This window comes from Eptatretus burgeri, chromosome 1 (genome assembly GCF_056783735.1).
Source record: "Eptatretus burgeri isolate ZD-2024b chromosome 1, Ebu_testis_v1, whole genome shotgun sequence".
NCBI lineage: Eukaryota > Metazoa > Chordata > Myxini > Myxiniformes > Myxinidae > Eptatretus > Eptatretus burgeri.
Window position 1 is genome coordinate 152,967,385 of NC_140961.1, and position 62,576 is coordinate 153,029,960.

General features: G+C 42.9%; 1 protein-coding gene across 1 annotated transcript; it reads left to right on the forward strand.

Annotated features, from left to right (window-relative positions):
* The first annotated feature begins 21,621 nt into the window (after positions 1-21,621).
* On the forward strand, positions 21,622-43,737 carry LOC147035771 (extracellular calcium-sensing receptor-like). Its single transcript, XM_085899491.1, has 5 exons — positions 21,622-21,862; positions 24,131-24,416; positions 33,965-34,238; positions 42,152-42,527; positions 43,004-43,737. Exons 1-5 carry the CDS (start codon positions 21,669-21,671, stop codon positions 43,311-43,313), a joined length of 1,440 nt encoding a protein of 479 aa, XP_085755617.1. The 5' UTR covers positions 21,622-21,668; the 3' UTR covers positions 43,314-43,737.
* The last annotated feature ends 18,839 nt before the right edge of the window (positions 43,738-62,576 follow it).

Genomic DNA, 62,576 nt, shown 5'->3' on the forward strand with positions numbered 1-62,576 from the left:
ACATCCGATTAGTAGGAAAAATTTTTGAGGGTCATCTTGAGATATATTGGTGAAGAGAAAAAAAATTGATGATGCCATCGGTTATGTGGTTCGGTAGCCATATTCAAAATTGATGGTTCACTTCCTGGACTTGCAACTTTAGATATTAGTCCATTTGCCGTTATTATGTGTTCCATTGTCAACCTTGTTGATGTGGAAAGTGTATGGTTTTTTTTTTATTGTTTTGGACTAAATGCATCCATTAATAAAATTCATGTTGGTTGCCGGGGTGGCTACCTTGGGGAACTCCTGTAATTTGCATAAATTCAAGATGGCCACTACAGGTCAGACGATGGGGCTGTTTTTAATTGGTCAACATATAATCCTGTGTAATACCTCTTTTCCAGATGATTTTGACATGAGGAATTCAATTTTGGGGTTATTTTTTACGTTCAGGAATAAATAGAGGTTCACATGAAATGTCCATGACTATTTTCTGCTGAAAATTATACAACACCAATGCAAAAGTGAAGTCATGAATCGTTTACAACAGTATGTTGATAATCAGAAAGCATACACATTGTCATGTCATCATATTGGACATCTTAGGAACAGAAGACATAGAGCCTAGTAGACAACTTATGTATTGTTCATTCCCATTCATTGTATTCGTCCCCTTCCGTATCCTCATCTCTTTCCAGTTCTGCTTCGACACTCCCTTCTTCCACTTCACTTTCACTGTCCTCCACAGTCTTGTGTGGGTTGAAGCACTTGTCACTGCAACCACAAGTGCAGTATAGCGTGCAGGAGATCTTTGCATGGTGACAACTGCAACTTGCAGTACTGCAGGCCTTCCCCTCTGCTTTGCATCCACACCACACAACATCCATGAGGTCCAAAGGGGCTGGTGGAGTAGCAGAAGTTGCTGGCACTGGTATTCCATCTCTGATGTCCCATCCATATTTTGTAATGTCAAGTTCAGGTGGGGCCTGCTGATCAGTTGATTTTGCAAGTACTGTCTGTAGATGTGCACGCAAAATATGTAGGAAGAGATTGATCTCAGTTTGAGGTAATGCCATGAGCTTGAGGGGCTTGCCAGACTTCCTTGTGTACATATAGTACCTCATCTCACTCATCGTGATACCTTCTGGCTGATCATACAGGGCACAGAAGAATGTCTGCCCTGCTTCCATGAGCTGTTCATGGCTTGCGTTCAGCTCGCCAAGTGCGGAGTACAAACCAGGGAAGTTGCCAGCTCTCAATGTATTCAGGGCTGACACTTTGCCCTTGCCATATGGGTATGACATGGTATCTGAGCCAGTGATGTAGTGCATTCCCAAAAGCTACAGACACTTGTGGCCAAGCTGGTCACAGGTGGTGTTGATATCCCAAATTGCTCCATCCCACCTTTCCATCTGCACTGTGGGCTGGATGTTGCGCTGGTAAATCCAGTAAACCATCAATACAAAAACATCAGTGTCATCAGAGAGGATACGTATCACTCTTGCATTACATTCAGCAGCCATGAGCAGGTGTGAGATCATTGTAATGTCTGCTTCATCATGTTTGAACGCACCATGGCTACGGCTCTCCACAGTAACTCCTTCACCAAAGTTATAGGTACTCAAAACCTTGGACAGCTGCAACCTGTTCTGCTTGTTTTTCAGGTTGGTGTCTCGACTAGGCAGGGGTGTGTTTATTGTGAGATCATAGTTGATGGAACCAATGCCAGCATGCCTCACTCGTTCATGATCCTTTGCAGAAACATTATAATATTTGTCAAAGACCAAGATCTTCTGACCAGCAATGGTAGACAGCCTTGTCTTGATGGACTCAACTAAGACTCACACAGTTCCCCTGAAAGGCCAGACAATATGAGAGAGAAGTTGGCTTGCATCAACAATGGTAACATCTGGTTGCAGAGGCTGTTGTTCCTGAACACAGAGTTTGTGTGCCAGTGGTGCTTTGTTGCCTTTCCTTAAGCACCCATATTCATCAATCAGTGAGGGGGGTACTGCACAGAGTTCAAACTGGAAGATAGGTCCTAGCTCCATTTGTCTATGCTGTCCAATAGTCAGCAGCCTGAGGAAGATGTTTTCTGGATCAAAGATCGTCTTGTCCCCAATTTTCACTCCTTTCTGTAAGTGCTCCATTGTCTTGATGGGGCATGAGATGGTTGCATGGAATCCACCTGGAAGGGATGCATGGAACTCTGCAACTATTTTCTGACCTATAACCACGGAATCCTCAACATTCACTTCAGCTTCTCAGGGAGCAATTCGACCATTGGCAATGTTGTACAGATGTGGTGAGTGATTCTCAAGAGGATGAGACACATTCGACAATTCAAGTAAAATCCGGCGCCTATCATCTGCATCAAGTTCTCTCCTCTTCTTCCCCTCCTCCTTGTGACGTGGTCTGATTCTTGTGTCCTTTTCTCTCACTTGGTCTTCATTGTCCTTGTTTGAGGAGTCAGGGTAGATTGTGCTCCATTGTATCTGAGATGTAGGCAGTGACAGGAAAGGAATCGATCCACTCTAATACCATCTCTGGAGAAAGAGTCATACCCTTGAAGCCACCCTTGCCAATTCTAATAGCAGTTTGTTCACCGAACTGATCAGAGCTCACAACATTCCAAATGCCTTCCTGGTGACGACACACAAAAACACCAGATATGAGCTCTGACTTGGCATCTGGTGGCAGCAGATAGTGCATCTCCAGAAGGTGATGGGTGAGGTAACGGGCATAGTGATGGTGACCAGCAACAAAGAAGTAGGGAAGCATGCGTTCAAGTGTTAGCTGTTGCAGCAGGAAGTCTGCCTCCCTCTCACTACGCAGAAGTTGATGAACAAGCAGAGTAGGCTTGATGAAGTTATCAACCCAGTGCTTCCCAGTTGGGTGCTGTCTGCATGTCTCAAGGTAGCTGAACAACTCCTGGAATGTCTTGGGGCCGGTGGTGAGGAAGGAAATGAGAAGGGCAGTCGAAACCATCTGGAAGGCTCTCATTGATCGAACCCAGGACTTGCCACTCATGATCCCTGCCAGGCTCCCGAATGCTGAACTAATGAGAGTCTCAACACCAGACCCACACAGGAGTTTGCCAATGCAAGCACAGAAGGACTGCACAGTGTGCATTATCCCAGGCCTCAGAATCACATTTTTAAAGCGATCAAATCATGCCACTTGATTTGGCAAGCCACCATGTGGAGCTGGAGATCCACAGAGATGTGGACATAAGTCATTCCTATATCAGTCAATGACTTCTGAAGATACTCCAGTGAAGTCACCACAGTGTCTGGATGAGAAGCTTTGGCATCAATAAGGGGTCCGAACATGTAGGTACTTGCTGGCATTTTTTCTGCATGACTGGTGAATGCTTCTTGGTTGTTGAACCCACCCCATTCCATGGCGTTCACCTGTGTGCTGACTGTGTTTAGCCACTTCATGTCCTTTTCCTGTGCAGCAGCTAAACTAGCTTGCCGGGCACACACTTCTTGGTAGGAGAATCCAGAGGTTGCATCCACAGCCGGGGGGTTCACTTTGGATGGCCCAGTGTAGTGCTGCAGAGGAAGGCTCCCTGATGAGCTGCTGCTTGTCCTAAACTGGGCAGCTTTCTTAGACAGTCATGGGATAATAAGGTCGCTCTTTCCTGGGTGAGCATGCCCATACTCAAGAATGCCTGCAGGATGGGGTTGCTGAAATTCATGTGAGAGGACATGAGTAGTGCGCCGACCATTAGGCATGAACACTTGCAGATCAAGATTATCAAACCAGGCAAAAATCACGCCAACAGTTCTACTCAAACTCATGAATTGGTGGAGAAGCTGAGCATTGTCACCGAGAAAATGAGCAGCGGATTTCCTGAATCTCAGGACCTGATCATATGACGTTGTGAGCCCATGTTCATGAAGGAGCTTTTGAAGATCAGAACTGCCATGGCGGTGCAGTAGTTTGAAAGCCAGTTCTAATGTTGTCTGATTTCTGGTACCTGTAACATGACTTTGAATTGACTGACTGAGGCTAAGAGATTTATTGGTCATTTCACCACCAGACACTAAGTCTGAAATCAACCTCAGTAAAGTTGGGCTTGTTGCCTTGATTGTGTTGGCTTGGGTAAATTCTGAGAAGTCATAATTGGCACTGTTGTACTTGACTGAGCGTGCCTCTTTCTTGATCTGCCTTACCACAGAATCAATACTACTCTCATCTGCATCATCCACTTTAACCATTTTCAGATGGTTAGCAATCGACTCACGGAAACCAACAATGGTAGCACATCCATCTACCCGAACTAACATAACGTCCTTACTCATGAAGTCTGTTAGTTTGCTAAACATATCACGTCGAGTGAGTTTGCCACCAAGATCACAGTACAATACAGATCACAAGATCACAGTATTTCTAATCACGTTCAACGCTATTCCACATCTTTGACCTGTCACAATTCATGCGCTCTATGACGTTCTTAAGAGCACTTTCTTCTGCAACTCCAGTTGGCAAATTATCATATTTAGGGACTGTCATGAAACTGTTATAACAGCGTACATGGTATTTGCACTCAGCCGCAGGGAGATCAACCAAATATCCAATATGTAACTTGAGCGTTCTGGCTACTTCATCATTACGTTGCTCAGCAGCATTAATGATGGCATCTTTCATAGTTGGGATGACATTACCTTCCTTGTCAAAACGTTCTTTCGTCATGCACTGATGAACACGATCCCATCTTTCTGGATGTTTGTCATCAACAGGTAAACATTCTTTGCCACAAAAAATGCAGTCAAGTTTGTAAACAAACGGACCACTGCCTGCTGCCTGTATGCGAGATCTTGTCACTGTAACACAACATCTTCAGCTTTTCTTTTCTGTGAATTACGAAGTCTCTCAATTTTTTGTTTTGATGTGTAAGTACAATAGCATCCTTTGTGACATTCTATGCGAACAGCATCACCAGCACCATCAACAATGTTCTGTAGTTTTGCACGTAGATCTTCATCTCCATGGTCTTTGGCACAGGAGATCAATGTCTTGATCCCTTAATCAGCGAATTTCTTCAATTCCCCTCCACCATGACACACGGGAAGAATGCACCTTGAATCAACCATATCTGTAAAAACAAGACAATGAATTAGTAACTCGCATTAATGTCGTATGTGAGCGTCCAGTTGTCAGAATAGTGACCTTGTTGTCATTCAAGATGTATCTCGCACGACAAACAATTGACAGGAACTCGAACATTGACCTCAAATTTAATTCTAATGACAAAAATAAGGTTAAATATCGATTCCTCGTGCCAAAGTTATATGGAAAAGATGTCTCATGTGTAATTTTAAGTTCATTACCTAAAAAGTTATATTTTCAGCCCGGTCGATGACGGCCATCTTGTATTTGCGCAAAAATAACAGATTTCCCCATGGTTGCCATCCGGGCAACCAAGTTTAATTTTGTCTATGCATGCCTGTGAACAAGAAACCACCATAAAACCATACACTTTTGAGGACAACAAGGTTACTTCTCTGGCAAATGGACTATATATCTCTGTTCCTCAAACCACTGATAGCAAAGCTTCCACCTGACCTTGTGGATCGTTGGAGGATACAGGCCTTCAAGTATAAAGAAACCCACAATGTCACCTTTTCGCCATTTTTGATGCTCATATCCTTCAAAACTCAAAGCTTAAATGCAACGACTCAAACTGACCTCAGTCTCATGGTTTCCTCAGGATAGGATGACGGATCACGCTCTTCAGCTACTAAGGTGAAAGCTCCATTCACGACGAAGAACAGAATGTATGCCGTTACTCATGACACTCATCCAAGGTTCAGATTAAGCAAGACCAAAGTCACAGGTGAATTGCTGCCACAGATTTTCGAGCAACCAACCACAGCAGTCATGTCATCTTCTGAAAATCAGCAAAATAATCGTCGATTGGAAGATCCATCACAATTCTGCCCCATTCACAACAACAAGCATCCTCTTGCACATTGCAGAATATTCAAAGCAAAAAACATTGCAATCCTGACATCCTTCTTTACCAATGGAAAATGTATTCCAGATGTGCTGTCAACTAATCATTCAGCCAAGGAGTGTCAAGTAAAATTACGTTGTTCTCAGTGGGACAGCACCCATCATTGCCTAGAACTTCATGATGCCAGTTATGCTACCCTCAACAGACCAGCAGGGATGCAATTTATCAAGGACTCTTCAAACCCTGAGAGGGGGGCTTCAAAAGCATGGTGAGGAGCGATCCTCAATGATTAACACATGTACGGACATTTGTGGTAGTAGTGGATTCAGAGGAAGGTCTTGTTCCAAAATCTGTCTTGTGAAAGTATTCTTTCCTGATAATCCTGAAAACGTACTGAAAACTTTTGCTGTCTTGGATGATCAGTCAAATTGGTCTCTGGGCCATGGCAAACTCTGACTACTTCAATGTGCCAAATAAAATAGTCCCCTATGAACTCCAAACATGCTCTGGAACTATGGCAGCCATTGTTAGGGATGTCAGGAATCTAGTCATGAAATATTTTGATGGAATTGTCCACTTGCAACTCCCTCAGCTAACCATGTGCAATGCTATTCCTTGTAATTCCTCCAACATTCCAACACCGGAGGTCGAAATACTCCACTCAAAGATAAGTCCAATCGCTAAAATATTTGCTGAAGTTGACCCAGAAGCAACCATCTTGCTAGCTGTTAATTAATATTGCTCCTCAGCTGCTTAAAGTCAGAGAATCTCGGAATGGACCACCAAATGCTATGAGGGTACGGTGTATGGACCTTGGATGAGGGATAATTGGTGATGTATGTCTGGACGGCGTTCATATCCCTGAGTGAGTGGAGGCCTATCATACTCACATTCGAGAAAATGGAACACCATCAGTCTGCTTGCCATGCCATCATCCTGCCACATCATAACATTTCTTCAGGTTAGCTCTTCAGGAGATCCTGTGACCAGAGAGCCTATGATTATGAGGTCGGCAGTGACGTCTTTCAGTGAACAAGGAATGATGACAAGCCAGGTCACTCCGGAGAAGACAACCATTTTCTCTTGATCATGGATGATGGATTCAAAAGGAATGACAATGCCAATTGAGTGTCTCGACTACCCTTCGAAGATGACGTAAAACTTTCAGACAATTAACCCCTTGAAATCAACTGACTTAAATCCCTTTGCAAGCTTCTGGATAAGAAAACAGCCCTTAAACAGCAGTACGTAGACTTCATGGCAAAACTCTTTTCCAAAGGACATGCTGAGCCTCTTGGACCAGGAACAGAGACAAAACAACCGCGATAGTATCTTCCTCATTATGCTGTAATTCATTCATGCAAACGTGACAATATCTGTATGGCATCTGGTGGCAGTGTTACCTACTGTGATGTCTCATGAAATAAGGTACGACTTCCTGGTCAGGACCTCGTCATTAATCTCCTCCAGGTAATAATGCGCTTCAGACAGGAACCCATCGTCATCATGGCTGATGTGAAACAAAGGATCCATAAGAGTACATCACCTTCTCAATGGAAGAACGTGACAACCGACATTAACCCAGCAGACATGGCCACTCGGTCCTTAAAAGCCTACTAGCATAACCCGCGCTCTGCGCGACATTTTGTGGTGGGTGTGTTTGAGAAAGGAACTGATGCAGAGTATCAGTAGTAATTTTACTTTAATGCAGAAAGTGGAATACGATTTCACTGTTTCAGAACCATTTTATTTACTTTTTTTTGTACTATGCACCTCATATGGTCTTTGCGATAATGTAAGCCGAATATCACGTTACTCGAGTGCAGAACAAAGTCGAAGATAGTGCGACACGAAACCACAAACTCGGAAATAATATATAAGATGATCAAATAGAGTCATTATTGCTGTCTGGGTCAAGATTTCTCTGGGATTCCGAACTACACATTAAACCCACTTTGCCTGCTGTGAAGTTGGATAATTACGATCTGGAGTTTCATTCCATAGCTGTATTCGCGACCAAGCATGATCTTTCATTGGGAACACAATGTTTCACATTTTTCTCGAAGTGGAAGTACAAACCCTTCCACGCGTTGTATGTGAGTGGAGGGCGGAAACGAATGATCGGTGTCTCGTATAATCCTAGATGCCATTCTCTTCAAGACAAAAGTTTATCTAATCCTCGTACTCCTTAATACCTTCACTATTGGTGGAGGTATGCACTATTGTCAATGCTTGCCCACTTGTACCTGTGTCTACAGATTCAGACATGCCCGAAATCTTGACACCAGTGCCACTGTTTACCTTGAAAACAATGGCTATTCGTGAACCACCAGGTAATTTTGGTCATCATACAGACATCTCTGGTTATCAGAGGTGATGTGTACTGCATTTGAGGATTACCTTCTGGTTACGATGGCACAAATAATATCTTCTGACCCTGCAGCCCCATACAGAGTGGCAAGTCAAGAAATGCAACCTTTCTGTCAGTGATGTCGTTTTGCTGAAGGTGGATGCGCACAGGAACGATGTGCCTTATTGACACGTGGTCGAGACATTGCCCAGCACAAATGGTCAGGTTTGAAAAGTGCAAATCGACCCCATGAAGGACGGCAAACCCCATGTCTACCTTCGATCCTTTACTGAGGTCATACTGCTTATTCCAGCGGGGGAAGAGTGAATTCCTCCATTGGGTTCTGCTGATTGTGAATTTCATATTCCCATGTTATTTTCCACTGTGTCCCTATCCGTTATTCATAGTCTGGTCCATTAATTTAGTGACTGTATATGATGTACTATAATATCAGTTTATTTCATTTTCGACCAATGTGCAAGATTTTTGAAAAGGTTCAATAACAATTTGAATGTTTCGAGCCAAGGTGGCTACCCTGGTTCTTCTGTTCATGTCATTCTCTTTACTCAATCATTTGCTGTTGTGGTTTACATAAAAAAAAAACAGGAAAGGAGTGTGATGTAACTAAGTTTGAGTGTAAAATGTATATTATGTTCCACAGATGTCTGGCCTCATGCATATTCATGTGTTGCCTCAAGGGTATTTATGCTCTGCCCATGTCTTGCCTCATGCATATTTATGCTCTACCAATGTGTTGCATCATCAACAATACAAGTGGATGAATGTGACTCTTTCCCAGTCTGGCAGGATGTGTGGTTTGGTTGAAAAGGCACGGTTTTTGCCGATGCATTTGTAGTGTTTTACATTAAAGAAAAGGTGATTTGAAACTCTGCAAGTGTTGTTTAAACGACTTGGAGCATTATTATTCAAGAATCGGGACATGTCGGCCATTCCAGGGACACAGGTCATTGAAAGAATAAGACCATGCATGACATTATAATATTGTCACCTCCCCGACATCCCGGGGGAATCATGATGGAGTGGTCTCGGGTTCCTCTCCAGACTCATTGGGAATCAGAGGCCATCGCACATGAATAACTTTGTGTTGCAGCGGGTCGCTAAACGACCCTGCAATCATCAATAGCTTGACCACATGAGTTTGGGTCCTCCATATAACAAACCGTTTGCCTAAGGACACGCGACCTACTTGCTGGGGAACATACACTTGGTACATACTTGCATTAAGTAGATTACGTATTGGATCAGGTGCAGCCAAGCGGAACTGCCAAGTACGTACTGGCTATGAATCATATTCTTGGAGAATAACATCCCAGCTAAGATAGGGTGTGGGCCATGCTGGAACAATGGGGAAAAGATAAAAATGAGCTGGGGTCATTTCAAAACAACACATTTATTTTAAACCAGAAAGCGAGGAAAGTTATGTGGCCCAGTAAATGGGATTTATTGCAAATGGACAGCAGGAAAAGCAAGGAATTTGTGGGGTGCAGCAAAAGACAAACAATTCAACAAAAGGAGACCAGAGCAGAGTTATCCTGTTATTTCTTACACAATCTTAACTTGTGCTATGACTGACGCCATCACACACACACAAACACCACACACACACACACACACACACACACACACACACACACACACACACACACACACACACACACACACACACACACACACACACACACATTAAAGAAAGGTCAGAGAGAAAGAAACAGATGAGGATTAACGGCCTTTCAATATCTGGCATGGCCAACAGGCCAGCGAAACCCAGAACGCTGAGGGAAAAGGAGGTGGGAGAAATACCGGGGGTGTCTATGGTGTGGGAGTGTGAGGTGCGGGTGTAATGCAATGTGGGGTGTGGCATAGTGTGAGAGGAAAAATGTCAGGTACAAGTCAGTTTAGTTTACTCTTTTAGTTCCTGCTCTGAAAAGAACAGTTGGGCTTTTCCCACATTGATTGCTCTTTTTTGCATCCACAGTAGATGAGAGAGAGAGACAGAGAGAGACAGAGAGACAGAGAGACAGAGAGACAGAGAGACAGAGAGACAGAGAGACAGAGAGACAGAGAGACAGAGAGACAGAGAGACAGAGAGAGAGAGAGAGAGAGAGAGAGAGAGAGAGAGAGAGAGAGAGAGAGAGAGAGAGAGAGAGAGAGAGAGTAAGTAGATGAAGATGCATGAGAAGAAAGTCCCTATCCTATTCGTTTAATAATCTGTGCATGTGAGTGTCTGTAAGCTAATGAGCGTCACTTGAAATTGAGCAGCCTCGCCTCATGTCAGTAATGTGTGACCCCACGCTTGCTCATGTGGACTATCGGCACCTCCAGCTCTGCGCTGATGGTCGTTCTCCTCAGTGAAGCTTGACGTCTGGTGCATGCTGCTCCGGCTTGCCCTCCCAACGATCAGACAACACTCCGACCTGCTCCACTCTGCATTTATCCGCCTCTGTCAACTCGTCGATCTCTAATGCTGGCAACACAATTCTGGCTCTGTCAATTCTTGCTCTGGCTGGGTCACTGGCTGGCTCAGTCACTGGTGCTCTCTCACTCTGGCTCACCCTCTCGCTTCTCTCCCCACAAATCTGGCCCTGATATGCTCTGCTCTGCCCTTTTTATGAGCCCAGATGAGGGTAGGGGAAAATCATAGCATGAAATGGGGCTGTTAGTGAAATAATGCTTTCCCATTTGACCATAGCAATCGTAGCCAAGCTCTCCAAGGCCCCAGACTTGAAAAATGGCTCATTGCTCACTGACCTCGTTATATGTTGGAGTTCTGGGCTTCAACATGGGGCCACGATCTCTGGACATGCTCTCCAGCCCAAAAAACAACGGGCCTCGATTCAAACATGGGATTGGAGCAAAATCCCTATGCCATCCAGATGTCCATGACATCCATAGGTTAGTTATAGCGCACATTCGCTCTTCGAGCCATGCCCTGAAATTACCCAACCTGCATCTTCTCCCTGACCTTTGAGGCTATGGTGAGAGTTTGATGACCATGTGGCAGTTATGGCGGTTGTAAAGAAGTGCAAATATGTTGTGGCATTTGTCGTGAGAGAAGTTGTCCACGGGGCATTGTGAGGACGAGAATGAAGTTGCTTGTGATGATTAATACAGGTCGCGTTTGTAGAATTGGCACATTGTTTGAATGGGAAATTGGCACAGAAATGCTTGGGAGACATGGACGCTCGCAGCTTGAACACAATGACATGCTCGCAGCGTGACCATACTGGAGATGCTTTCCGTGTGTCTGCTTAATTTCTATTGAGTGGCCTGTGTGCTTGCTTGCATCTTTTGTGTGAAACAAAGAGGTGTGGCAAAGAAAAAGTAAAGATTAAAGAGATATAAGAGTTCTAACTCAGAGTCGCACACAACACATCTTTCGCCTTTAACCACTAAATATATGGAAGGGAGTAATTAATACACAGACTAATGAAATAACTGCCTTGGGATTGCTGTATGTTGTATGCCATTGCATTGGAGGCATGCGGTTTTACAGAACTGCATCAATATGTTCGATCATTGCCTTGAAAGGATCAGACATTGCATTAGGCCAAATAAAAAAACTACCAGTTGATCGTCTGGATTTCTATTTTTTTTGAAAGGAAGGAAAAGGCCATGTGTATTTGTTATTTGGTATTTTTTTTTCAAAATGGCTGCCAGCTTTTAGTACCCGACATGCCAGTTTTTTTTTTTTTTACCTCCCTATCCACGCCCCTCCCTCCCCAAAGAAAAAAAATGGCATGAGTCATCTCCCCAGACATGTCAGTTTTCTACTCCCAAACAAAGATGACGTGGTATCATTCACCTGTCAGGTCACATTTACACTCACGAAGCCTATTGAAAATACAATCCACAGTTATAAACAAATGTATAATAAATGTATAGTGAAATACAAAAAAAAAGACTACACGCTTGGTGCATATTAAAATTATTGGCTATGCAATCGTTCCATATAGATCGACAGTAAACATTTAATACCCAGATTTAAGTTTGTGCGATGTGGACTCACCAGCACACCCTGATTCGTGAACTCCCCACGTAGTGGGGCAGACAAGTGAAACATTCTTTCAAATAGTGATCCAAGCACCAAAATTCTAATGAATACTCTTGGTGAAAAAGGCCGTCAGCCATCTAAAATTTCAAAATGGCCACCATTTTATAATGGAAATACAATAGTCTGGGGGCCAGTGATACCACCTACTTTGCACCACCCCTGCAACAATTTTTCACTGATACCACAGTGATCATATATATCCCACGTATCACAAAAAAATATGTTCCAAGAAATATAACTCATTTGCACTCTGCTTTATTAAGCTGTTTCCATGGCAACCAATCAAAAACAGATGAATCTCACAAAGATCGGCAAAATGTCAATATCTCTGTCAAATATAAACATAAAATCACAAAATTGGTGTTAAAATAAAGCTTATACATTTACGTATTAAAACATATTTTGTTTATGCGAAACAGCTCATTTGCATATCAATTAAAATTGCATTTCAGTTGAAGAAAAAAATAATTTCAAGAAGAAATAAAAGATAGCTCCTGCGAACTATACCACTGAGGTGGTTTGCATTGATCAAATTCTCCTAAAGAGTACTTGACTGAATCGGGAATTTATTTTTTAATAATATTTTTCGTTGCCCAATTTGAAGGATACTTGAAACTGCACACCGCAGGAGAATGGTGAGTAAGGTGGGCCAAAAGTTTTTGTGCTGTCGTGTATCGTTTTAGCTTTATTTCGGGAAAACACATACATACATATGTGGAGATCAGGTTCTATAGCTAATTGAAATCAAGCAATGTCTGTGCTGATCATGGTAGAGAAGAGCTTTTAATGCACACCAAAAAGTGTATACACGAGAGTAAGTGAACACAGAATACCTACAGCATTCCAGCTCAGTCAAAACTCTGGCTCGCAAGCAGTTAGGTTAAATATATATATATATATATATATATATATATATATATATATATATATATATATATATATATATCTTCTTCTTCTTCTTCTTCTTTCGGCTGCTCCCGTTAGGGGTCGCCACAGCGGATCATCCGTATGATCCGCATAGTGAATTGGCACATGTTTTACGCCGGATGCCCTTCCTGGCACAACCCTGGTCACCTCTTACGACACAGGGATATGGTACAGCTATTTTAACCGGGCTATACACCGGCCCAGTACACTGGTACTCACTTCGCTGACCTCGGAAGGATGACAGGCTGAGTCAACCCCCTGGTGTATTAATTCAGTGGCCCAACGGGGCTTGAACTCAGGACCTTTTGGATCCCAAGCCGCTGCCCTAACCACTGCACCAACACCAGGATACTAAATATATATATATATATATATATATATATATATATATATATATATATATATATATATATATATATATATATATATATATATATATATATATATATATATATATATATATTGTTGTGGTTACCAAATTCGCAAACCACCATTCAGGTCCCTTAGGTGAGGTATCTCGGTAAGTACATGTGTAGTTAGGCCCAAACCCGTTGTCTAGTGGGAATACATGTCATTTATGCGTGCTGCGACTCTTCAGGATAGCCGTTTTTCTTTTACTATCTTTATTTTGGACCAACCGCCATGATTACCACCACAACCACAACATCAACCACCAACCACAACGCCGCTTCACCACAACCGCCACGACCTTCACGTCACACCTCGCAACCGTCGCATCGCCACCGTTCTTGCGCCGCTGTGGGTACCGGTGTTGGACTCGTGCAGGGCGCGCGCCGAACAGTGTGTACAAAATCACGGATTTTGTGCTTCAAAAACGGATCAAAAACGACACACGCCCACTTTTTGCCGTCCAATCGGTGAGCGAGGTGCGAATTGGCCCCGCCCCCAGGGCGTTGGAGGGCGATTGATATATGCAAATTTATGGATCAAAAAGCATTCACGCCCACTTTTTCTCGGGCCAATGGGGAGCGAGGTGAAAGGTCGAAGGGAGGGGGTCAAAGATGAGAGGGCGAAGCCACGGGGCTGATATAAACGACCGTGTTCGTCAGTCCAGTGAGTAGGAGAGTCGAGGACAGAGAGTTAAGACTTCGCGGGCGGTGGAGTTGGCAAGAAGGAGCTGGTCGTCATGTGCGTTGGAGTCGGAGCGGAGGGGACGGAGCTGTGGAGAGGCGGCGAGGGCAGACGAGGGGGTGCTCGCGTCGTGCAGGGAGCTGCACCCCAGGGAGGCCGACAGCGCGACCTGGCCGAGGTGGAGACGCTCGTCGCGGGACAATAAAAATCCTCAATACCCCGAGCATCAGCAACCCCCTCCTGTTTCCCCCCGCGCTGAGATAGTGCGACCAAGGGGGCCCCTTTCCCACCCCCTACCAGACACTGCCCGCGAGGCCCGCGGAGTTGAGGCACCATCGCCGCTCCGCGTCTCATCACCAGACGGGTAGGCCCGACCCGGTCTCGGCCTCAGGCCCGCCTCATCTTTGAGGGTATTCTTTTCCTTGGTTTTGGGTATGTGTTGTCGGCGCCGTCTGTGAAGTAAAATTGTATGTGTTGCCGTGTGCTCGGTAGTCGGTATTAGCTCTGCATTGTGTCTTCGCTTTTACATTTGCTTTTTGTGTAAATTGCATTGTGTTTTTCCTTTCTGTGTGCATTTGGTGGAATTGAATATGTGTGCTTCCCGTGTGCCGCGAATAAATGTGCTTTGTGTTGAACTGGTTCCCGCTTCGCTTCGTCTTTTCCTCCATTGAATCCTCATCTTGCTTCACGTAAAGGGTTGGTAGTGGGCTGAATACGCCCGATAATTAATCGAACCGTCGAGGTCGACGATAACACCGCTCGGTTATCCCGATAGTACGGAACGGGTCGCTTAAGTGGCCCGTGTCCGAAGTCGACCTGCGGCGAGGTGCGATCGCCCGGTCTACCCTCCGCGTGGGTACTTAGGTAGGTCGAATTTGGCGAGCAACCCTATCCCACGCGGGGGCTGATTGGCTCGATCGCGGTGAGACCGAAAGGTCCACCCGTGACTGGTTCCCGGCATTAGTCCGAGAGGGTCACGACTGGATTGTCCGTCCGGTGGGCGACGTGCCGCGATTCGAGTTACGTGGCCGTCAGCACGCCGGCGGGCGCGAATACCGCAACAATATATATATATATATATATATATATATATATATATATATATATATATATATATATATATATATATATATATATATATATATATTGTTATGCCCCCACCCGCTTTTGAGGGAATCTGCTTTTTGTAAGATAACAACATGCAAGCACTGTTTTCTCTCCTAGACTGTAAAGCATTGATCTTTCCCTTGCAAGAAGATCTGTTGTTGGTTCATGTGATAGGCAGATCTTCATCACAATATATTTTATCTTTTCATTGTATTCGCCAGATTTCCCATTCTGAGGAGTCATCAATTCAATGAGGACAAAGGTGACTTTGATTGTTTAAAGTATTTTCACCAACACTGGCTGAATTTTCAGTGTTGGCAGATGTTCCAAGCTCAACACATACACAAATACAAAATGAGAGTTTTAGTAATATACTAGACAGTACCCGCCCATAGGGCGGGGAGGGAATGAGTGGAGGGAATGGAAAGGCAGTGTTAGGCTTGGGCTTGGGGTTGGGGTTAGCTGTTGCAGTTAGGGTTAGGGTTAGATAACCCTAACCCTAACAACTAACCCTAACCCTAACCCCAACAGCTTATGTATCTCATTGTATGCAACGGTTTGGCCGTCTATAAATGACAAACAAACATGAAAAATTGACGTTTTAGTCAATTTAGGACGACATAACTCGAAAACCGGAAGTCGGAAGTGAATGTCGTCAATCAACTCTGTCATTTCATTTTGATTATCTGTCAAATGGCGTTGGTCCCGTCTTGATCGGATGAAATTGACCCGGTGACCTTGACCCCTTGAACTTTGACCTTGAACTTGACCCCCCCCCCCCTATGTCCGTTGTCATGTCCCCAGGATCACTCATGCCAAGTTTCATTGAATTCCATCCAACAGTTTGGCCGCCTATAAAGGACGAACAAACAAACAAACACACAAACAAACACACATACATACAAACATGTTCTATTTTTTTTTAGTATAGTAGACTAGCAAAGTACCCGCCCATGGGCAGGTACAGTTATCTGTTGAATGGCGTTGGTCCCGTCTCAATCGGATGAAATTGAGAAATTGACGTTATCCGGTGACCTTCTCCCCGTGACCTTTGACCTTGACCTTGACCTTGATCCCCTTACATCCGTTCCCACGGATCACATATGCCAAGTTTCATCTCATTCTATCCAATGGTTTGGCCATCTATAAAGGACAAATAAACATGAAAAAATGACCTTTTGGTCAATTTATGACATCATAACACGAAAACCGGAAGTCGGATGTGAATGTCGTCAATCAACTGTGTCATTTAATTTTGATTATATCCGTCGAATGGCGTTGGTCCCGTCTCGATCGGATTAAATTGAGAAATTGAAGTTACCCGGTGACCTTGACCCCTTGACCCCGTGACCTTTGACCTTGAACTTGACCCCCCCCCCACCCATGTCCGTTCTCACGTCCCAAGGATCACTCATGCCAAGCTTCATCTCATTCCATCCAATGGTTTGGCTGCCTATAAAGGACGAATAAACAAACAAACAAACACACATATATACAGACATATTCTATTTTGTTAGTATTGAAGATAGCAAAGTACGCGCCCATGGGTAGGTACAGTTATCAGTGGGTGCAGCCCTCAGGAGAGCCAGAAAACAACGTCTTTCTCATCTCAAGTCTGTTTCTGGTGTATGTTCCCCCTCCATCCCCTCCCTTACCTCAAATGGCCGCACTGCTGATTCCACACGTGATAAAGCTGAATGTCTAAACTCGGTGTTTGCAGCTAAATCTTGTGTCCTAAACCCATCACTATCTCTACCCACTTTACCCAGTCGCACCCAACTGTCCCTGGACTCTGTATCTTTTTCTTCTGACAAAGTGGAGAGCTTGCTTTCAAACCTCGAGTCAGATTCTGCAACCGGTCCAGACGGCATCAGCCCACGTGACCTCAAAGCCTGCTCTTCTGCTCTTGCTCACCCTCTCTCTGTTCTATTCACCCTCTCGTTTGCCCAAAGTCATCTGCCATCTGCTTGGAAATCTGCTAACATCACTGCCCTGCATAAAAAGGTGCAAAAACAGATCCCTGCAACTACAGACCAATCAGCCTTCTCCCAATCATCAGTAAGGTTATGGAATCCATCATCGCTTCAGACATGAAATCCTTCCTCTTCTCCAATGGCTTGATTTCCAACCATCAATTTGGTTTCAGACAAGCTCACTCTACCCTGGATATGCTGCTTCTGCTCTCCCATCAATGGATGGAGGTCCTCAATGCCAGATAGGAAATCCGAGCTGTAGCCCTGGACATATCACGTGCTTTTGACACAGTCTGGCACCCTGCCCTACTCACCAAACTCTCTTCCCATGGTATTCAAGGCCATCTCCACTCATGGCTCGCAGACTTCCTCTCCTGTCGCAGTTAACGTGTGGCCCTAAATGGAGTTCTTTCATCCCCTCTTCCTGTGCAGGCTGGAGTTCCTCAAGGTAGCATTCTGGGCCGTGTTCTTTTTCTGGTTTTCATCAATGATCTCTAGGACTCTCTGGAAAATCCTCTATTTCTATTTGCCGACAACTCCACCCTTTGCCGTACCATCTGTCATCCCTCAGACCGGCAAGCAGCAGCTTCTTCGCTCACTGCAGATCTGGATAAAATCACAAACTGGTCCAACACGTGGAACATGTCTTTCAATCCAGACAGATCTCACACTTTCACTATGTCTCTTCGAAAGGACCGTTTAGAAACCCCCCCCCCATCCACTTTCTCAACAATCCTCTGGAAGAAGTCTTTTCTTTCAAGCTTCTGGGTCTCACTATCTGCCATGACCTTTCCTGGGAAAGTCAGATTTCCAACCTCGCCTCAAAAGCCAGTCGCCGACTGGGAATCCTCCGTCGTGCAAAGTCCTTCCTCGGCCCTCTTGAGCTCCTGACCACTTACAAAGCTTTTGTCCGTAGCCTGATGGAGTACTGCTCTCCCCTCTGGGCTGGTGCTCCTGCCTCCCACCTTTCTCGGCTTCACGCTGTCAAAACCAGAGCATTTAAGATCATCGGCATCTCCCGCAATGAAGCTGAGTCTTTGGGCCTCTCACTCAATCACCGCAGGTTGGTCGGTGGTCTTTCTGTCTTCTACCGACTCCTCTCCAGCCATGCCCACCTGCTCTCTCTTCGATTTCTCCCCACCACATTTCCACAGGGCGCTCAAGGTCCGCCAACAACCCCCTTCTGGTAAAACTACCAAAATCACGAATCACTGCTCATCTTCACTCTTTCATTCCTCTTTTTTCCCGCCTTTGGAATAAACTTCCTCAATCTATTCTTTCCCATTCTTCCCTCCAGGCTTTCAAAACAGCTGTTCACCACCACCTCTTATCTTACCCCATCCAAATCCTCGATTTTTTGTACCCCCGATAATCCACCCAAGCCCACTTCCTTCAATTCCCCTGCTTTCCTTCCTGAAAGTCCCTGTAATGTCCATCTTCTCTTCGCCATGTTCCCCGTCCCATCCTCATCCCTCTCCCTTCCACAGTTCACCTAATGTGTCTGTTCCCCACTGTTTTGTCCCTTCCACTCCCACCCCTCTTGTCTCATGCCTCCTTGCTGTGAGTTGTGTGTTAGCTCTCATACGAGCCTCGACCAAGGTATACAAAAAAAAAATAATAATAATAATTAAAAAATCTGTTGAATGGTTTTGGTCCCGTCTCGATCGGATGTAATTGAGAAATTGATGTTATCCGCTGACCTTTACCCCGTGACATTTGACCTTGACCTTGACCTTGATTCCCTTATGTCCGTTCCCAAGGATCACATATGCCAAGTTTCATCTAATTCTATCCAACGGTTTGGCCGTCTATAAAGGACAAACTAACATGAAAAATTGACGTTTTAGTCAATTTATGACGTCATAACTCGAAAACCGGAAGTCGGAAGTGAATGTCGTCAATCAATTGTGTCATTTCATTTTGATTATCTGTCGAATGGCATTGGTCCCGTCTCGATCAGATGAAATTGAGAAATTGAAGTTACCCGGTGACCTTGACCCCTTGACATTTGACCTTGAACTTGACCCCTCCCCCCCATGTCCGTTCTCACGTCCCAAGGATCACTCATTCCAAGTTTCATCTCATTCCATCGAACGGTTCGGCCGCCTATAAATTTCCAATGATAACTCTGCTCTGCAGAATTTTTTATACGTGATTACAGACAAAAAAAAACAAACAAACAAACAAAAAAACATCCAAGCTGACTAACATATCTTGCAAAAACTTCGTTTTGGCAAGATAACAAACACACATACATACAAACATATTCTATTTTTTGGTATAGTAAGATATAGAAGATATATAGATAGAAATATTAATGAGAGGGTGGCTCGGGGGAGAAAAGGGAACTATCTATAATAATTTAATCAACCCAGTAGTAGTTGGTCTATTGAAGATTAAATATATGTGTTTTGGCTTAGTTGGAAGAGGGAGAAATAGGAGGAAATTTTGGGTTATCTGGAATGTCGCTCATAAAGTTTTCCCTTCCCCCCATTCACTTCAATGTAAATGTTGATGTGTCCCAGAACCCCCTTTTCCCAACTACTGGTGTTGCAATAGTCTCGTATCCACTTTGATGTGAGTATTTATGCAATAACAAAAATCCTTAACCCTTCTCACTTACTGATACATGTCCACGATGTCAATGCATGAACAGAGATTACTTAATTTTATAACTTAACTTGGCCCTCAGATACATCACATGAGATAAACAATAGCAGGAAACACAATACAGGAAGATTTGCCATGCAGTCCCAGTTGCTCAGACTGTGAAAGTCACATGCCATGGAGAGGAGAGAAAGAGAAGATCGTTGCTCTGGATTCGGCTGTGCATGGCTCTGGCATTTAACATGAGCCCTCTTGGTGCAGCCTTCCATGTGCAACTCTCGGTGGTCTCCTCATACTTCCTGTATGAGGAGACCCCCACATTATTGCCTCGGCTCTGCACATAAACCTTGACATGCTCCTCTCACTCACCCTTGGCAGAGGGGCCCAGTCAATAATTGAAATAGCGTCGCTGTCCTCTGCTGCAGGACACTGGGTTAATTTGATTAATCCTATCAGTGAAATGGTGGGTAGGCAAGCTTGCCTAGTATTTATAAAACTACAGCCTTCATCTCATAGAAAATACTGCTGGGTCCACAGCTTCCACTTATTACTTTGACGATGTTGCCTCTGCATGATTAGCAAAACCATGAAAATTGTATGACACTTCTTCTGGAAGCACTTTGTTATTTTGTTTCTTTTGCTGTTATTGCACTTTCAACAGTTGCTGGAGGGATCAATCATTGCACACCTTCTTGGTAAATTGCGGTGAAACCCATGACGACCAGTTCTTTGGCGTTGGTTGGTGTGGCCTGGTGAATCGTAGCCTCGGCAACTATCCAGAATTTCTGACAATCATCCGATTACTGTGCAGTTGCGTCACATTGGACCAAATTTGTTAGTTTGGCCTAGATCTTAGAGATGTGTGAGACTACCATTGCAACTACCACTGGATTGACAAGCTGTTCAAACTTTTGGCTTCAGGAACTATACATTGGATTAATTCCAACCATGTACAGTTACCATGTTTAAACATTGAGAGTTGTGGGTGGGGGCTCCACCTGTGACAATAAATTTCTAAAAACTGGTGTTATACAAAAAGTAAAAGCCCCAAAATTTCCATAAATATGACGTGAAAATATATATCCAATAAAATTGATGACATTAAATAATGCAGTACGTGGAATTTTAAAATATTTCTTTGCCAATCGTGATTTGTTTTACAAAGTATAAAACTTTACAACTCAGAACTTATTCCTGAACAAAATCATGAACTTTTAGTCGTATTTCACTCGTTCTCTGCAGCGTACATGGTTGATATAATTTCGTGCATCGACGAGAGAGTACAAGGATGCATTACTAATGAACAAATTCAAAAACAGTTTCTCATTACTCATTGAAAGCACTAAAATATCATCCTTTACTCAATTCATATCATTAGTTTATTTATGCTTTAATTATTTTGTCTCCAAAGGAATCATAAACTCATGACTTTGAAATCGATATTGAGATTATTAACGGTTCTGATATTAAACAGTAAAATTAGTCCAAAGTGGTAAATATCCAAACACATTCCACATGTTCTTGTAACTGGCACATATAAGTGATTGCAGTTTGTGCTTCGTTTGTCGAACTGTAACGTACAGCTGATCAGTCATGCTGCTTCTGCTGTTGTGTTTTATCTTATTTCCAGCATGTGAAGGTGTTTGTGAGCCCCCGACTGGAAATAGGCTAAAAAGTGTATCAATGAGTGGGGATATTATCATTGGGGGGTTATTTCCTATCCATAGATCCATGCTGGTGGAGGAAATGTCTTTCAGAGAGATTCCTCACCCATCCATCTGTTCTGGGTAAGGTACATTCTGCCTGAGCCTTTTAGTTTAAACATTCTGTTTTCCCACTTTTGAATTGATCCATAATAACATATCAAATTGATGAAGTATTTCTGTGCATTTTGGATGATGTGAGAATGGGAATATGATTATATTGTTCTTTTTATTTGTGTTCATATCACTCCATTATTAACGTCATATTAATTTTGAACAATGTGAAGATTATGAGAAGTTACCCCCTCGACCCAATCGTTCAATCATAATATCCAATCATAAAACTGATCTACTGTCTTTCTGAAGAAAATCTGAACAAAATACTCATTTATGTTTAGTTTGGAGCAATTTTCATTTGGCACGTGCATCCACAGTAAGAAAAATCTCGGCTCATGGATAAGTTAAATGACAAAGGACAACAGATTGACAAACTGTCATTGGGCAAAAGGGGACTTCCTGAAAACTGAAATAATTATCTTACACTGCAATTAAAATACCTGAAAAAAACGCCTGCTTATCCACATTTATACTTCAACTTAATTCCGCTATCACCCTTGAGCAAGATGTAAATCAGCACATTGATGGACAAAATAATTTCAAGATTGGGTTGATCAAAGGAAAAATCTCGTCTGGCTCAGTGGTGTAAACGAGGCAGTACAATAATAATTATTACCAAAAGGTAAGGAGCTTTGCCATTTTTTTTATCTCTTTCCAACTACAATATTGTCATGAAGGTCCAAAGGCTCTCTGTGACCCTACCATATGATCTGCTGAGCAGGGACAACTTTTCAACTCCCTGTGGCAAACTTCCAAAGAGGATTTTGATCTCAGTTGAGGAGATCTCTTGTGAAATCCATGTGGTAACAATCACGACAAACAAACTAAAGGGAAAATCTCTTATTTTTCTCCTTTCCTTTCTTCTGTTAATTTTGGATGACGGTTGCAAAAACTGCTTATCGATAATTTGAAAACTGATTATTTATGTACTTATATTTTGCATTATTTTGATCTTACCCATTTGTCACTGCCATAGTTTACACACATCTTACAATTGGGCAACCTTATGAACTCCCGTTCTAAAACTTCCCATTCATTTTATGATCTTTCCTTTATTGTTTCTTAGAATAATAAACTTAGAATTTACCCCCCACTCTGATGTTAGGAGGAAAACCAAGAGGAAACCTTCCCGGGTCAGATTACGGTGGTGTGTGTGTGTGTCTGGCTGGTGCTGAGGTGTAATGCACCAGATGGCGGTCTCCTTGGGTTAACCCGAGGCAGTCCCTTCGGGTGGTCGTGGTTTATTATTTGTGTATTTTCCTTTTCTTTTACTTCATCACTCCTACAAAAGTCACTTCTGACATCTCTTTGCATTGTTTGGATCTTGCCTATTATTAATTTATTTATTATGAAAGGTAACACATAAATAACTATTATAATTATTTATAGTTATTATTCGTATTATTATTATTTTCATTTTGCAAAAGATAAACTCCAGATGTACTATTAACATTCTAAGTATATATATATATATATATATATATATATATATATATATATATATATATATATATATATATATATATATATATATATATATATATATATATATATATCATATATTTGTATGCTAAACAATTCACAAGTAGTATGTATAACATCCACTAACTAATGCCAGCAGAAGAGCCAACCAGCTTAAAATCCATACAATGGGTGACACACACATTGATGAATCTCCCTGTTTGCAAAAGTCCAACTTGGCAGTATATAGCTGGGTCGGAATTCAAACCCATGTTACACATTTCAGAAGTGAATGTACATATCTCCATGATATCCTGTCAGATGAGTAAAGGTGTTTTTCCTTTTCCACGTAGTTTTCAGCCAGTGTAGCACATTCCTCCAATCCGTGGGGAGTTCCTGCTGCCTTTGGAATGGAAATCAAGTTTTCGCTCCAAAATGATTTGAAAAGAACGTTGTTTTGACATCAAATATAACACAGTGCAGGTTTTTTTTTACATTACATGAATAGGTAATATCACGATTTTTAAGTTATTACTTGTGTGAAATGCATTTTTTGACTACGTGTAGTGCAATGAGAATTATTTGACATTTTCTAAAATAAAATAAAATGAGACTCAAAAGGTGTAATGAATAAAATATAAAAAATAAATGATTGTGAAAATGTTCAGTGAAAAAATAAAGAATGCTGAGAATTATCGAGTAATTGTTGGTTTTTGTGAAAAGTAACTTTTGCTTTATTTTTAAATTGAAAATCTGTCATTTAAAATGTTTCAGAGTGCATCCTCAAGGTTTACAATGGGCTCTGACAATGATATTTGGCATTGAAGAAATAAATAAGAATGTTTCTTTCTTTCCCAACATAACTCTGGGTTATGAGCTGTTTGATTCCTGCTTTTCAATACCGATCGTCCTCGAAAGCAGCCTGTGGTTTCTAGAAAGGAGAATCGACTCGGATGTGGGACCTCAAGGTTTTTGTTCTCCACGGGTGGTTGTTGGAGATTATGCTTCAAATATTCTGAAGTTTTTGAGCCCAGTCTTAGGAAATTTTCATCTTCCGCAGGTAATATCATGATTTTGCAACTTATTCATTGTGTAAAATGCATTTTCGACTTTATGAAGAGCAATGAAATGTATTTGACATTTTATGAAATAGAACAAAATGAATCACAAATGGTGTGAATAATAAAATACAGGATGATTTTCGTTTTTTTTCATTTGAGAACATTAAAAATTCCCATGCACTGAAATGATATCTGTTAGGAACCAAATAGTTTGCGTATGTGTAGCCTAATGTTACAGAAAGACTTGACGTGATCCTTCGAGTTATCACGTATCACGCGAATTATCACATGATACAGCAGTGACGTTTAACGCTTTTCACTCAGTCACACGATGGCACTCACTGTGGAAGAACTCGTGTTTCTCGTCGAACATTACATCAAGAATGCTTCCTTCAGGAAATGTCAACTTGCGTGTAAAATTCGCTTTGGTGATCATACGAAACCTTCAAAATCGATGATAAGGAAACCGGTGAAGCATTTCAGAGAAACAGGTTGCGTGAAAGTTAAATAAGTCAATGCACCATCCAAGTGTTGTTGCAGCAGAGAAAGTGGATGAAATGCGGGTAAGAATGGAAGCAAGCTGAATAAATCTGAAATGTTCAGCACAACGAGCTCAATGATGTGGATCATGATGCCACATCTTTCTGTAACATTACGCTTCATTTATGTAAAATATATGAGGTTCCTTCCTAACTGATATAGTTTTTTGTGTTTGATAATTATTTAGGATTTTTGAATAAAAAAAAAAATCACCCTGTTATATAATAAATTACTCGTGAGGTTGAAATATACTTTGTGAAAATGTGAACCAAAATCCATTTTCCTCAAATAAATCTCAGGTGGAGCTTGTGCATAAACACAGGCAGGAAAAAGATATAAGGACTTATTAGTCTCCTTTTTCATTAATTTGAAGAACAGAAATGGGGAAAAAAATTGCATCCGTGGCTGAAGAAAGTGATTCAGTTTGGCAGATTTAATATGAAATAGGCAAAGCCTTGAAACAACAAAATCCTTCAAGGCCCGGTCACACCTTGACGTTTTAGCCAGCGATGGCAATGTATTAAAATGTATGTAAAACGCTGGCTTACGTTGAACTTTTGATGTTTTTTTTTTTTTAAAGATTCGGACGTATTCATAGCGACTTGGTCTTATGTAGAATGCATTGGTAACGGACACAGAACGTTTCGTTGTGTTATAGATAACTTATACCAACAAATGCTGAACCTGTTGTCGGCCTACACAACCAATGCCCAACGATAGTCTAACTTAGGCATAGCGCGTTGCACGCATCGCCGACGATGTCGTGACGTAGCCTATTAAAAGGCTGATGCACAACGATTCGAATCATAACTGCCGTAGAAATGGAAGTGTCAACATCGCAGTCACACCTTGGCGATCTTGCCAGCGTATGCCGACCTAAGAAAAATGTGTCTAAAACGTTGGGGCACGTCAAATACGGTATGAGTAAGTTTGATATACGTGAGTACAACACTAAAGTACGCTATCATACGTCGTAGTAAGTAGAGTACGTCAAGAAATTTTAAACATGTTCATAATTTTACGACGTACTCGGCATATGACACAAGTTCCGCATGCGATGGGGATAAGTTTTACACACGATATGTGGACGCTTACACACGTCCATAAAGGCGACTTATAAGCTACTCATAAGTCGAAACACGTCGCGGTAATGTCTTTTTTACACGAAACTTATTTCTAACTTATGTTTGACGTGCTTTGAACCAATTCTTTACGTAGTCCCAACACACATCGACGTATGTAGACGTATTCCAATGACGTCTTCCGGTCGACAAAAAAAAAAATGAACATGTTTCTAGCTTACTTTTCTAGAACATGTTTCTAGCTTACTGCCATATAAAGGCGTGTTCCCAGCGGTTTTGGGAATTGGTATATAAAAATGCTGCTCATAAAAGGGAACCCAACAGTGTTTTCGAGTACTTTTTGAGTCGATGTCCATGTCAGCAGTAACAGTATCAGTATCAGTACCAGTATTAGTATTAGAATTAGTAGTAGTTTGTTCATGTTGGCAGTAGTAGGTGAGTGTGAGGGGAAGGGTGTGGTTTATGATGGATCGTCCTTGCGTCCGCGTGTCCACGGGTAGGAGACATCTTTTAACCATTGTTCGAACTTCTTCGCGGCTAATTTTTTATGGGGCTTTTTCAACAACGAGCTATAGCTTGTTTTTACGATTTAGGTCTATTCATAACGGGTTGGACAAATGCACAATGAACTAATAATGTGCATAGAGCGCTTTGATTACTTATAGATACGATATACCAACGAATAATTATCGTGAAGCCGGCGTTCTCAAACTATGCCCAACGATAGCCTAACTTGTCCATATCGGTGCGGCAGTTTATCTTTGCCGGTGACGTAGGGTTTGCTATTCATAGGCTGCCACTCAACGATTTAAATGGCTGCATCTCCACTATTGAAAGTAGATGCTTGCGCTCAACAATTGGATTTTTTTTACACTCAACAACTTTTAAACGGTACCAGTCAACTATTTTCATTGTTTACAATGAACGATTTAAATTGCTGTCACTCGCCTTTGTTTTTTGACGCTGGGGTTTGGAAATTTGAAGCATTTCTTCTGAACGTGTTAAAACGCTCAAACTCGACTATTTTAAATAGACGCTGCCGATGGACAATTGGAATCATAGCCAAGCTAGACATCGAAGTCTGAACATCCTCGTCATGCCGAAGTAAAGTTTGAAGAATGCTGCAAATAAGTGTCCTGGCCGTGGCCGTGGACGCTGACGCAAGGACGATCCATTATACCGACGTCTTTCAGCCTATGAGTAACTTAAAAGTAACGTCTGTCGACGTGTGGCAACGATCGCGTAACGTGCCAACAACACGTTAATCATAGGTTAGAAATAAGTTTCGGGTACGCTAAACATTACCTCGGCGTGTCTCAACTTATGATTAACTTACAAGTAGCATGTGTTGACGTCTGTCAACGATCGCAGACCGTGCATACAACTTGTGGCCAGCGTAGCTGAACGTGTGAGTCATACGCCGGCATACGTCGTGAAATTTCAAGCATGCAAAAATTTGAGGACAACCGAAAAGTACAACGTTTAAAGCCAGCATACAACGACGTATGGAAGTGTTTTCAGCATGCACTCAATGTTATCAAAACTTACCCATAACGTATTCAACGTGTGCCAGAGTTTTAGAAAAAAAATTCAAAAATCGGCATACGTTGGCTAAAACGTCAAGGTGTGACCGGGCCTTTAGAATTACCCTTTAGAAATACCCTTTCGAAATACCCTATAGAAACCTTTCGACTTTCCCTTTGGAATTACCCATTTAAATTATCCTTTGGAACAACCCTTTAGAACCAAAATGGCCGACAGTCAATTTTTGGGGAAAATCATGCAAATTCCTTCAAAAATCTTATTTTCCAGACCCACCAGTCAGAATGCTAACAAATTTGGGTTTCAACATGAGGACATGGTCCTGATGTTAAATTGCAGAGGATATGTCAATGAGTTAACGGGAAGTGTGTCAAAAGGCGGTCACACAAATTCCTTTCAAAATCTTCTCCAGACCCACCATATATGTTTACCCTTTAGAACCACCCTTTAGAACCCTTTAAAATTACCCTTTGAAACACTTTAGAATTACTCTTAGAAACTTTTAGAGACACCATTTATACCCATTCAAACCCATGACAATTACCTTTTAGAAACCTTAAGAATTACACTTTAGATTTAACCTTCAGACCCCTGTAGAACCCATTATAATTATTAGTGGGCCCATTCGTCCATTAGACAAATTTTTCATTGGTCTTCAAGGCCTTGTTGCATTCCTGCCTGCTGTACTGCTTGAGCATTAGTTTGCCTTTCATCAAGCCAAGATGTGCATGGGCTATGGCGGACATTATACGTTCCTTATTCTTCTTTCCAGAAGCCTGGTGTTGGCTTAATGGTGATAGTGGAGCAGCATAGCAAACCTGTTGTGCATTTTGTGATACAAGCACCAAATTTGGCACAAATGTACATTAATATGTTGCGAACATTTTCAGATATTGGGCCAGTTGAAATTCTCTCTGTATGTCCGCCATATTGGATTTCAAAATGGCCGCCACTTGAAATCTACATTTGCTATTATCTCTGGACGTAATGCAGCTATTGACTTGATTCTGGTATCTAAATGTATGTTTTTGGGGGAAAGGAATCCAACGGTACCATTTTCAACTTAATATTATCTATCACAGTCTGTTATATAATTTTATTTGGAAATTATCTCGGCAAATATTGGATTCAACACAATACTTTGAAAAGAATGTCTCAGTTCTGTAAATGTCTTAGGTATAATACTGACATGCTACATGGTCTAGTATTTGAGGCTCGGTGTACTGGTATCTGAGGCTAGGTATATACCGGTACTGAAGATATGTGTACATAAACAGTGTCATGTTAACAAGTTCAGTATTGCCACAAGTACATGTATGTTGTTGACTCATCGTCATGTGCAGTCCCCTTCACACACACAGAGGGCTGTGCACTGAAGGGCAGCCTTTTTGCACTTGCAGCGCCTCACACACACTTTCTTGCACTTGAAAGAAACCAGCTCAATGCAACTGTGAGCTGCCTCAGTTAGCCTGGTCCAGAAAGGTGTGTACTGTCCTTCTCCTGTCCTTGACCAACCCCAGTTGGTTGGTGGAGGGAGCTCTGGTGCTGGCAGCAGTATCTGACCCCACACATGTCCACCTTGATACACTGCCCTCTTGACATGTTCCTCCAGAGCTGCCTTCGTTGAAGTGATGAGCTGCACATTGTTCTTCCTTGCGAAGAGTTTCCTCCCGGCCTTGTCAATGTCTGTGCATTTGCTGGTTCGATCATACAACAGGATCACGAACCTCTCAATGATGCGCATTGCATCGTCTGGTATGTCATGAGGTGCAGAGGACAGCAGCAGCAGCGCCTCAGTGAGTTCTGGCAGTACCATTCAGACTGCCCACGCAGTCTTCTTGCCATGTCTATGAAAACCAGACACAGTGTCGCATCCAGTTAGAGCGTGGAACATTGGCAGTGCACGAGCCTTCTCTCGTCCCAATCCAGCTGCTATTTCGTGTGCTGCTAGGTATCGGAAACTCTGGCCTGTTCCGAATGCCAGCCACAGTTTGTGTTCTGGTTGCAACTCCTGTGCCAGGGACACTGCCAGCACCACAACATCGGTGTCTACAGTCAGGATGAGTATTGCATGGTGTCCATGCTGGACTGCGTGAGATGCATGCAGCAACATCCGACTGTCAGCTTCTTCATGGTTACATGGGGCGAGTGAGGAAAGATCTGGCAGTAGTGGCTTGCTGAGCACTGCCTCTCCATCAGTAATGACGAGTTGCTTGTCCTCCTGGTCAAACCATTCCATGAGAGCTGCTGAGAGGAACCTGAACAGCTCGGTCTTGTTGCTGTCCACTCGTAGGAAGTTCTGGCAGTTTCCCGGTATGGCTGCGGCAGCCACCACACGTCTCCGCACACCTTTTCCCCGCTTTGCACGTGTACTACCTTTCAGTGAATCAGCAAGGTAAGTATCCCAGACTAGATCCTCGTGTGACACTGTTTGCAGCTTTGTGGACATATATGGGATGAAGATGTGTTGTGCATACTCTTCAAAGGTCTTTGATGCAGCCGGCTTCAGCATCTGGACGATGGCTGCTCCATCAAGCACAATACAGGTCGTGACAGGAGTCTCTGTCTTTGCGTCAGAGACTTCTTCCAAGCATGAGATGAGATCACTCTTGGTACCAGTGCAGAGGCTTCCACCATCAGACAATGCAGGAGGACATGCCTGATTCTCGTGACAAACGAACTCCTCAAGGTTTCCATCCCTCGTCTGGCAGCCAATGTACAGGCGTGCGAAGAGTTCACGGTCATTCTTGATGGAGGCTAGCTGTTGCTGACCTATGCTCTGGCTTCTTGGAGTGGAGGAGCTGAACACCTTCAGGTTGTTATGAGGAATGGGTGCGTCCACTGCCGTTGTTCTGTCCAACAGACACTCTGGTGAAAGCCATGAACTGCTCTTGGCCAATCGTTTTGGCATTCATCATGGTCTCCACAGAAGCAGGATCTGCGATCTCCTTTGTGTCCAGTTTGACTACATCCTGACTGTCCTCCTCGAATGGGTTGCCCATCTCCTCTATGACACCGATGAGAGAGAGCGAACATCTTTCACAAATGAGGCCTATACACTTGGCGTCTGATCATGATGACGTGTGTCTGCTGTTTGCTGTCTCCAGTGTTGGTTCCCATCCTGGAATTATTCGATCACCCTGGCAACTTCTGGTCCCGCAATCATCCAGCGACGTAGGTCACTAGGGTTGTCAGTGAGCCCAACAGCTCCACCGTCTCCTTTGATGCAGGCATTATTCTGCTCATGTGCCTGGTCAATCGGGATTGAAGAAAACACCCTCTGTGTTTTCTGAACGGTGAAGTGGCTTTCCCTGAATTTCCTGGCTACATCTGGGTGTTTGATGGTGAGTTCGGCCATGTCTTCAGGTGCACTGGTATCCACCGAGCATAGTGGGTGTGATCCAGTGCATGGAACCAGGGGACCAGCTCTGTCAGAGCATCGATGTACATCATTAACGATCCCTGCCTGAGAGAACGCACATGCACTAGAACCAACAGTTCTAGTTCAAGCACGGTTGCCCAGTAATGAAACTGGGGGATGTCTTCTCCTCTCTGGCAACACCAGTCTTCAAACTCCAGAAGGTCCTCTGCATCCCTGGTTTCTCCCAGACAGTCGTGGTTGTAGGCACGGTGTTGCAGGATGTGCAGTGCTGCTGCTGTCACTTGATGTGCTCTTCTTGTGCGCAAGGCATGGGATGCTCGCAGGAATGAGTCTGCTGTCCCTGCTGTCGCAATCTTGGCTTGCACAAGTGCTTGCACCCAACCACTCCCTTTCAGCCAGTCCCCCAGTGTCCTCATTGCCGCCATCTCTATGTGGAGGCCACCAAACATTACCACTATCTGGTCTTCACCATAGCTCTCTGGCTACTTCCACTGTATCTGCTTGGCCAAAGCAAACAGTGGCTGATCAACGGTGACCACTGGTGTCTGTCCAGGATTCAGGTGTTCCACAGCATTCTTCACGACGTCCATTGAGTGCCGGATCCTGGCCACTGTGTGGGATCATGTGTGAGTGCCAGATCACTGTGTGAGTGCCGGATCATGGCAACTACCATTGGATTCCTTGCCCCCAAAAACATACATTTAGATACCAGAATCAAGTCAATAGCTGCATTACGTCCAGAGATAATAGCAAATGTAGATTTCAAGTGGCGGCCATTTTGAAATCCAATATGGCGAACATAAAGAGAGAGTTTCAAGTTGCCCAATATCTGAAAATGTTCGCAACATATTAATGTACATTTGTGCCAAATTTGGTGCTTGTATCACAAAATGCACAATTCTTTTGAATATTTGGGCTAAGCCGCCCCACTATGAGGGTGGCTGGCTTGGTATCCCAGGGTCCTGAGTTTGAGCCTTGATGGTTGCTGAATTAACACCAGGTGGGGTTGACAGCCTGTCATCCTCCTGATGTTGGCTAAATGAGTAACAGTGTACTGGTAGAGGGGCACAGCAGTGCTCCAATAAATAGTCAGTGGTAACCTGTTCAAGATTGTGTCAAATAGCCAAGGAAAAACTTCTTTGGTTTCAAGAGTATGGGTCCAATAAGAAGAATTATTATTGCCAAATGATACCACAATTATTGCTGTTGTTCTTATTATTTATATTAATTAATATTTGGTTTGTTACAATGTTATCATTAGTTTTGTGATTTATTTTGTAAATAGAATGCCATGCCACAGAAAGACGAATTAGCTGCCCAATAGACCTTAACATGGCGTGCGTTTAAAACATAGGAATCCTTCCGCTTTCTTTGTAGTTAATTAGCCTCATTAAGTCAGATCATGACGATCATTTTAGTGCATTTACATTCAACATCAGAATGCTCCAGAACTCCACAAAAATATGACACACACAGAGTCTTAGGGGTCTTTTGAGTCATCTGGGTCTTCTGGATCCTCAGGGTTGTCATGAACGAATCACTCAGAATGTTGGAACGTGGGAACACAATTAACTACAGGACGTATGGCAAGTGGCTTAAGCACTCAAGCAAACACTTCAATTAAATGCTTGATCAGGAACGGCTGGCCAGGCTGTGGCTGCATAGCATGTAGGATCCCTTTAACTTTAAAGCCAGTCTTCAATGTACCTGCAGCAGTTAAAATAATTAAATGAATTCGTTGAAATCATGACATTATCCACAAAAGAGTTGCTGTTTAATGTAGAACAACCCTGGAGACATTGCAAAGTTTAATCGTCCGTGAAATAAACATTGCAGATATCTGCCACATTGCCTGCTGTCGCTACATGCTTCACATGGTACATTGGTTCGCGGTCCATGCAAATGTTATTATAATAACCTCATTTTAAAACGTCAATTTTTCACCAGATTGGTTTTGATTCCCTGTCGAGCACCTGATGAAACCACCCAAAATATAGATACAGATCTGGCAGATGCAATGGATAAGCATTCCCTCTGGGTGACAGGGAGTGATGTCAAGCAGTGAATGCATGAAATCATATAGCTCAATAAAACTGGTTAAATTTGGCAGATTAAATAAAAGATTCCAAAATCTTTTCTTCACTCAATATAATTCTCCAAACATCAGGAAAAGATAAGTTTAATGCCTTGGAAATTTCAGATTTTCTTGTGCATTTTTGGAGGTGGAGGGTCCAGAGTCGAGATTGCTTAAAGTAAAGAGGTTTCTAAGCTGAGTTAAAAGTCGAGTTATTTCGTTTAAATTATCAGATTTCACTCCGGATTTCAACACTTGTTTAGTCTATATGATATTCGATCCGCGCTGACGAAATAATATTTTTATGATATACTTTAATTCCACTGTGAAAGTAGATCATGTAAAATTGCATCATATAATCAAAATGCTTCAAATCGCTCCAAACTCCTAATTTGAAAACTGTCGCACTTACAAAAGTGATGTATACAGCGATTTGTAGCTTTGATGAAAAGGCATTCGATAATATGATTGTGGAAAGTGAAAAAAAAAACTTTATCGTTAAGAAATAATTCTGGCCTATTCCAAGTCAAGGCATGCATGGCTAAGGTTAAAAACATTATGGCTTCAGACCCCAGCGAGGTTACCCAGGAGACGCCTTAAGATTCCAAAGAGTGAGGTGGTTGAGGATGCGCCTTATAAATGGTATAATTAAATAAGGCCAAACACCAGTTTTTTACTCATGCACTTCAATGCAGTTCCCTTAGTATGTATGCAAAGCTTCAGGCTGTTCGGGTTTATCGTTTTGGAGTTATGGTGGGCACACACACGCACACACACACACACACACACACACACACACACACACACACACACACACACACACACACACACACACACACACACACACGCCCATTTATTAGTATAGATAGGATATATGTCAGCTAGTTAAGTTTAATCAGAACATATTTAATCATGTTGTCTTTACAGATCAGTAATGCTGCAACCTGTAAATGCTTTCGAGATAAAACGCAATTTCCATACTTCCTTCACACTCACCCAAGTGATGTGTTTTTTGTAACTGCCATGGTGAACTTAGTTCGACACTTCAGATGGTCCTATGTGGGAGCACTTGTGGTGGATGATGAGTCTGGCAGAAATGCCTTGACTCAATTTGTGAGTGAAGCAGAACATCATGGGATATGCATTGCTTTTCAGGAGCATTGGCAGGAGCAATATGGACTTGAAAACCTCCAAAAGATTGGTGAGACAATGAAACAAACTCCCATGAAAAATAACAAAATAATTTTGAACAAAACAAATTCTGAGCTGAAATTTAGAAGTTGATTGAACACCTTTTTATTTTCAAGCAATGTTTCACTCACCCTGCCCCCCCTCCCACTCCCACCCCCAAATATAGAATTTTCATCTTCATATCTCTCTCTCTCTCTCTCTCTCTCTCTCTCTCTCTCTCTCTCTCTCTCTCTCTCTCTCTCTCTCTCTCTCTCTCTCTCTCTCTCTTGTTCATTCTTCCCACTTCCTTGTGGTCATGTATAATTTTTGAGCTCATCTAGAATTTAAATTCCAGATAAAATATTGTCATCGTGCACTGTCCATCTGTCCTTCCATCCATCCATCTGTCAACTTTTATGACTTGTCCAGCTAAACCACTGAGCTGATCCGGCAAAACCGCTGAGCTGATCTGGCTGAAATTTGGCAGAAACGTTCCTCTCCTGACTGCTAAAAGGGATTGGAAAGCTCGTTCTGGTCACGTGACTTTAAGGAGGTCAAAATGGCTGACTTATTAAATTTCTTCAAAAATCTTCTCCAGAACCACCAGTCAGAATTCTACCAAATATGGGTTACAACATTAGGACAGGTTCCTGATGTTAAATAGCACAAGATATGCCGATGACTTAACTGGAAGTGTGTCAAAATGGCAGTCATGCAAATTCCTTCCAAAATCTTCTCCAGACCCACCATTCAGGATGCTACCAAAGTTGGGTAACAACAATAAGCCAGGGTATGGATGTTAAATTACAGAAGTCGTGTCAAACACGTGACCAGAAGTGTGTCAAACTGACCGACATTGGCAATTTTAGAGAAAATCATGTAAATTCCTTCAAAAATGTTCTTTGCCCGACCCACCAGTCATAATGCTGCAAACTTTGGGTTACAACATTAGGGCAGGGTCCTGATATTAAAATTTTGGGGCCATGGTGAAAATATGAACAGAACTGTCAAAACGATGGTCGTGTAAATTCCTTCAAAAATCTTCTTCTGCAGACACACCAGTCAGAATGCTACAGAATTTTGGTTACAACATTAGGCCAGGGTAGTGATGTGAAATTGCCGTTGTCATGCTTATCACTCGACCAGAAGAGTGTCAAAATAGCTGACTTCTTCAACTTTTGAGAAAAATCACATTAATTCCCTTAAAATCTATTCTTCTCTGGAACCACCAGTCAGAATGTTACCAAATCTGGGGTGCAACATTAGGACAGGGTTATGATATTAAATTACCAGAGATCATGCCGATCACTTGACCAGAAATGTGTCAAAAAGGCAGACTTAGTAAATTTTTGGGAAAATCACGTAAATGCCCTCAAAAATGTGCCTCTCCTGACCGACCAGTCAGAATGCTACCAAATTTGGGTTACAACATTAGGTCAGGGCCCAGATAAGCTACACGTCCAGTGGTTTTATTTTCCAACCTTTCATTGTTTCAACCTCCCCTGTTCCCTCTACCATTCTCTCCTATATGTGATTGTGGTCAGCGTGTTTCTTCACATGAGCGATATTCACTTATTTTCTCTTGATTCATCTGCTTACTGTTTTTCCTGCAGTTTATTCAAATATTCTCTACACATGCTCACTCTGATGTCTCCTTCTCCTTTCGTGAATTGAATGTAGGAACATTCATAAATATCAATTGTGGAAATACAATGTGGCCTTCCTGAAAGCATTAAATTACCCTACTTTTAACCCCCAAACTTTGTGTGGCTGCATTGGCAATTTAAGGATCCTGAGATGGAAACCACATTGCTCTAAATGTTGATGCATATTGCTGTTTTTACCAAACAATCGCACCCACCCTCTCCCCTCTCATATTTTATCACTGTCCAAATACTCACTGATACTGCTCACATTGATACTGTGACTCTTGTCCCCACCACTGCAATAGTCGACCAATTGGGCTGCTCCCACAACCCTACACATCACACCACTACATCTTCGCACAATTCCTTCACACACACACACATACACACAAAACACATACACACACACACACACACACACACCAGCACTTTCCATCAAGACCACGAATATCAGAGACATGTTTTTTTGACAGATCCATTTCTCATTCCGGCAGCAGTGTTGCATAATACAAGAGAATCTCACTTTTCCATAGTCCATGCCCAATCCTATGCCTGATGTTGGCTTAATGGTTAAAGTGGTGTGCTTGGGATTTTAGGATCCTGAGTTCAAATCACACTCAGCTGTTGAATTAATACCAGGTGGGGTTGACTCTGCATGTCATCCTTCTGAGGTTGGCAAAATGAGTGCCATCTTGCAGAGGTATCCTGTGTCGGAGTGGCGACCTGTCCAGGATTGTGTCCAATAGCTAAGGAGACTGCTTACGCAGCACCAATGCTCTGCACAGAGTATGATTTCGATGGATGGATGGAACTTTCAGCCCAATTTCCTGGGCCCTATATCTCTTTTCAACTATCAATGTGATTTGTGGTGTTACATTGCTAGGTTGTTGCATAATGTCACGCTGCTCTTGTGTAGTTCTTACTTCCAATCCTACTCCCTCTTTTCCAATCCAGATATCAGCTGTTTCTATGTTCAACTTCTTTCCTAGTGCATTTTGTTCCTGATTCTCATATTTTCCATTCTCAAAATTGCAGTTACCCCACTTTGGAAGTGTGTTCCTAATCTTACCTGACTGATTATAAATAATTGTACCCGTAATAAAGAATACTGTCGGACCCCGACATTTGCAGGGGATACATTCCTGAAAAATGCCGTGAATGTCGAATCCACGAAAGTCAGGGCATTATTTCAATGGAAAGAAGGGGGATAGGTTCCTGGCAGTTAGTGATTCATAAGGGAAAAATCAAAAGTCCTGTGAAAACCTGTGAATACTCCCGCAAAAAAAACCACAAATACGCAAAGCAGAGGGCCAAAATGTTTAAGCAGGTCCGAGAAACCACAAATACTCCCTCAAAAAAACTACAAATATGCAGAAAAAAGCCCCACAAATATGCAAAGAACAGGGCTGCAAATGTAGAACCAGATCACATTTTATCAACTGCAAATACTTGGGATCCCAAAATGTCAGGGTCTGAAAGTAATTGACAATTAAAACAGATTTCAAAACTCGAACTTTCTCAACTGTCTGATCCTTGACCCAGAGTTCAGCTTCCACTCAGGCCATTCCACCTCGTACATGTTGCTCCTTCTCTCTGAGCATAGGATTGATTTCTTCAATTACAAAAAAAAAGGTCAGGGATAATCTCTCTTCTCATCTCAGATGCATTTGAATATCTTTTACATCCTGTCTATAGAAACTGGGGCTTCTCTACATATTCCTAAACATGAGAATGGCATCCATTCTCACATACATGGCATTCTTCAATGGCGATTATTATATATATATATATATATATATATATATATATATATATATATATATATATATATATATATATATATATATATATATATATATATATATATATATATATATATATATATATATATATATATATATATATATATATATATATATATATATATATATATATATATATATATATATATATATATATATATATATATATATTTTTTTTTTTACCTTTGTTGCTCATGATAAATCTTTTTTGTGTGCAGTTGTCAGTTATTACAAAAGCTATAGAAAGTTTTTCCAGTTGAGAAAGCAAGTTTTAGAAATCCACATTGGATTAAATTACGATGTTTGTGGATACCTTTGGCCATCCAATTTCATTGCATTTCTGAAAGTCAGACCTCATAAAGATGACCTGGTTGTGATCAAATAAAAACTGGAAATTCAAAGAAAGTAGTTGGCTTCATTCAATGGGAAAGACCCAAGAAAGGGTGAGGTTGCAGGAACATTCTCGGGCAAGTGAGAGATTTTCCTTTATTTCCTCCCCATAAACAGTCAACTCATTGCGAAATTAACATAAACAGAAGCCTAGCAGAGGTCGAGGCCTTGTCTTCCTTTTCATTACACGACGAGTCTGACTGACAGCCTGTGGATTATATTCTGCAAAATGATACGGTTGTGAAATTCATAGGTTAGTGGACAACAGCTCAAAAAGAGCGAATTTACTCACAATCTGTGATTTCAAACAACGTTCATTTGATATTTGAACCTCTCAAACTATTTTCCATTTTGTATATTAAAACCACCTTTTTCAAAAGGGGACGATTGGCTAGGAAATGAAATGCACATCCAGCCGATCAAACATGAAAGTAAGGCGGTGAGTCATTTGACATCAGATTGCAGTGGCATGAGAAAGACGTGAGAAATTGTCTGCATTGCATGCTTGAGGTGTGTAATGTCGATGTGAAATTGAAAACATGAACGAAAGATGACATTATATTAAACTGGTGGCGTTAAGTTTTTGATATTTTGTAATTTGTATAACAAGTTATTATTTCAATAAAGCAAGTTTCCACGTATGCTCCCTTTACTTTCTACAGTTAGAATTCCAATCTACACTCTGTTGTTTGCGAGTGAGTGAAAATTCCATTGACATGTGAATGTCTCGCATCATGGCACACCAAAAGAATAAACTTTCACCTTCACGAGGTCCAATTAAAAATGGAGACAATAGCGCCTGCCCCATGAATTGGCCATGATAAATTACTGAGCCGCCTGTGTGAGGTCCAAATTATCTGTTGTTATCCTTGCTGGACGAGAGGGTATTGCATTTGGTCCGTTTGTTTGTTTGTCTGTGTTTGTTTGTGACTTGCAAAATAGATGATTTTTCAAGTATATTGGTCAGTTGATTTTGTTATTCTGTCTGTCTGTCTGTCTGTTTATCGCCTAGGAGTCGCAATTTTAAACCGATCTTTACCGTTGGTAGAGTTCGCCATAAGGAAGAAGCCTATTGTTTTTGAGGTCAAAAGGTCAAAAGGTCAACATCGGCCAAAGGTCGCCAACTTAAGTGAGATTTCTAAAATCCTGAATTTTCATCCGATTAACTTGAAATTTGAAGATTATCTACATTTCAGGTCAATGAATTCAACCAGCCAATTATTTTTGAGCTCAATGTCGACCATAAGGTAAACATGCGCCAAAGGTCACAAACTTAAGTAAGAGTTCTAAAATCCTCAATGTTCATCCCATTGACTTGAAATTTGAAGAGGATTTTCCTATCAGCTCAATGAATTCAACCACAAATTATTTTTGATGTCAACATTGGCCAAAAGGTCAACATAGGCCGAATTTCTAAAATTGCCAATTTTCATCCGATTAACTTGAAATCTGAAGAGGAGTTGCATATTTGGTGATTGAATTCAACCCCCAATTATTTTTGAGGTCAAATTTGATTTATGGATTTTGCAACGTCTACCTGTTTGTTTGTTTTTTTTTTCACAGAACTCGCCTGTTTTACTCTGCAACTGATTGTCAGATTGAGACAAAATGTTCACCATAGGTGTGACGACATGTAGAATGTTTCAATGATAATAATGACATCATAGGTCACGTGGTGTGGCAGCCACGTTGGAAAAACTTTGGACCGCTGTATCTCTGAAACCGCACCAAGGAAAAAAATTAAACTTGGAAGACGGCAAATACTCCTCATGGGGAATAAGTGTCATTTTTTAATGACATCATAGGTGCCTTCGTTATAATATCATAATTGCATATGTAGAATGCTCCATCTGATCAGTATGAACATTTTTGAGGGTCATCTAGGGATAAAATGGTACAAATAAAAAAAATTGATGATGTCATCAGTCATGTGATTTGGCAGCCATATTGTTAAAAAAAAAACCTTCAAAAATCTTCTTCTCTGAAGTGGTTGAACAGATTGAGGCAAAACTTTACAAATATGACCACCTATCCATGAGGAACAAAATTATCACACATAATATGACATCATAGGTCACATAGTTTAGCAGCCATATTGGATTTACCCTCAAACCTATAAAAAAAATCTTGTTCTCCAGAACAGCTGGATAGATCGAGCAGAAACTTCACACAATTGTTCCCCAATATGTTTTTTGACGAACAATTGATAGGTCTCATGTTGTTGCAGCCATATTGGATTGAAGAAAAATATTAAATAATGTTTTCTCTTGAACCGTTTCATCAATCGAAGTGAAATGTCACAATTATGATCTAGTAGTGATGGGAATACCTGTTCTAAATTGTAACTTGATCGGACACATGGTCTGACAGCCAGGATTTTATTTTTTTTTTGATCTGGGTTATTTTTTATTTTTATTTGGAATAAGGCTCACTTGGCTGTTCATGGAAGGGTTTTAGGGTAGAGGAGTAGCAGCTGAAATGTGAATCCTATCCAGGTTCCTCCTGATATCTTCATATTTGCTTTTTGCTTGCTTGGGTTCCTTCTGATGACTTCAATGCAGGACTGTACCTATTTGGTCTTCCATTTGATTTGAATTGAATATATTTTAATCCCATTCTGAATTCAATTGAATAATCATAAAAAAAGTCATAGGTCAGGTGTCCAATCAATGTGGGATTGCATCAAAGCAGGACTTCTTCGTACCCGGTCATCACTGCCGTCAGTTATAAAGTGGCAGTTCTAGTTATGTCTCATTAATTATATAACACACAAATACACAAACACCACACAAATTTCAACACACAAAACTACGTCAGCACCACACAAAACAAGTCCCGGCGAGGGTCTGCATTCTCTGATTGCTCTTTTTCTTATTTTTCCTTGTGGATGGTCATGAGCATTAAAATGTCGAGGCACATCTGAGTTGTGGTACATTTCATATAGTTCCTCAATCTTCCATGATAAAAAAAATGTTCTTTCAGCTCTGGAAGTTGAGAATAATCTAATCAGTTACAGCTTCAGGATGATGTTCCCCTTGCTATAAAGACTCTTGCATACTTGAGACTCATTCATTCCATTGCAAAGATTCTGCAATGTTTCAGTTGGACCTTTCAATGGGACTCAAACATGGCATTCAGTTTACAGAATCAAATATACTGGATTATAATAATATCAAAAATTATAAAGCTGGATCTCGTCACTGTTCCAAGAACACACAACAAAACAATATAGACGTTACCAGCCAATTGTCGTTACTCATTTTGAGAACCACATCACCAGTACGATATTGTTGTTTGTTGATGAAAACGAAATTCACTCTGAAGCAGCAGTAAAACGATTTGCAGAAAAAAATATCCATGATAGAATACTCATTTCGATAATCAATCAGATTTGTACCTCAGTTGATACTTTTGGGTTTACCTTGGGCATAATGTGAGAAAGTGAATCACAGTGCAAAATTTAATAAATAAATAAAAACACAATGGGCACTTCTTTGGAGCCAGCCAAGAGAACACATGAGTTGTTGATTAGTAGAGGAGAGTGATGGGTGATTGAGTCCTCCTTAATGATGTGATAAATTGACAAAATTGACATGAACCTGCACAAAAAAGAAAAACAAACTCCTAATTTATGCACAAATTAGCATCAGGTCTGACCAGCTGGTTATTGATAGACTTGGGTCAAACACGTACTCTGGCCAACCCATCAAGAAAGGTGGTAATAATTGGACCCGTTAAATAAATAGTAGTGGTAGCCATTGAGCCTATTCAAAAACTAATTCGTGATTTCCGTCTTTTAAACGTAATTTTACTCAAGTCAATATTCAGTGATCATTGAAAACTTAACGGTTCCTTAGAAAAATATTCATTGAAAAAAAAACAGAAAAAAAATGTATATTGAATGCTGACATCATACTCTGGGTTTTTGTGAATTTTTGAGTCAAAAAGGTAACATTAGATTGCCACAAATATTATTGTCAGTCTCAAATTCCAATCGATTTTTGTGCCTCAAATCACAGTTACTCATAATGATTTAACTTTTTCCCTTTTCCCAACAACATAATTGACATCCGATTGTTATCTGCATCACAACAACATCTATGCAGGTGCAGTTCTTTCAAAGACGAAGGTACAACTTGTGTTTATAGTTTTCCACAGTAAAAACTTTTTTCCGTTGGCCGATTTACTTTTAACTGAGAACAACACAGGGGTTACTTTACTCATTGGGCGTGGTTCGCCAGCAATGAATGTTCCACAATATGCCCCAATTTTTGATGGTGCAATTGGCTTTGAGCAACGGAGAGGATTTATACCAGGCCTGTATGAGTATTTAATTTCCTTTAAACCAGAAGCACCTGCCGACCCACTACCTGAAGTTGTTTCAAAAAGTCAAGTACTATCAACTGGTTTGATGAATGCCTTATGGAAGGAGAAAGACAATCAACATGACAATCTTTCATTCAGTTTGAACATGGATACCATGTAAGTGAAGAGCATGTTGAATGAAAGAAACACAAGCAACCTTAATGCTGTAAGACTGATCATTGACAGGTTGGAGTCTCGTATTTTATGTTGGAGTAGACATCGGATAGGATTGGCGCAGTTGCCTTTTTCTGCTCTTCATTTTTTAATAATAAAAAAAAAATTAAAAAGTACAAAATCTTGTAATTATGTGACACGTATATGATTCATTGATAATCCAACACAAAGCTTCAAAATACGATCTGGAGTGAAATTGTCTTTCATTTTGTTTCAAAACGGATTTCTCAGAAAGGAGATCCTATTCCTTAAGGTGTCAACTTTTGATTTCAACAAATGTCAGTTTTTATTATTTTTCTGAAACGCATTGCCTCCAAACACGTGATTTAAAAGGAAGTCGGTTTCAGAAATGTGATTCCGTGAGCCAATCAGTGAAATTCAAAGTTCATTAATTTACACCAAAAAACTGAATTTTGCAGGACGATGCAGAACAAGAAAGATCCAATCAGGGATGGGTCATTGGATGTGTTCTTCATGGAATTTTGGGAAGCAACATTTAATTGCCAATGGAATTATAATTGTTCAGCTTTGAACCATTTGGAAAATGCTGAAACACCGTTGACAGATGTGGCTGAACTCGACTATGCCTACAACTCCTACATGGCGGTTTATGCCATTGCATATGCATTGAAAGACCTGTACGCATGTGCTCCAGGCCATGGTCCATTTATCAATGGAAGCTGTGCCAGTGTAAATAATTTTTCATCATGGCAGGTAGATAATTTGTAGCTTCATCATGGCAGGTATATCCATTGTAAATAATTGCAGCTTAATCATGGCATAACACCGTGAAAATTGTACAGTGGGTTGTTTTTTTCCCTCATGGCCTTAACTTGTCCACGAAGACAGATTATCTTCTTCGGTCAGTGTCCTTTGTTGCTGTGATTACAGGCTTGAATTAGATGCAGAAGTATTTGCCAAAAATGAAGAAAACGTTATTTGTCTGCCAGGATGTTTTAGAAATAATCACAAGGGTTTGTATTTTTTTTTAAGGTGCAAATTTCAAACACAGACAACTAGGGAGTTCAGAGAACACCTTACCCTGCACAGTATTTTGGTATATATTGCCATTGATGCAGTGTCAATTATTTACATCACCTTATTTAACATGTCCAAGTACATACTGCATATCTGGCGATTTTTCGAAGCAGCAAGAAGGCGATTTGTGTTCTACTGTGTCCAAGTATCTAATTCAATTGAAATAAGAAAAAAAAGATTTTAAAGATGTTATTAAAAAATATATATATATATATATATATATATATATATATATATATATATATATATATATATATATATATATATATATATATATATATATATTCCGGAAGTTTTCCGTCTTTTACACCACCTTGTTGAACACATTACAAGAGTTATTCACGCCTGTTGTTTGTGTCTCGATGATGTCCTTAAAAACAGCACATTTCCAGTTTGGACCTCTGTCCAATGAACTCCCTCATCCTTGATCATGTCCCACATGTTTATCTGGTGAATGCTGTGTCTGAGAATAAAATAAAATTCAAATCATTACCCACACCTCAGATTACATGATCGAACCTGTCTCATTAACCTTGTGCTGTGGCTGTCCAGTGTTCCCTTGTGAATGAATAAGAAGAGATAGATATGAATCATTGTGATTCAAAACAGGGGATTTGGTTTATATCTGTAGCCTCAGTTTTTATTGTGTGTGTGTGTGTGTGTGTGTGTGTGTGTGTGTGTGTGTGTGTGTGTGTGTGTGTGTGTGTGTGTGTGTGTGTGTGTGTGTGTGTGTGTGTGTGTGTGTGTGCCTCTCTTCCTCTCCCACCCTCTGTTGTAATAAACCTTATGTTCATAAAAACCTGAATTTGGTCTTTCGATTTGCAGAACCTCCATTAAGGCATGATGGATTTGCCTTTAAAAAAATAAAATCTAGTCATGAGCCGTTTGGGAAACATGCATTTGAATCATTCGTTAAAGATGAACAGCGATTTGGAAATCACGTTATTAAAAGATTAACTCGACACCTCTTATCAATGTCAGCGTTTGCCATGGTTATCTCAGAACGATCTGATTCATCACACAGTCATGGATTGTTTAACCCAATATGAAGCCTTTGAAAAGCTACATAACACTATTTTTTTTAAAAAAAATACAAATTTAGCATTATAATGTACCATGTGTTTTTACGGGCTTGAGTAAACCTAATACTCGACATATGATTGCCTTTTTTGTGGTCTCTCATCAAAATTAACACTAGACCCAAACAAACCAATGGGAATCTAACGCAACATACCCAGACAGTGTATAATCAGCAGAGGCCCCCAGGCCCAATGTGTTCGGCCCACCAGAAAACCAAGATGGTGACCGTGTCCTTTTGTCTAAGTGTGATGGTGGGTGGAGTCAAGCAACCAAATCGGGTGTGGTCTGGAAGCTGTCTGACCAATGGGTGCACATTTCAAAAATGGACCCCCAACAAGAACCCAAACAAAAACAACAGCAACGCGGCGCTCTTGTAGACCAGCGACATGTTGCGGGTGAAAAAAAGTATTTCAATCCTCTCTGCGCATGTGCGATCGGGAAAAATACAGAGAGAAAGTACTGTTGAACGGGAGGATTGTCTTCCAATTCATGTTCAAAATAAAACATTCGATCTAAACAAGTTGTTCCTCGATCACAAACTGATGTTTCTAGACAGACAGAAAAACAGAAGTGAACCTATTGCTTAACTTCTCTTTCCACTTCACAAACGAGGGCAGTGATAGTGATTAGAGTTAATAATACTGTTTGGGGAAAAGGTGCAAAAACCTCGTTGAAAATGTCACAACAACAGTGAAACCCCATTTCAGTTAATTTGAGGTATTTGTGGTGACACCGTGTACAGGTTGTCTTCGTATTATGTAAACGACTTGACATAAGTGCCCAGTTAAATAAAAATTCGAGATTTTCAATTGTTTAGGTCTTTATGTTGTGTTATGTATGGCCCAGTTTGGCACTACTTGTTGTCGCATATCTATCCGCAGTGTGGTGGTGGGTGCTTCACAGCTCAGCCGCCCTCCCATATTTGTCTCTCAGTCTCATGTGGTTATTTTTAGACTGTGCTTACAAAATAATTTATGATGAGAAGAAGTGGGAAGCCGTTCAGTCCAGCCTCAACCTCTATGTTAAGTAGGTTCGTAAAGCTTCTACAGAGTCCCCAATTCTTGTGCGTTCAAACTCCACTACTCCAACTCCTTCTACGTCTCATGGGAAACCAATTCCTGAAATATCAACATCAACACCTTAAATTCCCACACATCTGAAAAGTGTGTGCTCAACTCCTGGAGATGTTGATGACCCAAAGGAAGAGCACTCTTTCCCATCCTCCTCCTCTTCTCCTTCTCCCACTCCAATGTTTTGGAGGTGTCGTTTCTTCAACCTGCAAGTCCCAGTCACATGTGCAAGTCAACACGAGGAATAAAGGTATGTGCTCATACAGCAAGTGTAAATGTTCAAATAATTTACTCAAATTTTCTCTCAAATCTCAAAGAATAAGCCCTCACCCTTCTCCCTCAACTCTCCACCCTCACCCTTCTCCATCAACTTCCCCCCCTCATTCTTCTCCCTCAACTCTCCCCTCTCACACTTCTCCCTCAACTCTCACCTATCACACTTTTCCCTCAACTCTCCCCCATCACCCTTCTCCATCAACTCTCCCCTCTCACCCTTCTCCCTCCAATCTCCTCCATTCCTCACTCTCCATGCACTGTGCTCTCTCCCCCACACCTTCAGGAATACCTCTGGCTACGGCTCCCCCCATCTCTTACATCATGTTTATATGTGTGTTGTACCGTATCCATTTACCTCTCTCTCTCTCTCTCTCTGAAAACATGGACCAACTTCTATCCTTTCATCCCAACTCTCTTTTCCTCATATGTGATTCCTTAAATTGTCATCATGCCAGTTGGCTGGGTGTGGGTACCTCTCTCACTTGCTATTGCACTTCAGCAAAATAATTCTGTAACTCATTGGAATTGACACAATCTGTCAACTTCCCAACCCGTTTCTCAAACAATGGTACTCTCTTTTGGATCTGATTGTGAAAAATTTCCCTGAAAATATCTGATATTCTCCCTCCACACCAATCGATTCATCTGACCACATGCTTGTCAAAGTAGACATCTCTCTGGCTGTTATTTGAGAACCACCTCAGCCCCCTCGAGTCTGACGATCCACTCAGGCTGACTGGCAGGGACTTCTAGCAGCCATCAATCTTCTAGACTGGTCTCCCATCTCCCTCCAACATCAACACATCCTGGCAATTCTTTCAAAGAAATTTGCTCTCTCTCTCTCATGCACAGATTTATTCCATCTCGTCTTGAGATGCCCTACCTTCCTCCTGCCAATGGTACACTAAAGCTTGTGGTGAGGTAGTTGTCCTGAAACAACTTGCCTTCGCATAATGGAAGGCTAATCCAAATGAAGGCAATCTCAGTTACTTCCACAAAGCTCGGAACAAGTGTGTGTCTTCCCACAGGAGAGCAAGAAAACATCTTTCTGATCTCAAGTCTGAACTCTCAAACCTGTCTCCCTCCTCCATATCCTGGTGGTATATAGTTGGGTCTGTTTCTGGTATACGTTTCCACTCCATGCCCTCCCTTACCTCAAATGGCTGCACAGCAGATACCATACGTGTCGATGTCCCTTACTCAGGAACACCCAACTGTCCCTGTACTCTGTGTCCTTTTCCTCTGACAAAGTGGAGTGCTTGCTGTCAAACCTCGACTCAGGTTCTGCAACTGGTCCAGAAGGCATCAGCAGATGTGTCCTAAAAACCTGCTCCTCTGCTCTTGCTCACACTCCTTCTTTTCTATTCACCCTTTCATTTGCTCAAGGTCATCTGCCATCTGCATGGAAATCAGCAAACATGACTGCTCTGCATAACATGGTGCAAAAACAGATCCCTACAACTACAGACCAATCAGCCTTCTCCCAATCATCAGCAAAGTTATAGAATGCATCATCGCTTCAGACATCAAATCCTCCTCTTATCCAATGGCTTGATTTCCGGCCATCAATATGGATTCAGGCCAGGTGACTCAACCCTGTGTTTGCTGCTTCTGCTCTCCTAAAAATGGCTGGAAATGCACAATGCCAAAAATGAAATCAAAGCCATATCACGAGACACATCGCATACATTTGTCATGGTGTAGCACCCTGCCCTGCTCATAAAAATGGCTTCGTATGGTATCCAATGCCAACTCCACTCATGGCTCGCAAACTTCCTCTCTTGTCGCAGCTAACTTGTGGCCCTTAATGGAGTTATATCCTCCCCTCTTCCTGCCCAGGCTGGAGTTCCTCAAGGCAGCATTCTGGGCCCTGTTCCTTCTCTGGTTTTCATCAATGATCTCTCTGACTCCCTGGAAAACCCTCTTTATCTCTTTGCTTATGACTCTACCCTCTGTCGTACTATCTGTCATTCCTCAGATCAGCAAGCAGCAGCCTCTTCCCTCTCTGCAGATCTGGATAATATCACACAGCTGGTCCAAAACCTGGAACATGTCTTTCAATCCTGACAAATCTCACTATGTCTCTCTAAAAGGACAGTCTGGAAACACCCACCCCCTCCCACCCTTCAACTTTCTCAACAATCCTCTTGAAGAAATCCTTTCATTAAAGCTTCTGGGTCTCACGATCTGTCATGATCTTACCTGGGAAAGCCACATTTCCAAGCGAGCCTCCAAAGCCAGTCACCAACTTGGCATTCTCTGTCATGCAAAGTCTTTCCTTGGCAAGCCTGAGCTCCTAACCACATACAAAGCTTTCGCCTGCAGCCCAATGGAGTAGTACTCTCTGCTCTGGTGTTTCTACCTCTCACCTTGCTCTGCTTCACACTGTGGAAACTAAGGCATTTTGGATGATTGATATCTCCCACGATGAGGCTCAGTCTTTGGCTCTCTCAGTTTCTGACTGCAAACAGGTAGGTGGTCTTTCTGTCTTCTACTATCTCCTCTCCCTCCTCTGCCCCCCCCACCCACTCTGTCTGAGTTATGTCACCCCGATATTTCTACAGGGCACTCAAGGTCCACCACTGCTCACCAGAATCACTGCTCACCTTCACGCTCTCATTTCTCTTTTTTACCGCCTTTGGAACAAACTCCCACACTCTCTTCAATCCCACTCTTCCTTCCAGGTCTTCAAAACAGCTGTTTACCACCATCTCTAATCTTTGCCCATCCAAAACCACGATCTTTTCTACCCCCACTAATCCACCCCAAACCCACCTCCTTCAAATTCCCTGCTTTCCTTCCTGAAAGTCCCTCGAGTGTCCGTCTTGTTTACCTCATGTACACCACCCCATCCCACTCCCTTCCACAGATCCCCTGATGTTTCTGTTCCACACTGTTTTGTCCTTCCCTCTCCTCCCACTCTTATCTCCTGCTCTCATTGTTGTACATTCTTTGTGTTAGCTCTCATACGAGCCTCGACATGGTATAAAAAAAAAAACCGCACAGCTCAGTGTTGTTGCGAGCCAGTGATATGTTCAAATTCGTGAAATAAACAGTTACCTCTAATTAATGAAAACATTGACCACTCCACTTGATGCAGTATGCCAAAACAAAGATGAAAGGAACACTAAATGTTAGTTGCAATATTTATTCAATTCAGAGTTAGAGTGGATAATCCCCTGTTCAGGCTGTTCTGTACGATGCCAGAGATGCAACAACGTAGTGACTTTTCCGCCGAGAAGCTGTGACTGGAGAAGGTTTTTGATCACATGGTTCGCTTTCACCTTGATACAGTGACTGGAGGAGGGTTCCTCATCACGTGTGTCCTGAGTGAAGCTCTGTTCCTCGCCATTATTTTATTTTCATAAATATAACTCTGAAAAACAAGGGATTTCCCGAGGCATGATATTTCTGCTGATATTTCATGTCCATACGTATGATATTAAGGGAAAGGTATGTGGGCCCCGCCCCCATCAGGCTGATCGACAGTCGTACAGTCTTGCACACCCCTCGGATCCTGCCTCTTCTTTTACAAATTAATATTGTTTTTTGTTTCTTTGATTACATTTTTCTTTCACCCCTTTAACTTTTTTATAACTCTTTTCAATTTTACTACCTCCACCACCAAAGGTGGTTGATCTTCAAATAGAAGATGTCATTGATTTATTGAAACATCAAAACAAACTAAACAAGTGGTGCCAGGCACAACTAATCCTGCCTATGTAAGGCATAAAGTTATTTTGGGGATCAACTTTAAATTTGATATATACTTAACCTGAATGTTGATTAAGAGGAATAGAATAAGGAATATTTTAGTCTTAGTTTGAAGTCAATTAAACCATTTTTGACGAAGTTATGAGCGAAAAAGATTTTGACCTTTTCGTGACCTGACCTTGACCTTTGACCTAATTGGACCCAAAATTTAACGTGGTCATCCGAGGTTCATTACCCACCTGTGGATACAATTTGACAGTGTTTGAGCCAGCCGTTTTCCCGTAAAGTTGTATTTTCGTAAGCATGTTTTAGTTTTAATGGAAAATTTGTAATTTTGACCTACGACCATGACCCTCAAAACTTCGGACCCCACCGATCTTCACAAATATGCATTTTCCACTATAGGAATGGGTAGGATTATAAGTGACAAATAGAATAAGGTTCAGTATAATCTTAGTTTGAAGTAAATCAGATCATTTTTGACGAAGTTATGAGCGAAAAACGATTTTGATTTTTTCGTGACCTTGACCTTTGATCCAATTGGAACAAAAAGTTAAAGGGGTCGTCCAAGGTTCATTGCCCACCTGTGGATTCAATTTGATAGTGTTTGCGAAAGCTGTTTTGCCGTAAAGTTTCTAACAGACAGACAGACAAACAAACAGACAAACAAACTGGACGATTACAATATCGCGCTCCCTCCCTCCAGGAGGGGGCGGGATAATTATGACAATATTGAAGATACAATACAACTATTTTGTGATAAAAAGAAATGTAAAAAGAGATCAAAACCTATAACTTGTATTCTTAGTGATAATACAGATGATACAGCTTCACCCCAATATTTGGATAAATCAAAAAAGAACCTCATCATCTTTGATGATTTTGTTAATGAAAGAAACCAAACAGTTTATAACAACAGTTATGGATAGCTACTACACAAGAATAAAATTATTAAATTATCAAAATCACTAACTAGAATTACACCTCATTCATAAAAACAATTCCTACATCTCTCATGGCCCATATCAGATATTGTGGCACATTCAAGTTTATGTCAAGTCCATTTACTGAATTGGTATCAAATATTAAAAACGTTCCAATTCTCCAATCAAATTTCTCAAATCAAGAAGAGATTGATCTCCTTTCACAAAAGGGAATATATCCTTATGATTAAATGAACTCATTCCAGAGGTTTAAAGAAACACAACTTCCATCAAAGGAAAGTTTCTGTAATGAGTTATACTAGTCAAATAACTGATGAAGATTATCTGCAAGCACAAAATATTTTGCAGAAGTGTAATATATAGAACCTTGGGGAATATCACGATTACTATCATAAAACTGATGTTCTTTTGTTGGCTGATGTATTTGAGACTTTTTGAACAGTATGTCATAAAAAAAATTATTATGGAATAGACACTGCACACTATTACACATCCCCAGGATTGGCTTGGATTGCGATGTTAAAAAGGACAAAACAACCATTGGAATTAATCGGTGATATAGATATGATTTTGATGATAGAGGAAGCTAAAGGACGTGGACTATCACAAGTTTGTTTAAAGAGATATGCTAAAGCTAACAACAAATATCTTCCTAACTATGATGTTAAAAAGGATAGTTCTTACTTTAAAAAAAATAAAAAAATTTAAAAGGATATTTCTTACTATCTTCCGAACTATGATGTTGAAAAGGATAGTTCTTACTTTATGTATTATGATGCTAACAATTTGTAAGGATGTGCTTTGTCTCCATCTTTACCTTATGGAAATCATAAATGGGTTAAGGAGAAACATTATGAAAGAGTTTTCAAAAACATTGTTATCTCTACTCAAAAAGAAATAGATAAAGCTAAAGTTGGATATTATTTTGAGGTTGATTTGAAATGTCCAGAAGAACTTCATAAAAAACATAATGACCTTCCATAACCTCCTAATAAAGAAAGCCTGAAGAAGGAATGGCTTAGCAGTTACCAACAATCATTTCTTATGAAAGGCAAACCAAAAGAAAAATTACTTTCTACATCATCTGATAAAGGGAATTATGTTTCACATCAAAGGAATTTAAGACAATATTTATCTGCTGGTAAAAAGTTTTTAAAAATCATAGGATTTTGGAATTTAAACAAAGTCATTGGATTAAAAAAGTATATTGATTTTAACAGAGAAAAGAGAACACGTGCTTCAAATGATTTTTTTTTTGATTTTGAGAAGAACTTTCACAAACTAATTAAAAATAATGTGTTTGGAAAGACTATGGAAAATGGTAGGAATAGACAAAGCATAAGACTTGCTAAAACTTGGAAACCAGCATCCAAATTAGCTATTAACAATGTTTTCAAAGAGCGGAGGTGTTTTCAGGGAACTTTTGTGCTTTTCATTTGATCAAATAAAGTATTAAAATGGATTATCCGAGCTATGTAGTAAAATAAATTATTGATTATAAAAATTGTTACTGCATGACTACTTCGACAACAACTTAAAGAAGAAATATGTGGATGAAGTTAATCTACTTTTCATGGACACAGACAGTTTTATTTTGAAAAAACAATATGGAAGATATTTATAAGGATATGTCTCAGGATGTTGATATTAATGATACAACCAATTATAATAAATCATATTACAAACTATTCTCTTCAAGGAATAAAAAGGTTATTGGGAAGTTTAAAGATGAATTGGGTGGAAAGATAAGGAGTGCATTTGTGGGATTGAAAGCAAAGGCTTATGCCTATAAATATATTGATAATAAAATTGAAAAGAGTGATAAAGAGTGATAAAATGTTAAAGGTTGAAAGAAAAATGTAATCAAAGAAACAATAAATTTTGAAGATTATTACAACTTTTAGCCTTTACGAAAGAAGAGCAAAGACAAAATGAGACAAAAAGAAGTTATAAACATAAAATATATACGGAGGAAGTAAATAAGAAGGCATTGGGAACTTTGATGATGAGAGGTTAATTTTAGAAAATGGGATAAACAGCCTCCCTCACGGATTTATTTGTGTATATATATATATATATATATATATATATATATATATATATATATATATATATATATATATATATATATATATATATATATATATATATATATATATATATATATATATATATATATATATATATATATATATATACACATATACATATATATATATACACATATATACACATATACATATATATATATACATATATATATATATATATATATATATATATATATATATATATATATATATATATATATATATATATATTGTTGCGGTTTTCGCGCCCGCCGGCGTGCGACGGCCACGTAACTCGAATCGCGGCACGTCGCCCACCGGACGGACAATCCAGTCGTGACCCTCTCGGACTAACGCCGGGAACCAGTCACGGGTGGACCTTTCGGTCTCACCGCGATCGAGCCAATCAGCCCCCGCGTGGGATAGGGTTGCTCGCCAAATTCGAACTACCTAAGTACCCACGCGGAGGGTAGACCGGGCGATCGCACCTCGCCGCAGGTCGACTTCGGACACGGGCCACTTAGCGACCCGTTCCGTACTATCAGAATAACCGAGCGGTGTTATCGTCGACCTCGACGGTTCGATTAATTATCGGGCGTATTCAGCCCACTACCAACCCTTTACGTGAAGCAAGATGGGGATTCAATGGAGGAAAAGACGAAGCGAAGCGGGAAACAGTTCAACAATAAAGCACATTTATTCGCGGCACACGGGAAGCACACAAATACAATTCCACCAAATGCACACAAAAAAAAAAGAAAACACAATTCCATTTACACAAAAAGCAAACATAAAAGTGAAAACACAGTGCAGAGCTAATACCGACTACCGAGCACACGGCAACACTTATACAATTCTACTTCACAGACGGCGCCGACAACACATACCCAAAACCAAGGAAAAGAAATACCCTCAAGAATGAGGCAGGCCTGAGGCCGAGACCGGGTCGCGCCTACCCGTCTGGTGATGAGACGCGGAGCGGCGATGGCCCCGCAACCCGCGGGCCTCGCGGACAGTGCCTGGCAGGGGGTGGGAACGGGGCCCCCTTGGTCGCACTATCTCAGCGCGGGGGGAAACAGGAGGGGGTTGCTGATGCTCGGGGTATAGAGGAGCTTTATTATCCCTGGTGTGCGTCTCCACCTCGGCCAGGTCGCGCTGCCGGCCTCCCTCGGGCGTGCAGCTCCTGGCACCGACGCGAGCACCCCCTCGTCCGACTCTCTTCAGCTTCTCCAGCCACTGCAGGCTTCGGGCTCCAGACTTCCACACTCGTCCCCTCCGTTCCGACTCCTTCTCGTTCTCGTTCTCGTTTTCGTTCTCGTTCTCCTTTTTCTGACTGACGAACACCGTCCTTTTATCCCCCCGTAACTTCGCCTTTGACCCCCTCCCTTTGACCTTTCACCTCGCTCCCCATTGGCCCGAGAAAAAGTGGGCGTGAAGGCTTTTTGATCCACAAATTTGCATATATCGATCGCCCTGGGGGCGGGGCCAATTCGCCCCTCGCTCACCGATTGGACGGCAAAAAGTGGGCGTGTGTCGTTTTTGATCCGTTTTTGAAGCACAAAATCCGTGATTTTGTACACGCTGTTCAACGTGCGCCCTACACGAGTCCAGAATCGGTGCCCATGAGTGGCGCGAGATGACGGTGATGCGATGGTGGCGAGTTGTGACGGTAAAGGTCGTGGCGGTTGTGGTGAAGCGGCGTTGTGGTTGGTGGTTGTTGTTGTGGTTGTGATGGTAATCATGGCGGTTGGTCCAAAATAAAGATAGTAAAAGAAAAACGGCTATCCTGAAGAGTCGCAGCTCGCATAAATGACATGTATTCCCACTAGACAACGGGTCTGGGCCTAACTACACATGCACTTACCGAGATACCTCACCTAAGGGACCTGAATGGTGGTTTGCGAATTTGGTAACCACAACACTACCCCCTTCCCTTTTTACAGACTCGTCCCGAGTCGTCAAATTTTCGTGTGCCATCATGTGTAGTTTTCCCCTAGTACATTTTACCTACGGATCCCTGAGTGCGACATTCATGGTATTCATGTCCCCAAAATAAATAACCTGAGGGCTGCGTAACTACCTAAACAAACTCACTCACACGGACGACTTAAATAAAATTGCCGGCGCTAAGACAAACATGCCGGGGGCGCACTCATATGTACAGTACATCTTAACCTTAACTTACAAATTTTACACTAAACCATGGCCCAGGATCAATGAACTCTGCAAAAAGAAAGCAGTTAGCAGGGAGCCAGGCTGCCCGCATGCAGTCTCTGGCTCAAACAATGCAGGTGACAGGGAACGTGGCTGGCTGCTCACACGCAGTCCAAGGCCTTCCCTTTTGAACTGAACTCAGTGAACCACAACGGTGCTTGGGCTGCACAAACGCAGTCTCCGTGCCAGCTCAAGTGGCACACGCAATGAGCACAACGAATGGATGCATGAAAGGTTTGAACTGAATGCAGTGAACCACAACGGTGCATGGGCTGCACAAACGCAGTCTCCGTGCCAGCTCAAGTGGCACACGCAATGAGCACAACGAATGGATGAATGAACACAAACACGGTGCACGGGCCGCCACTGCAGGCCCGTGTTGTAGCTGCCAACAGGGCAGTTCTTGCAGCTTGCAAACTGTTGCTTTCTGATCCTGGCGCACATGGAAACGAACAGGGGGGGGGGGGCAAAGCAAAATTGAACGGGGCTGGTGAACCTGGGCAGTGGGCATGGCATGGCAAAGGCAGCAGGCAAACATAGCCCGCAGAAGAAGGCCGCTGCAGGCAAACTCAGCCCGCAGAACCAGGCCGGCACAGGCCTCGAAGAAAAACAGCCAGCAGATGAACTGGCCGGCACAGGCCTTGCAGTAACACAGCCAGCAGATGAAGCTGGCCAGCTTTTGCCGTCAGTGGAAGTTGGTGGAGGGAGTGCGGTGGTGCTGGCCACTTGGAAGGCGGGCTCGGACCTACCTACCTGTCTCCCTCCCACCTATCGCCTTTGCCTGTCACTGTACATACCCACTCCCTTAATTTGTCAAACCCCAATTTAGCCCCAACTTATTATTTTTTTTTTTTTTTATGTTTACTTCCCCTCTATAAATCGTCCCCTAACCCCCTTTATCGTCCTTGTTCGGCTAACCTATTCTGTCACCTAGCCTACTCCCAACCCCTACGTTCCCTTCCCGGAGGGGAACAAGGGAGAGCTAACGTCCTGTGTCGAGGCCCAACTCAAGCCTCAGAATGGCCTCCCCAGAGTTCGGCGATCTTAACACCAAGTGGGTCCAGCGGCCCACAACGACAGCGAGGGGATGGATGGTGCGGAGGGGTACATCTCCTAATCTACCCTAACCATTAACTCTTAAACTACCCCGGGGCTTTCAACAAGCGCCTCTCGCTTAAACTATTGGTTCTATAAACCCAGATTCCCGTCGCCTGTGTTGGTGTCCTTACAATTTCGGGCCTCGCCCCCCAATTTTCTCTCCGTGCCCTCACACGGTCTGCTGGCTGGGACACGTGGCTCCCTTTGGCAGGCACGACCCTCTGCCGATTCTCCCGCTATGGCACCCCCGGGCACTACACTGCCTCCGAGCCTACCAGCTCCCTAACACCGGGGAGTGCCCCCCATGGCACCTCCCCTGAAACGCACACGTGGCAGGCCGGCCTCCCGGGCCCCTTTCCGAGGGTCACCCGTGCCCACAACACTGCCCACGCGGCTAATGGCGCCCCGGGCCCCCGCACCAAGCAGGCGCACCCGTGCCCACTACTCTATCCCGGCCCCCCATGGGCCCTTGGCCTACCACGGCCGACTAGCCTGGTGCCCGGGGTACCCACTCAGCGATACTCACCTTTCGCAGCCACGCTCCCAAGCCCGTCAACAGGGCTCCTGCACCCCTCCAAATGGGTTTCGAGCCTACACTCCCACCAACAACAAAACGACCTCCATTTTTCAATTTGACTAACCCAGCTAACTCACTTTACTCTGACCCCGGGGTCCCTTGGGCGGGAGTCACTCCTCCCCCCAATCACTCATCGCACCATGCATTCCCCATTCGCTCCATACACACAGACCCGCTGGCCTCACTCACTCAACATGTCTACGTACTCACCTCACAACCCACAACTCTTCAACACACACACCGCTGAACTCTGCCATCCTTCTATCTGCATCCCCTAACTAACTCGTGCTCCCACGTCGTCCCTTAAGCTATAGCACGTTCCATTTAACGCTACGTAGCTAAACTACGTCCCCGCTACACATCCACAAGTCTGTCACTGTCTTCTAACTCAAAAAATCATTTTATTTCCCAACCTAAATCTGACTACAATCCCTCTAACTAATCCATTCCACGGACTCCATGAGGACTTACCCATGCCCCATGGAGTCGGTCTAGCTAAGCTAACCCTTCCCCCTAACTAGTTTCCATCCTGTGCCCAGGGTAAGGGGGTCTTTCACCCCTTGCCCAGGAATCCTGTGCACCCGAAAGTGAGGCTTGCTTTTTCCTTTTTTTTTTCCCTGCGCAGCACCTGCGCGGCAACTCAGAGCTCGCGCACTTTGCACCTGCCCGTGACGTCATGCAGCTGCACGTGTTCCTCGTCCCTCCTTGGACGCTACCATCCGGCAGAGATACCCCTCCTGCCGGATTCCAACCACACGTGCAGCCATGACGTCACCGTGCGCAAAAAAAAAACACAAGCCCCACGTCCCGAGGGGTTTCCCACGCGAACACATGTGCTTTGCCCGTTGGAGCCGAACACACACGATCGCGTGGAGAACCCGTCCGGTCCAAATCCATTTACCTGCCTAAACTTTGTCCGTCCGCGGGATCGGCAAATCCACCGCGTGCGTTTCCGGACCGGGACTTCACTCTCGCAAGCGAGCACGTGGCGGTCTCGTGCGTTGCACAGCACGAACCGCGTGCTCACTGCTGGGTGAACCCGGCACGGTCCTCGAAACAACTACAGCCGCTACCCGGCTTTCGTTCCTCCCATGTCTCCGTCGTCGCCTCCATTCAACCCACGCATACCTGCGTGTTACGACGCACACAGTCCACACCATCACATTCACACCGGGAGACGCGGCTGCGTGCTCCCGCATGCCAACCGACATCTCCCTCTCATACCGCTCTCTCACACACACGGTCTCCCTGGCACACAGCGACCTTGCACACGGCCGTTCACTCACGCATGCGGGGACACTCACCCGCGGTGCCTCATCCACACACCGTGCCTCACTCACACACGCGGGGGCACTAACCCGCGGTGCCTCACTCACACTCCGTGCCTCATCCACACACGCGGGGGCACTCACCCGCGGTACCTCACTCATACACACGGCGACACTCACACACGCGGTCTCTTCCACACACGGTGCCTCACCCACACACGCGGGGGCACTAACCCGCGGTGCCTCACTCACACTCCGTGCCTCATCCACATACGGCGTGCTGGGAAGCACGTACTCCGGCACCATCGCCACCACACCACTCACACGTGGTGCCTCACTCATACTGGCCGTTTCACTCACACACACGGCCTCACTCACACACGGTGCCCCATCCACACCCGGCGTGCTGGGAAGCACGCACTCTGGCACCATCGCCACCACACCACTCACACACGGGGTCGCTTCCACACACGGGGTCGCTTCCACACACGGTGCCGCACTCACACCTTGCACCACACACACAGGGACAACCACACTGGGGATTCGTGTCCCCACAAGGGTCTCCGGGGCCTCTATACCCCCCAAGCTCTCCGTGCACCCGTCCACAGCACTCCTCCTCTCAACCTCGCAAAGCACGACCGAACTCACCTGGTCGTGACTCACCTCAAGGGGGCATACTCCCTCCCCTCGTTCCTGGAGGAGGCCATCCAGGTGCTCGCACCGGGTCCCTGCACGCTCCGCGAGCTCACCTCCATTATCCTCCACTACCTCCGTGTGTGTGTGCGCGTCACTTACCCCGTCTTCCTCGTGTAGTCTTTCCTCTATTTTTTCTATCTCCCGTGTCTCTCCCAACTCTTCACCCTTTACCTCCCTTGTCTCACCTATTATTTCCTTTGTCACGGCCTTCATGCCCGCCTGCAGGCATCGGCCCATGTTCTGCGTCTCACCCCGGAACTTTTTCATCTCTTCCCTCATTTGCTGTGTATTCGCATCCATCGTCGTTTTCACTTCATTTGTATTTGTATCCATCTTTTCGTTCATGCCTTTCATTTCGTTTTTCATTTCATTTGTATTTGTATCCATCGTCGTTTTCACTTCATTCATTTGTTTGTTCATTGCCGCCAGCATGGCGCATAGCTGGGCCATGTTGGATGCACTCAGCTGAGCCGTTTCGGCAAGGGTTGGGGAAGGGTCTTGGTGCGAGGGGGGGGGAGGTGTCATACACCGCGGCCGCTGCCGCACCCACCTCGGGCCCTGGGTTCAGTTGGGCGAGTCCGTGTTCCTGCACAATCAACATTTCCTGCTCGGGGATTCCATCCTGGACCATGGACTCTACATTATTACACATATACATTTCTAATACCCACGGCTCCCGCTCGCCTTGAGACGCCATCTTGCTTCTCGTGAAGGGTTAATTTCGCTCGCTCGTAATTTGGAGGGAATCGGGGGTCGCTTCTCTCACCCCTGGACCGATTCCCGTGAATTTAGCCGGAGACAGGAGAGCCCGTTTTCCTGTTCTCCGATACCAGTGCCGCGAGGAGGGCGATGGATTTGTATCCCACTCCTGACACCAGTGTTGCGGATTCCGCGCCCGCCGGCGTGCTGACGGCCACGTAACTCGAATCGCGGCACGTCGCCCACCGGACGGACAATCCAGTCGTGACCCTCTCGGACTAACGCCGGGAACCAGTCACGGGTGGACCTTTCGGTCTCACCGCGATCGAGCCAATCAGCCCCCGCGTGGGATAGGGTTGCTCGCCAAATTCGACCTACCTAAGTACCCACGCGGAGGGTAGACCGGGCGATCGCACCTCGCCGCAGGTCGACTTCGGACACGGGCCACTTAAGCGACCCGTTCCGTACTATCAGAATAACCGAGCGGTGTTATCGTCGACCTCGACGGTTCGATTAATTATCGGGCGTATTCAGCCCACTACCAACCCTTTACGTGAAGCAAGATGGGGATTCAATGGAGGAAAAGACGAAGCGAAGCGGGAAACAGTTCAACAATAAAGCACATTTATTCGTGGCACACGGGAAGCACACAAATACAATTCCACCAAATGCACACAAAAAAAAAGAAAACACAATTCCATTTACACAAAAAGCAAACATAAAAGTGAAAACACAGTGCAGAGCTAATACCGACTACCGAGCACACGGCAACACTTATACAATTCTACTTCACAGACGGCGCCGACAACACATACCCAAAACCAAGGAAAAGAAATACCCTCAAGAATGAGGCAGGCCTGAGGCCGAGACCGGGTCGCGCCTACCCGTCTGGTGATGAGATGCGGAGCGGCGATGGCCCCGCAACCCGCGGGCCTCGCGGACAGTGCCTGGCAGGGGGGTGGGAACGGGGCCCCCTTGGTCGCACTATCTCAGCGCGGGGGGAAACAGGAGGGGGTTGCTGATGCTCGGGGTATAGAGGAGCTTTATTATCCCTGGTGTGCGTCTCCACCTCGGCCAGGTCGCGCTGCCGGCCTCCCTCGGGCGTGCAGCTCCTGGCACCGACGCGAGCACCCCCTCGTCCGACTCTCTTCAGCTTCTCCAGCCACTGCAGGCTTCGGGCTCCAGACTTCCACACTCGTCCCCTCCGTTCCGACTCCTTCTCGTTCTCGTTCTCGTTCTCGTTCTCGTTTTCGTTCTCGTTCTCCTTTTTCTGACTGACGAACACCGTCCTTTTATCCCCCCGTAACTTCGCCTTTGACCCCCTCCCTTTGACCTTTCACCTCGCTCCCCATTGGCCCGAGAAAAAGTGGGCGTGAAGGCTTTTTGATCCACAAATTTGCATATATCGATCGCCCTGGGGGCGGGGCCAATTCGCCCCTCGCTCACCGATTGGACGGCAAAAAGTGGGCGTGTGTCGTTTTTGATCCGTTTTTGAAGCACAAAATCCGTGATTTTGTACACGCTGTTCAACGTGCGCCCTACACGAGTCCAGCATCGGTGCCCATGAGTGGCGCGAGATGACGGTGATGCGATGGTGGCGAGTTGTGACGGTAAAGGTCGTGGCGGTTGTGGTGAAGCGGCGTTGTGGTTGGTGGTTGTTGTTGTGGTTGTGATGGTAATCATGGCGGTTGGTCCAAAATAAAGATAGTAAAAGAAAAACGGCTATCCTGAAGAGTCGCAGCTCGCATAAATGACATGTATTCCCACTAGACAACGGGTCTGGGCCTAACTACACATGCACTTACCGAGATACCTCACCTAAGGGACCTGAATGGTGGTTTGCGAATTTGGTAACCACAACAATATATATATATATATATATATATATATATATATATATATATATATATATATATATATATATATATATATATATATATATATATATATATATATATATATATATAGTCATGTGCCACTTAACGACGAGGTTACGTTCTGAGAAACGCGTCGTTAAGTGACATCGTCGTTGTGCAAACATCATTTTTTTTTTTTCGTTTTCGTTTTCGAACATCATACTTACACAAACCTGGACACCTAGGCTAGATGGTATAGCCTATTGCTCCTCGGAAACAAAACTGTACAGCATGTTACTGTACTGAATACTGTCGGCAATTGTAACACATTTCCAAGAGAGACGGAAGACACGTTAGATATACCTTTGTGCTGTTCATGACGGCCATTGGTGTTGTTAGCAGCAGCTTACAATCTCCTCTCGCATCGATTTTAGAAAGGTGAATAATTAGCGTTTGGATTTTATAAATACGTAATCATTGCATCGATGTTATAATTTACAAATGAAGAAAGGAGCACCTCTCAATTGTGATATCTATTTTCGGAACAGTGCGATTGTTTTAACAACATAAAAAGCATCACTGAAAACAAATTTGTGTTTTAATGTTGACCAAGAACAACGATTTATTCGCCGAATTCTTCAATTCAAAGGTAATTTACTTGCTCGAAGGTAAACGTGGAAACATTGGTTCAGTTTGAAAGCCGATTTCCTTGAATCCCGATTTAGCACGATCCTGTTTTTTTTGCGATGACATTTTTTGGATCTCAACGATCGCATTATAACGGGGCCGCACAGTCGTTTATTATCATTATGAGGTAATATGTACTGTACAGTGTACATAATTGTATGTGCTATTTTTATACTTGGCTACATCACTCAGTTTCAGGGGTTTTTTTTACTTTTTATACTCAGTTACATTTTTTTTCACAGCTGGCAGATCCGTCATATATGCGATCCGTCGTTGCCCGGAACGTCGTTAAGGCCTCAGTCACATTTGCTCTACATCGAGGATAAGGTGGCCGCAGAGAAAATGAGGTGGCCTCAGGGTGGCCCTACGCGATTTGGCTATATTTTACAGGCCGTAGGGTCGCCGTGGAATGAAATCGCGGAGTTATAACTTTTTTTCATTTCTACGCTCGCCGTAGCAATTAGACAAGCCAAGCTATGACGTAGATGTGTTCCACGTCGACCATACATAGGGCGTGCGGTGGGCTTGCGTTTTCCGTGCGGCTGCCGTAAGCTCTTCTCAATGAAAAATGGATTTTCCCAACCCCCAAAAAATTACGGTGGCCGCACTATTTCCACGGTCGCCGTACGGTGGCGTTGCGGTCTGTGTGACGACCTGCGGGCAACGCAAGGTCGACGCTCGGTTCCCCTACGCCCGCCGTGCACCT

Bases quoted from the DNA above. Each gene is read 5' to 3' on its own strand.
- LOC147035771 (XM_085899491.1), top strand. From the start codon at position 21,669: ATGCTGCTTCTGCTGTTGTGTTTTATCTTATTTCCAGCATGTGAAGGT. The intron at 24,417-33,964 runs GTAATATCATGA...TTGTCTTTACAG, and splicing joins GAAATTTTCATCTTCCGCAG to ATCAGTAATGCTGCAACCTG. The intron at 42,528-43,003 runs GTAAGTGAAGAG...TGAATTTTGCAG, and splicing joins AGTTTGAACATGGATACCAT to GACGATGCAGAACAAGAAAG.